This window comes from Acanthaster planci, linkage group LG06 (assembly GCF_054643075.1).
Source record: "Acanthaster planci isolate LZ-2023a linkage group LG06, COTS_SCS, whole genome shotgun sequence".
Taxonomy (NCBI): Eukaryota; Metazoa; Echinodermata; class Asteroidea; order Valvatida; family Acanthasteridae; genus Acanthaster; species Acanthaster planci.
This window is the reverse complement of record NC_141782.1, coordinates 2817961-2880828: the sequence shown is the minus strand read 5'-3', so window position 1 is coordinate 2880828 and position 62868 is coordinate 2817961. Positions and strand designations below refer to the sequence as shown.

The following is a 62868-nucleotide window of genomic DNA, read 5'->3' as shown; positions in this document are numbered from 1 at the left end:
TAACTGAACCTACTGTGGCTTGATTGCACAAAGCGTTTTTGTTTATTGCAACAAGATTTTAAATGGAGTAGGCTTATATGGACTTTATTTTGTAAGGGCTAGTTACGCCACCGTATGGATATTGCGGCAGGGGGCATGGGGGAACACTCAGACTTTTAATCCTGCGCCCTTTATCGTTAACTTATAATTTGTGCGCCACGGTAGCAAACGCCCATTTAAAGCACCAATTATTTTCAAAATAACATTTCTTGTGTAGTCAACAAGTGCCCTGGCGTGGCGAAGAAATCGCGGATGATTTGCTGTTTTACAGCACGAATGAAAGGAGCATACGCCAGCTTAATGAAGCTTAGAGTGGGGGCGCTCTGCACCATTTAACGGGCCTATAGAGCTATAATTAATTCAGTTATCTCTCCTTAGCTCACCTTTTGCGCTTTCTTCTGAGAAAATTATAGCATCGAGCCTTTTTTTTTAATGAGGCACTCTGTTTGATGTGTTTTAGTTTGTTTGCGTTTTTGTTTTATCTGCTGGGGCCGTGTAACCACTGGCAGGAAACGGAGGAGAAAACCGCACAAACGGAGGGCGCTGTTTCATTTGGGTGAGTAGAGCTGTTTTTGGAAAGTGTCAGATCAACGAATCAAGTTGGTTGAATAGGAATGAATTATATCCTAATGGCTATGAAAGGTATAGAGATAATAGTGTAACTTTAAAGAAAATAACAAAAAATAAATAAATAAAGTGTGATTCTACGTAAATTTACTGATTAAAGGCAACTTTAAATTTAATTTTGAATCAACTAAAGCTTAAACAATATGTGCAGTCACTTCTTAACATGTACATGTAGGTATTGTGTACATAACAATGAAATATCAACCCTTGAAATCATCTGTAACTGTACATTTTTCCAAATTAGCAAAGCAAACTCCCATCCCTAAGGTTTGACAACTGCGTAGAGACACTGCAGGAAATTACAAATAGGGAATATAATTTCAAGTGCATTTCAGGCATACATGCACTAAGAACTGACTTCATGCTGTTTCTCTTTGAACGGATAGTTAGAGATTGTTTAATGTGATCAGTCCAGGAGAACGGTTGTACTGAAGGGTCACCGAGCACGTAAAATAATTATCTTTGAGATCAAGAAGTTTGTAAAGAAGAGACAAGAGCGTAGAAATGTAAAATTTTGAATGACCAATCACAACGACCATTGTGATTGGTTATTATTCTTCATAGATGCATCATGCGAACAAACTGACTGACTGAAAGATTAACCATAAGCCAGTGGTAATCATAATTAATCGAGAGTGAATCATTCATGCTTCGGTACCAAGATGGCACAGACAAGGTGACCATTTTCGCAGCTTTTCGGCTAAATTTGACAATTAAAAAAATGGTTTTGACAGAAAATTTAGCAGAATTAGTATTTTCACCAGATTTCTAGCAGAATTCTGAAAGTTTTCGAATTCTAGTAAGAAATTTTTTTAGATACGATGTTTTGAACAATTATAATTTTTTTTAAACCAAATTATCAATTTTGTTGTATAAACTAAAGTTATCCAAACCCACACACGACGGGAAAGGTAGGCCAGTCTATCATCTTTTTCGGCATTATTGTATAACTTCTGCATGTGATTAAAGCGTTCACAATGTATATTGTTATTGTATTTTCAATCCTGGCATCCACAACTTTTTGTTTTGATTACTTCCGACAGGTGAATGATTCATTCATTCACGACGACCGTACCGCAGATTTACTGCCTGGTACTCGGCGGCACTGGTATAAATCCCATTATCTTCTCGTTGATTACCAGCTTTTAATTTCTGGGAACGTGTATTTCACAAACGTCCAGTAGGCGCGTAAGATTACAGTGTCACGTATGTCATCAGCTACTTGTGATTGGGGCTGTAAGATAAGGACAATGAACGGCCATTTTTTTTCTGAATTTGGCAATTGTGGTCAATCTTGCGCTGTCTTTCCGGCATATTCCTGCCGTGGTCCCCGTTTGCCATGGCATGGTTTGTCGTTTTAGTGTCAGTTGTTTTAGTGCAGTGTGGTTCATCCGTGCTGGGATCATATAAGCCTAGTATTGGTAAGTTAAAATAAAGTGTGATTTCAAAGCCACCTAGATTTTCATGTTAGGCCTATGTTGGCATGACCGGATTACATGCATTGATGGTTTGGGGGACGGGCCTAGTCCAGGTTGGACGTCAGTCTTCGTTACATTACGACTGACGTCCAGGTCCTAAGATTTTTGTACAAGACGCATGCTGATCAACTCGTACACATTCCTACTCGTGCACACCAACTCGTACGCTAACCACCTCATAAGCTAACCTAGCCCCACTAGTGTGGCACGGACTCTCACTCCCGATCCATCCTTAGCCACACATCCGTATACGCAATTTCGTGTCGGCGTATTGAACATTTCGGCGCACCCACTTATCATCGTGGGCGCAATTTCTTTTGCACACGAACATGATTCTTGACCTTTCCGCTTTCTAAAAACCATTTATTGAATGACTTCACTCAGATTATTCAGGTATTTTCCAGTCTTTTTGCCTGTGTCCATTCAATCTAACGGGCTCGCTCTCACAGTCGCCATCTTTAAAATAAGGTCATTGAGCATTACGTCGCTTGACCCCTCATCGTCTTGAGGCTGTTCCATGTCAAGACATCTAATTGGTACATGTAGTATATTCTGTGTATTACATATGTCTTGACATGGAACAGCCATCAACAAGCCTACCCGGCTTTAACCTGCCTGCCAATATAAAAAATGCAGTCTGTTTTTGTTGGACTGGGGGCTTCAGACTGACCAGTATACCCCCATTGGTTACCCTTAAAATGTTTATATTTTGGTCATCTTTATATTTTGGATTTATAAACATAAATTTGCAAAACAACCTGCTATTTTATAAGAAAAACCTCGTCAGCATAGCCGGCTTTTTAATATGTAGGGTTCTTGTATGGGAATAGGCTCAAGTTCATCAATGATCTCTCTTTGAAGTGTTTATCATCTATAATTTGTTTGTAGATTTTTATTGATTAAAGATTGCTGTCACGCAAAACTGTTTCGCCAGGAGAATTAAAAATGATTCTGTCATCACTAACTGTTAGGTAGATCTAATGTTTGATCATTTTCATTTCATTTTTCTCAAAAATTATGAAGCATAATTATAAAGTAAACTCATGCAGAGGATAGGAGTGCGGTATGGATGGTTTCAGGCATGCAATTATTTGCACTTCTCGGGAAGCGTTGAGGCGTGTGATGGCATGCAAGTGCAATTGCACGTCTTAAAATGAAAGGACTGATGCACCAGAGAACGGCTAGAAACAGTCCACAGCAATGACAAGAATTAATGTTACTTGTTATTTTCCTGTTTCCGTCTGTTGTGGTGATTTGTTGAATCTCTTAACCCATCGTCTGTAGAAATTAGGATGCATAGGATTTAAAGATGTGATATTGGCTTCTTTAATAGGCACAAGTGTTGAAAATTTTAGTCAGAAAATTTTTTACCCGATTTTCGACTCTTTATATGATTCAAATCCATTGTCACGTAGTGCCAATCGACACCACCTTCACAAAAGGGGCCTTATTTATGCCAGACTTTCCAAACCATTATCAAGCACAGATGGGTCAAAGTGAAAATAGGGGAAGACTCTAAACGTACTCGCCATTGGCTGAGGCTGCGTCAAGTCATTGCTGCGAGCCAGTCAGCTTGCGCCACACATTACAGAGCATGGGCTTCAAAAAACTGCAAGAAAGCTGTGCACTTAGGGCCTATGTTGAAGCTATTATACATGTACATGCATCTACATAAAAGTGAAGGTTGGTGCATTAAATGTATTTTTCCATGATAAACAATCACATTTTGAGGGGAAAAAAACAGTCAACTCCAGGCCACCATGTAGTATTTCAGATCAGCCCAACAAACCCATTCAGGTGAGAGGTGACAATGTCTACTCAGGTTGCCTATAATTTCAACTTGAGTGACCCCATTGTCCATCAGAGAATGCACTGATCAGCTCCTCCCCCCTGACCACAACTGACAGGCTTCTATTCAGACCTTGCTGTCACTTATTTGAAAAGCTTCCTTTGTGAGGTACACAATTCCAATTTGTACTTGTCACAGCAACCTGGGCTTCCTGTGGTATGGCCAGAAGTAAATGTACAAACATGTATTCAGTGCTTCCTCTGCGTTTTTTTCCACAGAGCAGACTACATAAGTTTCAAGAGAAAACTTTGTGTCAGAATTTCACATGCCTGCATGTACTGGTACTTGTTCATGTACAGTGCAGTATTCTCAACTTCAGTCAGATTTGAAACTTTGCATTGTGGGAGTTACACGTAATGAGGTACTTGGGCTTGTGGGTACACCATGAAATCAATCTCTTCATAGAAGAACCAGTTAGGGGTGTGCATTTCCTGGTATTTTTGGAACCGGGTGCCCGTTTTTTGTCATCATTGGGTACCTGGAAAACACTTAATAACACATGGCATAATGTGCAACCCAGGTGGACCATGTGCCCGAAACAGGGCTCTTTTTTGCACATAGGAAGAAAGCAGCACATTGTTCTAAACGTCGTGGTTAATCTCTCCTACCTTTTTAATTAAACCAAATTGTCACCTTCAATTTGCAAAATCTTCTTTTGGTAGGTACATGTGTATGAAACAGAAAAACAAACTTTTTCACGACAAACATCAGAACAGACCTCCAAACCCCTTACACATCAGCAACTGCTCAAAGGAAATGTCTCGGATACTGCACGACCACGTATGTACATGCAGAATGCACATGCACAAATGGTGAGCACTGGTCGTGTCACATGCGGACCAGATCATTGCTACGTACATCACGCATTAGAAGGCTTTTATGTACAAAAATACATGTACATGTACGTCTGTAGCTTAGACAATGCCCACACCATTATATCCACTTATTTTGAAGTTTCTGATTCAAAAAACCACCACCAAAATGTTTCAAACAGCGTTGACAGTATCGGAAGTCTCATTTATGTAGGGTTAGGAGTCATCACTGTCAATTGCTTTTCTTTTGTCAGGGGGACTGGTTTTATGCACGTTGCATAAACCAACATTACCTGAAACAAATCCTGGCTTTCAAACTACTGAAGCTAGCCTGATTGCTACTGCGGGCCCAATTGTAGTCCCCTTCAGGCAGTCCAGTCACTGTCACTGTAGCAGTCACGTGACTGCAAAAGGAAGGGTCTTGTGACCACACATAAGAAAACCCAAATGATAAAAACAGGACGGTGTGCAGCGCTTCACGTTGTAAACAAGACTAAGAGATACAAAGATTTTGCCACACAAAGGTACTACGAAAAAGTGGTTTATTAGTGGTTAATTAGTGATGACTCCTAACCCTACATAAATGAGACTTCCGATACTATCAACGCTGTTTGAAACATAAAGAAATTTTTTTTTAAAATCCCATTCCCCTGAGGTTTGAGTTGGCGAGATGTTAATGTATAAGTACTTTGACAAGTGACGTTTGACTGGCCGACCTTATTATGACCTGTCAAACATTGCCCTTTTATTTTTTTAATGAAAGAAACACTTAGATTTGAAATACTTTTGCACATACATGTATGCAAAACATCCTTCCTGCTTTTTTGTTCGATTCGTTATCCACAGTTCCGCTGAATCACTGAGGATATTCATATTGCTTTAATGTAAATGTAATTTTGAAACTAAAGTGAGAACAACTATGGCATATTTCTTGGTATCAAAAACTAAACTGGTTCTCTAACTCTTCGGGTTTATGGAGCACATTCAGTGCTTTGGTTACCAGCTAATAATAAGAGGCCAATCAACAGTTTCAGTCATTTTCCTAGTTCCAGATTGCAGAAAAGAAAATTCTTTAGTAAGATTGCAGCTACAAAAATCCTCAAATTCGAGTGAACTGTGGTAAGTAGTCAACCTTGTGTTTTGGAGATACCTCAAAGCTTTTGAATTCGGACTCACAGGATCAACGCAAGTGACAATTACACCTATGGAGTGGTTTCGGATTGAGACAAAAGACTTCTTCACGAATAAAAAGTAACCATGTGAAAAATCTAGTTTTCAGTCAGAACCATTGTGAAAAGTTGCTTTTCTAATGAAGAATTTCTCAATTTTGAGAAAGTTAGTTCAAAAGTAAGAATTCCGATGAATTCAAAGTAGAAATTGCATAAATGCTGACTTGACTTTTCAGCTGTGCAGCGAGCTATCAACGGTTCTTCCCCCCCTCCCCCACACACCGCACAGTACCACACCGAGCCCATTACTTCGCACACATGTACATGTCTGCTACGCCCGTGTAGTTGAGTTCGCAATGAATTTGCTTGCACGTACAAGTAATGCTGCGCGATCCGAAAGAAGGGGGGAAAAGCTTTCAGTTTTTGGTCAATTTAAAAAAACAAAACTCTCAAAGTAATTTTTATTAAACAGACATTAGATAAAAAGATTTATATGACTGTTCAATTTAAAAAAAGTAGGGAGTGACCTATTGCCCTGTAAATCTTTGTCCTTTTTTTTTTGCTCTCGTGAACTAGGAAAAATTTGAAACTAGGAAAACGACTGTAGTACAATGGGCAGGGTGGATAACAAAAATTCCTGTCGATCTCTGAACTGCAGTTACATGTATGACCGTGGGACCGGGTTTTAAGCGGCATGGTGATTTTGCAGCAAGTCTGCCCTTCAGTATCAAATTTCACAGACATTTTATACATGGATTTTTGTTCTTATTTATATTTTTTAAAATATTTTTGTTATGGGTACCCGGCCCGAAAAAATGGAACCAGGGTTCTAATATCGACGGGTGGGTACCTGGCACAGGCCTAGAATTAATGAGTTTTAACTGGATGTTTCAGCCAGGATGCTCTAGCCATCCTCAGGAGAGTGTGCCGGACTCGAGGAGAGAGCTCTCCTGAGGAAAGCCTTAGCATCCTGGCCGAAACGTCGAGTTAACACTCACCGGTTCCTCTAAGAACCACACCTCTTTCAAAAGAGATCAATTCCATGGTGTACCCACAAGCCTTCATCTCATATTCTCAACTTTGCATTTTTTTATGCACTTGTCTGGCACGCAACTTTTCCTTGGATCAGCCGATATCCTCGTTTTTCACTTCACACTCATGCCATTGAAAAGCGAACAACAAAGTCTTTTGAAGATTGGAATTGCCACTGTTTTCATCAAAGTCCAAGTTGCACACCTGACTTGTAGTTATGTACTATCACAGGCAGTCAAGACCCACTGTTTTTTGCTCAACTCTAATGTACATGTACATGTATGTGTACTTTGGCATTTACTGAGGTGGAGGGGAATACTGATGCTTTCTTAATTACACCTTGAGGCTATCAAACAAGCCCAGCATAGCTGAATTCTGTCCTTGACTATGTTAATAAGCAGAGGAGGAATGTAGCACTGAGAAATGTGACAATTTCTCATTTACATGTACTGTACATTGTGCATACCATACATGTTCTGCTCATGTACGGTTCATACATAACCAATAAAACATGGAACTTTGGGGATGCTCGATTCACACAAAAGAGTGTCATTTTTTTGTTGTTTTTACATCCTGTCCCATATATCTGGAAAGGAAAAACGCAGTGAATATTTCTTAAATTCACTTCTTGTGTGTGGTTAAATGCTTCCTCAGTGTATGAAAACTATTTAAAATCTGTTTGGCATTAAATGAAAGTAAAAGTGCACTTTTCGAACATTCAAATTTGACCAAGCTTTTTCAGTCAAGTGAGGGCATTGTTAGTGGGATGTAAATCCAGAAAGACTTTGTTCAGTTTGCACGTTTTATGTTCAGATTCTTAACCCTAAATTTGCTCTTTGAAAATGTTTCTGAAAAAAGGTTGCATGCTGACTTATTGCCTTATACATCTACCTACTTGCCGTCCAATAGTAAATTGCTAAAGGAAATGGAAATTTTCACTAGCTAATTGCATCATAAAAAATCTAGCTGTTTAGTGTACACGAATCAATCCAACGTTGCGGTTCAGTGCCTTTGTTAATGTTTTGCTTCTGAAGATGTAAATACGTAAGTGTAAAACCAAAAAGGCCCGAAATACAGAGAAACACAACATTGGAAGTAAGGTTCGTAGAAACACAAGGGTGTAATTTCAGAGATTTTAGTCAAATATTTCATTTGCCCAGTCCCCTTAAAATTACACCCTACAGTACATTCACATGTTAGTAAAGTATCTCTTTGTTTAAGCTGATTAAGGTGTTTCTTGCACGGTGCGTTACTGGCTTTGTGGGAGTGGGACCAAGGCTGTACATGTCCAGTGCACTTGCATGCAGAACATGCCTTTCCACTTCCAGACTGATATCAAATTTGAAAGGCAGAGTATCAGTAATTGTTGCTTGGTTTGCAGGCAGTGGAAATCGGAGAACAGCACTCTCTTATGCAGGGTCGTGTAAACTGCAAAATCCTTTTTGTACGGGCCGCACAGGCACCAGAGTGTGAAATGAATCGGACTTCAGCCATTCTCCAACCCACCGCTGATCCAAGCAAAAGCAGATGCCTTCTTGGGACATTGTTGGACAGAATATCTGAAGGAAATGTACAATGGAAAAGCTCCAAAGGCAATAATCTTTGAAAACTGTTTAGGAAACTTTCCCGTACCATTTTAATGTATAACATGTAAATGTCCTACCCTTGAAAATAACCAACATTAAACACAATCAATTGTAAACAATTTAAATAGCTGACACAAAGTTCCGATGATAAATTCAGGGTTTTCTTTTGATATAACCGGGCAATAAAGTGTTCTGAAAATCAGATTACATTTTACAGGCATCGTATACGGTTTGCCATAAAAATGAATGCCAGATTGCATCAGTTAAAACGTCAAACCACTAAAAGGGGCCGTTCCGTTTAAACGTTTGGGAAATCCGTAAACGAATTTGGAACTTTTTTCTGTGTTAATGACATTTGAAATGCGAGGTGTTTTTTCATGTGCCTCTTGTGAGTGTTGAAAAGTTGAAAACGGCAGCATGAATTGGATCGTCCCAGTACACTTTGTCCAACTGCTTTTTTTTTTTTTTTGTGGGCCAGTTTCATGCACTGTGTAAAGTACAGTACATGAACGTGTTGGAGGTCCAAAAAGTTACATGCACATGTACATTGTAACAGCAAACAAGCAAAATCTTGAGAAACTGGATTCATATTTCAATAAAAAGTATTCCACTGTAAAAGTATCTGACCAACAGTGCTGGTAACTTGAATCTAACTTGAATTCTTATTAAATATTAAATACACACGTTATGTGTTTCATGTATGTTCTTGTACATGGACAAGTATTCAAGGGTTTGCATTAAGCTGCACTACCAGGACATCAAAATGCCACATGAGATTATCTCTACACTAAATTTATGTGTGCATTTGAGGTCCACCAATCAAAGCCAGTACTGATGTACCATGCCCCCTTGTACATTCACCGATGTCATTAGCATTAGAAAAGACATTATGCAGACTGGGCCCATGACTCATCCATTCATAATATGCTGAGGCAGACAGTGTGACAGTCTAATGCTTAGGTAGGTCATGGGCATTATTGATTGATGGAGAGGCCAGGCAAATAGGGAATGGGCTCTTGACAGTGGTTCTTTTGTGTTGTTCATAATAGGCTTTACATGTACCTGGTACCTTGCAGGTGTTGATGGGAATTTTAGAGAGAATTGACACCACCAGGATAAATGTGTCATGTCCTCCTATTGTCAACCGAATTCTTGAAACAAAGATAACGGTAAAAAAAAATTTAAATGGGAGGAGGGGCTGAAATGTGCTTTGTAGCTTTGAATTGAAAGCGTGCCTTTGTATGTAATAATTTGCTTCAGAAAAGCCTAAATATCTGTACACAAGTGACAGAGTCGTTTACCTCTGCAGCCTTTCTTATATACATGTAGGTACTTGTACATTTACATGTACATGTAAGTAGTGCATTTCCATACATGTACAAGTATATTGGGTTGCATCATGTAAAGTAATTCATGCATTGTAATGTACATGTATGTACATGTACATTGTACACATTACAGCACCTATATGTTACACACCCACAAAAAGGTTTTCAAGTCATTGTTTGTATAAGTACTCATAGTTTTGCCATTAGAAAATGAAGATCCCCTCTCAGTCCCTCAGTTGAACACCCTATTTGTTGTTACCGGTAATGGAGTTCTCATGATGGTTAAAACTTTTGCATAGTCCATCAGTCATTGAGATATCCTTTAAAGTTACAACACAGGTACAATGTGTGGTCCCGTACACAGACCCAGTAACATTACTGACTTGAATTATAATTTACTAGTAGTGGGAGCATGTACAGTGTGTGTGTTCCTGTACACACTTAGTGTATCTACGGTATCTGACCCTTGGCCAAAATGGCCATCATCTGGCATCTGTACAAGTGACTGATGAGGTTAGGGTCAATGCCTTGGGGTCAGTATAATATCAGTACATAGATAAATACATTTAGGTGTCACATGTTAAGCTGCCTGTGTGATTACATTCTTTGAGCATTTGGAGGTAAGGTTACAGGGAATGTTTACATGTATGTGCATGTACATAGGATTAACAGTGTACAATTAACAGTACAATTTCTGAAGCTTTGGAGGCGTACATGTACCCTGACCTGTTTACAGGCATTGGTGATTTGAGGTCAGGGCAATGTGGCCCATTGTACATGTAGGTGTAATTTCAGATGCACTGGTACCTGTACATGTGCATGTAGATCACCAGTGTATCTGGCCTTGTTCACTGACCAGGGGTTCGAGGATTCAACTTCTTAGATGTTTTCAGCGTTTGTATTCAGATTTTACTCTGACTTTCAGCTACAAAATCCTGGGAACATTGTAAATTTCATTTACAGCCTCTTGCTAGCTGTTTTCATCTTTTTTGAATGTGGTCACCCACATCCCTGACTGACTTACCGTGGTTGCTCGCTGCCCGGTGACTGTGCCCTGTGCTCGTTATTCACATCATCTACGTATAACTACTGGCATGTATCTGGCATAAAGAATCACCACTTTTATCTACGGTATGCCCTATCCAGATTACATCCAGGATCCCAACCCATCCTTGTTGTGCTTGGCCAAGAATGTCAGCGATGTCTCGGGCCGTGTCCACTCCCATCTGGATGTCGAGAGGGCGCCCTATGCCCCCAATATGGACTGCCTGCTCACCATCGACACCCAGCCCGGTCGACGCATCAACCTGCGCTTTGATTTCTTCGACTTAGCGCCGGGGTTTGATAGGGCCAGCAACAGGTGCCGATCCGATGCAGACAGGTGAGCGAGACTTGTAGTGTTTCCATCTTTGTTCTCGGCTTCATTTACACACCGGGTACATGTGGCGCATGTAACAGTGATGGCATTTACCGACATGTCAGAAGGAGATAGATTGGTGGCATCCCACATCCTGGGTTATTGCACAGGTAATGTCTTGTGGATTCAGGAGTGTTCTTAACTACCTTGAGGGTTAACATTGAAGGGCCCTATGAAAGGCTCAGACGCCCTCTTTGCATGCCTGGTTAACTTTGAAGTGAGTAGTATTAAGATGTCTCTCTTTGAGTGTTGGAAGGACACGGTACGTTTTTCAGTGACACTTTTATATATGTACCCCGGTATGTGTATGCAGTTTGCACTTAATGTACCAGAAAAAGGTGTCTCTGGGTTTGTTTGTGGGAACTGGTTACTTTCGGCTGTGGTTGGGGCTGTGGCGGTAAACCCATGCTAATACATGTATACTCGTTGGACTATCCGTAGCCTTACTTGTTGCGTAATGCACACTGAGCAGTGATTGATTTGAAAGTTTGGCACATTGGGCAAGTGCGGTACATTCCACTGACCTGTGTTTAATCTGTTGTTTTTCCTGTCAGGTTCATGGTGTACGAGTCTGACAAGGACTTTGTCATCAAGAATGACATTCTCCAGCCCGAGGTGATCTACTGTGGCGGCACCGGTAAATTCCCCAAGGATTACCAATCCTACGGCAACATCGTCACCATCCGGTTTGTGACGGACGGCCTTAGCTCGCCGGATACAGGCGTCAAGTTGGTGTACACATCCTACAAGCCCCCACAAGGTAGGAAAGTTGGACGCTTCATTCAATGCTGACGGTGCAAAGGTTGTAAGTGTGTAAATTGTACCGTGCACGTTTGACAGTGTCTGAAGGATATTTGGTGAAATGTTCAGTGTTGCTGCGTAGTCTGCCAAGAATGAGAAGACTTTTGGCAAGTTGGATCATGGACCACTAGTTCACTAGTGGTTGGTTCGTGACGTACCTAGCGCATGTGCAGTGAAGTTCAAGTGCGAACGACCCTAGTCAACCGTTGTCAGGTCGTTAGGCCGAAGGGGAGAAAAGGTGGTTGGAGGAAGGGCACAGTAGCAAAAATTACGGTGAAAATGATCGTTTACTAGTGGCATACTGTTTTTCCGGTATTTTTCTCATGACGGGTCCTCTCTGCACTGTGCTATTAAAAACAGTTTATGGCAACTAATGGTGAGACCAACCTCTGTAGGCTGGTCGCGAATAGTTGACTAGACTAGTCCAACCATCGTCGACTAGCATGCTTTCGATCAGAGTTAGTCGAACTATGGTCCTTGATCTAACCTGCCCTTTAATGTCGCTACGATTCAGGAATTTTCGATTTGGATTTTATCCTGTTTCCTTGCTTCAGCAGTGGGCATTTTGAGACAGCAATAGGTTTCACCTGAGCAGGTCCAATGCACGTGTGCACTGATAAGCCACTTTTTATTTTCCAGGATGCCTGTGGCAAATGGAGGTTAGGGAATGCTTGAAAGCCTAGAACATTCCTGTTCCCAGCGCCATTACAAAACTCGCTCGAGTTCCCCCTTTGAGAATTCACCACATTCCTAAGAGTAACTTGCCGTGTGAAGCGTGCAAAGGCGATGACCAGTGTTCCTTATCAGAGGCAGACGTTCCCAGGAAATACAGCAGGCGCTCACTCTAAGGTTTAGCAGTGTTATTGTTTCAACATTCCAAAGTGTTTCAACTCTTGAGATGCTTGCCACGTTATCTCCGACACAGAGAGCAGCACAGACCGCAGCTCCACTGGGCACTGCGCGTACACATTTCTAGGTGCTGCTCCGTCTCTGTGCCAGAGGGCCAGAGCTACACGTACATGTGCAACCCCACCCGTTGATGTCTCTGTATCATTATTATCCTTTCTGGGTTCTGTAGAGGGATCCGCCGACTGTTTCCGATGCGTGGACAACTCCATGTGCATCGACGAGGAGCTGACGTGCAACGATGTGCCAAATTGCAATGACGACAGCGATGAAGCCTATGCATTGTGTCGTGAGGGTAAGTCCCCGGGAAGCACCTACCCGGACTCTTTGGATTGATATTTTCTTCAGTAATAGACATCATTGTCATTTGTATTACTTTTGTGTTTGCCTTCATTACATTAACGGAAGCTGGGCTCACAAGAAAATGGAGCAAGTGTCCTCTTCTCAAGTTTTTACCCACTGTTTGATTTAACTTGGTAAATACTACAAGTAACGATGATAAACTCATGAAGAAATGAGGAAATAAATGTTGGTGGGGGGGAACCTTCAAATCATCATTCATTCAGAAATTTTGAGGGAGGTGGTTGTGTAACCATGCGGAAGTTCGTGCTCGAAAAGCGACTCATGTAACATTGTTGCATGACACAAAAAGCACTCTGAATTTCTCCACCACGCAAAGGGCTTCTTGGAGAGCATCATATCAATCAAACTGTAAGCTGTGATAAGCCTAAGAAACTTAACAGTCATCTCTGATTGTTGAGGAAAAATAACGTCGAGTTTCAAAGATATTAAACCCGAACAGTCTTGAGTTTCAATATGATAGTAGATAGTCCCTAGGGAGTTAGGTTTAGAGATGCACCTTCATTGTCGTGATGTTGTGAGTGATGCATTCAGTTCTTGTTTTCTGAAAAATCTCCTCGTTTATTTATCTGAGGTATTTGACTTTGACAGTTGTACTGTGTCCAGAAGCAGGGGTTTTTTTAGAGTGAAACATGACATCATTGAAGGGCAGGGTCAAGCCCGTAATCACACTAATTAAAAAGTTTCAATCACATGCTGGATTGGTAAAGCGATTGCTTTCTTTGGTTAGTCTGACACAATCAGTCGTAACCGATTTGTTGTATTTCCAGACCCGAGTAACTTCTGGGAGATCGGGATCGAAAAGTTGGGCGTGGGCGTGGTGGCCACCATCTGTGCGGCAATTGGCCTGCTCATCCTCATCATCTTCATCACCTGCATCGTCTGCTGTTGCTACTACAAGAAGGGGGAGGACGACCAGAAGCAGTATCGCACGCCCCCCACCCCGAGGCCGGGGTCTTATCCCTCCCACAACTCCAATTACTCCTCCTACTCCTCCTCGGCCTCCACCACCAACGGCGGCATGCACCCCATGCCGGGCCTGCACGGCCGGATGTACGAGGGCCTGCACGGGATGAACGGAGGCGGAAGCATCAACGGCAGCATCACCGGCATGAACGGGCTGGGCTCCCTCCCGGACAGCCACCGCCACCATCACCACCACCACCACGGCCCCTCCCAGCCCTGTCACCCATACCCCCACCAGTACAGCATGAATGGGCTCAACAGGTCCCCCTACCCCAACTACCCACCCACTTACCCCTCCCTGCCCAGTGGGGGGTCTCTGCAGAATGGCGGGTACAGCGTCGCCTACAATCACGACAATGGGCGGATGGAGTTTCCCCACAAAGTCTAAGCCAGTCCTTTCAAGTGAACTTGTCTCACACACGACTAATTATTGAGGGATCAAGTGTGTACACCGCGACAGTAGGAAACTTGACAGGGTATTTATTGAAAGTAAATGTATTAGCCACTTTTGTTCTTTCCAATGGTACATGTACACCTCAGTAAGAATTGTAATCTTGAGAGAACTTTGTCCGGTATTCACGGTAAGCAGCTTAATGTGTAAAACCTTCCTGTCACAGCGGGGTGCCTATGAGTAATCCTTGTAGGCAAGTTTTAATGTCTTTATGTAACAGCCATCCCTGCCACCCCTACACAGTCAGTGGCCACAGTGGACCTCCTCGACTGGTTTAACCGGCGAATTGGTTTCAGAGGGCGAATGGCCCCATGCATCACGTGTGTACTGTTTTGTTGCTCGACGGACGCTGGCCACTGCTGGCATTACGGCCAAGATCAAGGGGCCTAGAATATGGCCGAAAGTATTCTGAGCACTGACTGTATGCATCTGTGGTCGGTACTTAAATGGTAGTTACTAACCACCAGGTTTTGCATTTCAGCGAGTCGGGGAGTCTCAGTTTCAAGGTATGTTACGCACTGGATGTCTCATTTGCACTTAGGTTCCAAGGAAGTCTTCAAGCTGTTGACAGTGGCCGTGTTGGAGAGTGGGCCCGATTGGACTCGTTGCCCGATTGCCAATTTTCTTATTTTCATGTTTGCGCATTGTAAAGTGTACATTATATCTGTCGGGTAGGCATAGCGATTGTATTAACCGATACTCTTTGATGATCACAACTTTTTTTTTTTACCTCTGAAAAACAAAAGATATTTCCTGTCATCGCTCAGCCATGTCACTTCTGAATTGCATGTCGAATTCAAGTGAAAATGAATGACTTTGCTACTCCTCTGAAATAGGTTGACTCGGTGAAAAACTTTGTTAATGGGAATACGTGCAGCGAATTCTGTCTCGATACAAGTGTCACGTTGGACTGATGTACACGTACCTGTATTATGCTCGCTCTGTGCCAATCAAAGTTTATTCCTTTCTCTGCCCACAATTGGAAAAGAGACCTTTCTCCACACGTTTTCCCATTTGGTACGGGTAAAGTAATTATGTAACAACCCTTAGTTGGTACTGATGAGTAAAAAAACAAATTGACATTGAGGTAATTTGGAAAATGTGTAGAAGTAATTAACTGCATACCAAAGTGAATTTACTTTGTTAATATAGTGCTAGGATACTCCTGTTACTCATCGCTGTATTTATAATCTGTTCACCGTACGCTTTTCTACATGTACTTTTGCATCTCGTATCTTAGATATTGCTGTGATTTATCAATTTGCGCTCTTCGTTTTGATACACGCAGGCGATTGTTTTATAACTGTTTATCACTTCATAGAATTTTGAAGTATTTCGTGTATTACCCTTTCTGCCTGTTGCTCGTGTGCTCCGGCACACTTTTGTCGAAGTCTGTGTCGAGTTGTACTTAGCTAATGGGCCTGAGCTGATGTGGCATTGCATAGTTCATCTGCTAGTCGTCACGTGCACAAACAGTTGAGGGCGCTCTTTTTATATTCGCTGAGAGGATAAGTAGCACTTTTAGGATTGACACGTCATTCAGTGGCATGTGTCAGAAGATTCTGCTAACCAGGGAGACCTTGTCAACTCGATGACTGTTGAAGTATATTTATGTAAAGTTAGTATTACATGTATTTGTTGGGCACACTTTCCACTGGGCATCTTTCGTAAGAGAGAGGTCGTTGCTAGCCAGGCTTTTTCTAGTTCGTAGAAACAACATGCCAAATGAGTTGGCAACCATATGTGTATGCATCATTGCATGTAATTGATGCATGTACGTTTTAGAGACTAGATACCATGTGTTGATTGATAGATGTACATCGATAGTTTATCTTTTCGTTCGCTCACTTTCTGGAGGCACAGCACTTTTTTTTACCGCAACACAGTCACTGCACATACGCATAAGTGTCTATACTCTACTTAAGAATGTGTTTTGAACTTGATCTGTTCCTTTGGATACTCTTGTTGGACTTTGAGGAAATATTGTCCAAATACCACCCGTTACAGTTATGATTCTGAGATCATAACTCTTATGTAACTCCAAGACAGCAAGTTTGGTGAGTAGTTCTGTTTATAGAGTAATGCCGAACAGAATAGTTGTAGCTGAAGGTCACGGTCGGAAATGTCTAGCTTCCCTACATGTTACCTCTGTCAGAAGTCGCAGAAGTAAGCCTTTACCGACAAAATAGTGAAGCAGTTTTATCGCTCGTTACTTTTGTATTCATTTATATTTTATTGTACAGTAATGTTTTAAGAACAACCTTTTGTTTGATAGCCTCAGTTGTATTCATGTCTTTTTTTGTCATTTTGAAAGACAGAAGTAAAAGTAAAGTTTAAAAGTACTGGATTTTTTAAAAGTAGAGTCAACAGTTTACGTAATAAGTATCAGTAAATTAGTCGAATAACCACGGAGAAAGTTGAATGTCAATAACCAGCAATTTGTTTTCGACAGTATTTTTCAGATCCTCGGGTTTAGATTCACTTGTTACCTTCACAGTTCACCAAATTGTAACTGCAATTCCATTTCGGACCAGTGTAACTTTATTCCTGCCGTGGAATGACAGGCTCGTTGATTTGAAACCACATTTTCTATATTCGCGTAGAGTGACTCCAAGCCAGCTATCGAGGATTGTTTGTAACCGCACTGTACATAATGTGTAGAGTGTCAGTATGTTAGTGTTTTGTGAAGGATACTCGGCAAGTCATCGCAGAGATTTTGCGTGGACAATTGAACCTTCACTTTCAGAGTTCAACATTGCCAAGATCTTGTTGATTTTAGCTCTGAGAATTCGAATCGTGTAGGCTTTACTTAATGCTGTCTGTGGATTTGTTGAATGCAAGGCCACGGCATTTTGAAGATCACATGTGTATGCAATCAGGCCGGCCCGAAGTCATGCCATCCGGTAATAAACATCGCAAGTATGCCATCGTGGCCTTAGGGGCAGACCAAAATCGTACATCCAATCCTTTTTATACGATTTTGAAGCAATTCAGCAAATCAGCATCGTGATACTGGAAAGCAGTGATAACGTTCATTAAGTCATAAGATTTGTGCTATTAAATAAAACACGCACTGGCATGTACATGTAAGCGACGCAGCGTGAACAAAATATGATCGAATGTAGACTAAATACCGAGTAGCTGTACCATACCCGCGCATATTACAGAAAACTGAAGATGTTTCACCAAGATTCGAAGCTCTGTTCTTGACTGGTCCCCACCACTCTCACTAGTGGTCTTCCTCTGCATGTGTAATACATGTGCATGTACAACAATGTACAAGGGCATACAATTGTACAGGGGGACCGTTACATTTTCTGCCGTTTCTTGGTCTTATGTAGCATTTTCAAACGATATCAATAGGAAGTTGTAAGTAATGCATCGGCGTGTCGTAACTGTAATCAAGTGCTGTATAAACATGACATTTTTTTGTGAAACTGTGATGCACTCAATAAAATGGTCCACCAGAGTCGAAATATTCTGAGTGATTTATTTATTCATCATCCATTTTGTTGGTTGTAAACATGCATCGCCCAACCAGCGATTTATGATATGCGTTCTAGGGCTGTGCCGAATAACGAATATTCAATCGATTGTCGGATATTAAAATATTATTTTTGAGTTTGAATATTCGAATGCAAATTCATGAAAAGTAAGCGAAATTTTTCTTTTGTTTTAAATGAGAAACATTGCACCATGGAGGCTTGTTTCAAGCAGATTCAAATGAAAAGCGTCAAAAATCTTACGATTTTAAAAGTAAATTACTTATTAAACAATTTAAAAGGAATAGAAATTTTCGACAGGGCTGTGTGTCTTGTTCATCTCTTAAATCTTGCTAAATCGTGGCTGGAGATATTCCTAGTTGTGAGGAGCTATGTTGTTGATCATAATGTACAAAATAATGTGTGTGTTATTTCAACTATTTTTGTATATAGTTTGTTCAACGATATGCCGGTCGGTATGACCGAATATTCGGATATTCGACCGAATTGAAGGTCGAATATTCGAATAGTGAACTAGTCGAATTGACTCAGCCATAATGCGTTCCTGGATTAAAATGGGGGGGGGTATTTATGTAACCTTTTATGGCCTTTCTGAGACTTGAGGCTACATTTTGGGGCTCTATTCATGCTTTTAGAAGGAAGGCCCGGGAAATGAAATTCATTCGTTTAAAAAAAAGGGGGGGGGGGGAAATTACCCCCTCGAGGAATTTTTAAACAACTTTCTTTTACATGGTATTATCTCCCTGATCACAGGTCATAAACTACAGGGGACGCCACTTGTGGGAAATTCAGGCTGGTGACCAGATTGTTGGACCGAAGTCAACCAAAAAGGCCGGGGTCACCGTATAAAGTCAGTCCATGGGTTTGTAGCTCTATGGTCCATCAAAATAAAACCTAGGAAACGCTCTACGAAGTCCGAACAAACACCTGTTTCTCTTAATGCCTTGACGTGTATGCCGTATCCTCGGCATATTCTATAGGTTTTGCCTCTGTGGCCTGCAATCAACACCGCTTTGTTTAATTCAAACTATAACTCACTGCACAGAGGTATTTTTATTTGGCCTAAAAAGTGCAACATCAGACTCCTCAATACGTGTTTTGTCTTGTGCTTTGCTCAGAATTTAGAAAAGGCCGAAACAAGAGCTTGCATTAATTGTGTGAAACTTTGACCAAGCGACACGTTGATCACAAACATTAGACAGCGTGCCCCAATGTACGGAAGCTTAGAAGGCCCACAGAATAATTTTGACGACAAAATTAGGAAAAAAAGTTGTGCTCCCTCCTTCAGTAGGACCGTCAAATTGGATTCAAGATTAGATTCAAGACACGTCAATGCGCCAAGAGGACCAGCAAGTCACCCCCACTCCCTTAGCAATGCAGTTTTCAACCGGAAAAGAAAATTTGAGAAGTGACTCAGGGAATAGTACACGTGGGCTTTAATACGACAGTGGGTGGCTGGCCAGGCGGATAGGCCGTGGAAAAAGGTGTTCCCCCGTCCCCAGAATTAACTGATCACCCAGACCAGACCGTGTAGAAGAGCAATGAAGTGTCGACACAATTGCGGGCCCACAAGACGAACACGCGTCCCGTATAGTACGGCCTTGCATCTCTTCTCCCCATTACAAGTCGAAGAAGTCAACAGCTGAAATCCGCTAGGTAAATATAACTTTTCCCGCTTACCGAAGGACAACATAATAATGCTAAATATACGAGGTATCCCGAGGTCAGGTTTCGTCATTCTCGCTGGGTACTCGAAGCACTATTGCGCTTTTGTTGAAGTTCGGTGCTCGGAAGTTTCCTCAAAAGTCAGGGAAAGCAAACAAACGTCATAAGGCGATTCAACTTGATTTTTTCAAGCATGATTCACGATGTTATGCCCATGATTGCATCAAGGCCTGCTCTGCCGGACAATAATCATTTTAACTGCTCAATCCGGATTGGATCCGAATCCCAATATTTCGCCCTCCTTCCTTGGTTTTGTGCCCACGACAAAATTGTGCGTAATCACAATAGGATCAGAGCTATATCTGTTCCCAGAAAGCCCAGAAAACAATTGTCCCCGTGCCTGACCGAGTCGACATTACCTGGAATTTTTCCATCGATGGTTACATTTTCCCATCCTTAAAATATTGTGCTTTGAAAATTTCTTGTTTTGAAAATGTCAGTCTGCAAAAGGTAAACAACTGACTTTTTAAACAATGTGTAAATCGAAAGGTCAGTCACAATTTATTCTATAATGTCTGCAAAATTGACGGACGGTAACACTTTAAGGAGCACCTTTATATAAACATTATTACATTATGTTACATCCTGGGTTTTATAATGTATTCATAACCCAAATTCTGTTAGCTGTATTAGGCTACATTGCTGTCTTTGAAGAAGAGAATTGTGATGGTGTGGGTTGGTTTTAGGAGGTTTGGGGTTGGTTTGGTTGTTTTGTGGAGGAGTGTATGCTTTCTTTCACATTGCATGTGTGTATGTCAGTACGTTGGTTTGTACGCATGTATCTCATTAAGTGTTATTTTTTGGCTTTGTATGTCATTTTGATCATTCAATTGTTTGATAAAATTTTGGTATTTTATTAATCAATTTTATGTAAACTTTTTAGTTGATTTGTATACCTGTGGTTTTTTTTTACTGCTTTCTGTTTTTATTTACAGTTCCTTGTAAATCTTATTGTTTTTATGTAATAGGCCTAATTGTAAATCAAACTGAAATTCATCCTTTGGATGCGAAAGTTTGGTTATTAAACCCCAGATAACAATCATAATTATCATTTGGAGATGCTGTTTAAAACACTATAATAGACTTTATCCCAACAAAGACCACGCCATAAAAATCCCTAAATTTGAGCTGTACACTGCAGACCATGTGTACGAGGACAAAAAGGCACCTGTACTTGCTTGGGTGATAACGGGTTTAAGGGTCGGTGGAGCTTTCGTTTATTGTTGGAACCATAATGTACTGGCCGGTGACCAGCCGTCACTGACCTTGTGGGATTTGCACCCACCCTAAACTTTGATAAACACCCTCCCCGAAATTGCTCGAAATTTATTATAATCCTCCCGGACCACGGGCCGGCCTGGTCCGAAGGAGGACAAAGGCTTGAGCCAGTGGCCTTGCCGTTTCCACCTCTTCGTTGAGTGCGTCCTCTATGCCCGGTGATTTTGACCTCGACTGTTTCCTTTATAAGTCCCCAACCCGCCGCCTTTTCTCCATAACTTCTTTGCAATCAGATTAATTGAAATCAATGATTTGCTGAACCATGCGTTTCACATTCGTGCGATGGTGTGCGATTCTGGTGTCGATTGACACGGCACAGATATGGGTAGTTGAAGCGGCCTCCGTACTAGGTAAGTCCCGTCAGTCTGTTCCACAGTAATTCAGCACCTGTGCACAATCTGGCGCTAGCTAACCTTACATACCCAGTGTGGACTGGTGAACAAAAGATGTCCACACGATGCAGGAAAGGAAGACGTTCTGTGGACTTACCCATGTCCACAGGACGTTTTCCCTTCTCTGAAAAAGATGTTTAAAGGCATTTTGGGGTAGGGGTCATCCGTCGTAAAAGAAAGAGGAATAGTCAAGGAAACCTTGTGCAAAAAGCCAGCTGAAAATGTTCTCAGTTCAAGAAAAAGAGTATTTTAACTGATTTTTCTTACCTGCACAAAAAGAAAGGAATGTCCACCGTATGTAAGGTAAGTGGGTGTGTTCGAACAGTGCGATTTAACTGCTGTTCCTGTCTGCCACGGTGAGCAAAAGCTACTGGCCCAAGATTTGGTTTTGAAGTATAGTGGCGATTATCACACAAGTGACGATGGCGGCGATTAAGAACGGGCTTTGAAGACGACAACCAACGATGATGCATATGACGCTGACGGTAGAGATGCAACCCGTAAGGATGTGAATGGAGGGATACGTAACAAATTAATTCAGTGAGGTGAAGTGCAAACGAAAATAATGACTGGGACAAATTTGGCTCACAAATGAAAATAATTGTGACAGTAGTGACGATAATATACAAAGTGGTTTCAACCTTTTGTGAGCAATTACAAAAAAATGTCTATCGATCTTAGATGAAACATGCTTCCGATGTGACGAGATTGCACCATGCCTCGAGCCACAGTACATATGCAACTCAGTGCCAGAATGTGCCAACGGTCGAGATGAGCAGACGACCGAAGGAGGCGGATGCTACACCGCAACAGACGGTAAGCATGGAATTCCCTCTGAATCGGGAATGGAGCTGAGATGATGAGCTATATAAACTATTATGTAATGCTTTTACTGCTCCGTGATCGGACCGCTCAAGTTGAAGCAAGGCACACCAACATCATTATCGCCTGACTGTGCGTCTGGCGGCACAAATTGGATCAATAGCGAACATGCAGTTCAACGACCAAACTTTAAACCCCTCAGTATATGTGTAGAAATAATTAGGCGCACTTTCCTCGGAGGGTAACCGTTATTCTTCAATGATCCTTTGCCGTGATTTGTTCTTCCTTTGTAAGAAATTTTGATACGTACTTTTTGGTATGTGACAAGGAAGAACACAGAATATGCACGACAAGAAATCAAGCAGTGCGCTCGTATATTTTCCACGTATCCATAGCGTTGGAGGACGAACTTCCAATTCATGATGTAGCCGGTAGTGTTAGTATTTTTGGTGAGCGTGGTAAAAACTGACTTGATTTAAATTGCCAGACAAAACAGGGGGGAAATTCCTGTAGTCGTTTTTTTTTTCGATGCAGATGCAGAGTCTTTTTTTTTCGATTGCAGATTCAAAGTCTAAAGACAGCCACCTCTCCCCTCTCATCTACGCCCTAGCTGGTTTCATCACCTTAGAAACGCTTGCTATTCTTGCGACGGTCATGTATCTCCTGAAAGTTCGTTGCTGTCAGTTCGAGTGTAAACGGGAGTCCAGGGAAAAACCTGAGTGCATTCGGTCGACTCGGAGCAATGGTCCCGTCAAACCCAGCCACAGTCGACGTCACGCGGGCAGGGAGCCACATTTCTACACAAAGCCCCGGGACGCTGTTCGCCCTGCACGTCCCCTGTCTGAACTGCCCATCCTCGGCATAAATGGCCGACCAGTCTTTGAGTCCATTGGGCCCCCAACTGTCCAGACAGCTCTTCGGGGTCACCGTTGCGACAGTATGAACAAGTTACGGCCGGATAGTGACCGACCGATTATCGACAGCCCATCCCGACTGCCCTTTCAAAGTTCTGGACCGATGGACATCCCGCCCATAAAGACAGTCACGGGGAGGTCGACGGATGAACATAACTTGAAGAAAGGTCAACTTTGCCGCGAAATCGACGGGAAGATGCCGCCCCAGACTATCTCTGCTATCTCGGGTTATTGCGACAGAAGTTCATCGGGGTCGGAACACCGACCCGTTGTGCATCATCACCACACCACGGTGAACCATCTAACTTTGATAGTTCCCGGGCAAACCGAAGCGCCGGGACGTTTGCTGGGGGCAGCCGCGGCACGCACGGCCACGATAACTGAAATAACAGACGACCAACCCTGGACGTCTGACGGACGCACCGCGTCGGGATCAGGCAGACAGTTAGTGCCAATGCACCGCTCACGCAAGGGAAACAGCATGTACGACGTTGGGAATTTGTATTAGAAAAAGATGCAGCAAGAAAGAAACTTCCGAAAGTAAGGTACTGGGTATTAAAAATAAAATGCATGGTGTCTGAAATAACAGATCATGGAGTGCGTAGAGGACAAAATTAAACTCATAAAGTCAGACCAAGTTGCTTTGTGACGAGACATAACGAGCCACACGTCTAAAAGTCCATTTCATTTCTTTACATGTATTTAAGCAATGCCAGTTCACTGTTTAATATTTCATTTAGGACTATTAGATAAATAAGAATCGTTTGGTATAAATGGTTTTGCCCGTAAATTTATTATACTGTTCTGTTTGTGAATTATTTTTAGTTTTTCATGATGCAAAATTCCCTACTCATACATTAACCACAGGCGAGAAAACTCCTGTCACAACCTTTAAGTAGAAGGTTGGCTTAAAGCGCATCTGCCTTGAGAAGAGGCACCCCCTCATCCGTTGAAAAGAGGCGGAGAGTGTTAATTTTGTTGGTAACGATGCGATCGTAAGGCATGTGTTTCATAGTCGATTGTGAATCAACGAAGTGCAGTTCCTACCAAAGGAGTCTGCGTTGTTGGGAAAATTGCGCCCTCTCTTAGACCAGCTTGGGGCTCATAGGTAGGGCTAAAACTGGAGCTGTAGTGAATCATGGAATAATTTCCTTTCTAATCAACCATTTTTTAAAATCTAAATTGACAAATTAAAATTCTGTCGATCGGTGCTACCGTATAATAGAGAGTCTTTTGTCAATACACCAATCGAGTTGAAATGGTTCCCTCCATTTGTATTCGTAAGCAATTTTTAACATTTTGTGTCAGACGCATGTTAATTGGTGAGTGGTTATTAAAACACACCGTATGTTCCCAAAGATGTTGCAGGAGTGATACAAAATTCAACAGTTTTGCTTTTGACCCAACATTAAATATTATATCTTGACTAAGACATTTATTTTGTTATTTGCCAAAAAAATCGGAGGGGGAAACTGAAAGCTCACCCTCAATGCAGTTTTTTCCTTCCGAATTCCCTCCACTTGTCTACTCGTAAAACTGCAACATTTGGGGGTAAAAGACGCTCGCTTATTAGGAGTCTGGTAGTTTCTGCTTTCGGAAGGAAGTTGAAATCTGTCGACCCAATGCACGTTTGGAAAGGGTCGACAGGTTTGGCGCACTGTAATTGGTCAACGCGTTGCAAACTCTTGGAGGCGCACTATTGTGAATCGCCCGATGACATCACTGCATTATTTGCAATGGCCCCCTTTGATGGCAGTAAACAGTGTGACAGCTATTGTACAGATTACTGTTCCGTAAAAGTCGCTCTGTACAAAACCAAACACATGCCAAGGGCCATCAGGATTGTCCAGTGAAACGTCACTAAAATGGGTGCATTGGTGAGAGGTAAGGGTTGACTGAACTAATTCAAGCCATTAAAAACAGTGTAATATCAACAAAGTTCACAGCTCCTGTGCGGGCAACCGAAGTCCCTTGGACCTCTCAAACAAAAAACAAAGTGTTGTTTGGTCTTTCATATTTTATTGGATTTCCAAATTCTAGTAGGTTAACCAATTAAATTTCTGATATCCGCCCAAAACAGACTCACCCCCCAACCATTTCTCAAGTGACACCCCTCCACTTTCGCGGGCTCTTTGGACAATTTCAGTACCATTTTGCTCTGTTTTGCCTCTGGTATGGGAACCCCTTTAATCTAGAAAGTTGATCCTCTGTCATATTTACATAATCCTACAATTTTTAGGCCACAGAAACTCCTCTTTTGGAAAAAAATTGTAGATACTTTTTGAGCGCCTGCGCCTGGCGAAGAAATACGCCCGAAAAGGAGACTCAATCAGCGCCCTCAAGCGGTTACCCAACGAAAGGATTACTTCAAGTATTTAAATTTGTTGGTGGCGCGCTTTGGCACGCCAGTTAATTTATTTTACTTGCAAAGAAACTAGCGTCTGCATATACTGCAGTACTTTTTTTATCATGCTTGTCGTTGACCGGCTTTTGTCTTTCTTGGTTTCTTTTTTACCATTTTGTTCCTGTAGTACCGGTGGTAAGTTTGCATTGCCTCTGATTCTGTTCTGAACTTTGTTCTCATTATTTCTTTACGTTAATTACGCTATTAAACGTATCATTGAAAGTGGCATTAACATGATGAACGTCCCACGTCGTCTACAAAACGTTATACGCCCAGAACTGCAGCTGTGGGGTCCAACGTCGTCATGATCATGCGTGTCATCATAGCCGGTGTCTTGCCCAAAACTGTTCGGGCGGTGGAAAGAATTTTGGTTTCTCCTTGCCTCTCCTTTTTTCACCATCTCTCAATCATCTTGTTAAAGGTCAATCATTGCAGGAATGCTCAAAACAAAAGACATGATGATCTGGGACTGAGAATTTTTTTTCTAATTTCACTGGGAAATAGGATATCAGAAAAAATGTTGCATCCTGACTCCACTTTTCTCATCATATATCATCTCAGTAAAAGTCAGTCATTACAGAAATGCTGGAAAGACACAAACTCTAGACTGAGAAACATTTACCGATGTTAATGTTAGGAAATACATGTACTCAGAAAATTCTTTTCACTCCCATAGACTTTGCACAAAACTGCTGAAGTGGAGTCAGGATGCAATAATTTTTCCAAAAAGGAAAAATCAACTTGAAATTGGGGGACGAGCTAAAATGAGTAGGTCCTGATACTTGCAGAATACCCCACCACCTCGCACGATCAACCTCATAGCCAGGTACAGGTCAAAGTGTCACTCCCTTCTCAAGGGATTTTCACCTTGTACTCACGTAACCAGTCTTTCGAGGGTCATTTTTTTTTTTTAGAGTTGCGGGGTATTCTACAATTATTCCATTTTTTTCTTGACTCCCCATAGACTGTGTTAATATTTGTACACAGTGCTTACATGTAAGCTGACGTGGAGTCAGGATGCAACATTCTTTCCATCCAGATGTCAAAAAGATCACACCAAACTGCAAAAATGCCAAATACATGTATCTGCCGACACTCTGCCCAACTGCACTATGACACTAGTTTGTACTGGACTTGTGCGCCGTGTTTTTAAATTAATATTACACTAATGTCTTGGGGTATATACACCGTGTTCATTCCTGTTGAAAAATAGTAAAATTATTGCCAGTCTTAAGAGGAGACAAGTGTTCAGTCTCCACCCTTTGTGAAAGTTTACCCTGTCAAAATGTTGGACTTGACTTCCTTCCCAAATGAAATTCCTCCAGAATCAAGATTTTACGCTTTAATTAAGTCAATTTCCCCACCCTGTTGTGTAAAAAAACATTTTGCTGTCGGGTGTGTACTGCACATGCTCATCAGATAATCTGTCGCTTTTGACAGTTTTTGGAGATTCATCACACACTTCCCATTTTGTGTAACAGAGCGTGCGTCCCCATAAATACAGTCTTGAAGGTTTGCATGGTGAATAGGTACAATAGAAAGTAGGTTTGCGGTAGCACCATGGACGTATCTCTTTTGTGAGTATTTGCGGTTCTGAAAAGAACCAGTGGTACTCGACGTTTCGAGCAGTATGCTCTGCTCGTCATCAGGAGAATGCCGGATACTGACTGGGAGTGGAGCTTAAGTAGTCTGGTGGAGGATTCTAGAGACAGGGGATTAGTCCGATGATGCGTGAAGGCGGGAACTCTGGAGAAGGGATTAGGCTGGCTCGGTGATGCGTGGCGGTAAACTTACTCAGGTGTGGCAGTACTGTTGGGGGTGTGGATTGGTAAACATGGGTGCTAAGGGTATAGAGGACCCATAAGGCGAGCTAAGAAGGGTTGAGGATGGGGCGCCAGATGTCACTGAAGATGAAGCCTGTGTCTTGCGGAACTGTTCTGTTCTTGTAAATCTCAATTGCCTCACGAACACGGCGTGGATGCCATTGTTCTATGTTGGCAATGAGATGGGCTTGTTGCCAGTGGACTTGGTGGTCGTCAGTGCTGGAGTGCTTGATGATGGCAGATTTCTCGAGATCCCCCCGTCGTCCATGGGCTCGGTGTTCGTTGAGTCTGGTGGTGAGATCTCTGCCAGTCTCGCCGATATACACCTTGCTGCATTCGCAGGGGATCCTGTAGACGCCTGGCTTGGTCTTGGGGTCTTGCTTGTCCTTGTGTGACTGGAGAGCTGCTTGGATCTTGTTGGGGGCGGTATGGAAGACTTTGATGCCATGGTGTAGAAGGATGCGCTGGATCCGGTGGGAGGTATTGCCTATGTAGGGGAGGGTGACAGAACTAATGTGCCTAATGGGTTGACCTTGGGTATAGGAGACCCGCTGGTCTGGAGGGGGTCTAGGGTCTTGGGTCTTGATCTGTCTTGACTTGAATCCGTTCCGCTGTAGTGCTGTGGAGATGTGATGAAGTTCCAGTTGCAGGTGGTCTTGGTCGCAGATGTTGTATGCTCGGCGCACGAGGGTTCTGTTGACGGAGGCCTTGATGCTGGGATGGTGGAAAGACCGGTTGTTTAGGTAGCGGTCGGTGTGTGTTGGCTTCCTATACACTGTGCGGGATAGGGTGCCATCTTGTGATCTTGAAACCTCGACATCCAAGAATGCAATGCGACCGTCTTGTTCCTGCTCCATGGTGAACTGGATGTCGTTGTGTTGGCTGTTGAGGTGTTGAAGAAACAGCTGGAGGTCTTGTGGGCTGTGTGGCCAGACGACGAAAGTGTCGTCCACATACCGGATCCATACGCTGGGCTTGAGGTCTGCGGAGAAGAGGGCTGTCTGCTCAAATTCTTCCATGAACAGGTCTGCCAGAACCGGGGATAGAGGCGATCCCATGGAGGTTCCGGAAGACTGCTCGAAGAATTTGTCTCTCCACTGGAAGCAGGAAGATGTTACGCAGCTGCTCAGGAGATCGTGGATTTGATGTGGTTTGAGGTTGGTCCGGTCGCTGAGTGAGGGATCTTGAAGTAACCTATCCTTGGCGATGGTGCATGCTTCGAATGTGGGAACATTAGTGAAGAGAGAGACCACATCGAAGCTGACCATTATGTCTGTGGGGCGTAGAGACAAACCGTCGATGAACTGGGCGAACTGGTCCGAGTTCTTGATATGATGTGGGGTGTTGCCAACCAGAGGGTGAAGGATCTTGGTGAGGTGCCTGGCGGTGTTGTAGGTGGGGCCACCTCGGGAAGCTACGATGGGTCGGAGTGGGATACCGGTCTTGTGTATCTTGGGCTGGCCGAAGAATCTTGGACATCTTGAACTTGAGGGTCGAAGCTGTCGGTATAGGGCCATGGAGATGCTGTCTGACCGTTGGAGGGCTAGGAGCTTAGCCTGGAATCTCTTTTGGATGGAAGGTATGGGGTTCTTGTGAAGGGGCCGGTAGGCACCCGACTCAAGAATATCCCGCACCTTACGGTCATAGTCAGCTTTGTCCATGACGACAGTTGCGTTCCCCTTGTCTGCAGCGAGGATGTGGATGGAGTGATCTCTACGTAGGCTGTTGATGGCTTGCTGTTCAGTCTTAGAGATGTTGGGGTTGACGGGCTTGTGGTTCTTGAGGGCTTGGCTGATGTGGAGGCGGGCGTCGTCCGCAGCACTCTTGTTCAGGTGGCGAAGGGCTGGCTCAACAGACTGGATGATGTCTGCTACTGGAGGGGACCGCGGGACCAAGGCGAAGTTCATACCGAGGGCAAGGACTTTGGATTCCGTGGGTGACAAGTGGCGGTGACTGAGATTGACCACGGTTTGCCTTGTGAATGCAGCTTGTGAACGGAGGTGGGGCTTGGTAGGGTATGGACATGAGGATATAGAAGATCCTATAGTCCGACTGGGAATATGGGATTTACTCTGGTTCTTGGAGAGGCGACGGAATTTCTTGATCTGTCGGCGGCGAGTTGATCTGAAGACATGGTGGCAGACACTGTCTGTCATTCTCTTGATCTTGGTGAAGTCTTCAGTCGAAACCGCTGTAGCGATGTGATTCTGTGCTGTGGAAAGTTGTCTGTCTAGGTGTACCAGGGTCGATCTTGTGGCTTGGATGCGGTGTCGGAGAAGGGCTAGGCTGGACTGGTGAAGAATACCCTGAGACTTCGTGTTCCGGATGGGATCTCGGACGCGAAAGCCAGGAGGCAAAATGTTGGTATCACGGCATCGTTTCAGGAAGGCTAGGTTGTTGATGAATTTTTTAAATACAGTAAATAGTTCCAACTAGGGGTAGGCTGGCACCCAAGCTAGCCAAGGGGTGAAACCTCTTAGGGGGCACCCATCAAGGGTGCGCCATTATTTTCCAGGGGGCACAAAAAGCAAAATGAAATGTGGCCCAATACGTTATGCACATCTCAAAATTTCAAGGGGAGGGGGCATTCTGGGAGGGGGGGATTGGAGCAAGTGCCCACATACCCCCCGTGCACGTCTGATGTCAAGTGAAACAGCCATTGGACCCAATTATGCAATCTGACTAACCAACTTGATACATTAAGTTTACAATTTGTGAAGATATTTTTGGTATGTATGTAGATCTTATCAAATTACCGGTATCTACAATGTTACAATAAAACCTTTAGAAGCAGACCCCTTCGGTTGTTTAAGCTCCTTAGATCAGTATATTGGAAGATCTAGCATTGATGGTGGAGGGAGGGGACGAAATGGCAGTGAAACCTAAATACATGCCCAGGGGGAGCAAATACAGTGTGTAGAGGGATTACATGGCTGCCATCTTGCTGGTCAGTGCTTTTGTTCCACAACGTATGCACAGAGGAGGTTTCCCTGTGGAACAAAGGAATTGCCCTGCAAGATGGCTACCCATGCAAAGCCTCTGTCAAGTCATCTCGATGAAATTGCAAAAGTAACCAGCTGAAGGTGGAAGAATGAGAAAAAAGACAAGACATTCCTTTAAAAACATAAGGAAAAATATAAGTATGCCGGCTGTGGCCCTCCCATCTGCTTAACTGCCACAGATCTAGTGTCAACTGTGAGAATGCTTCCACTTTGTACGAATCAATGAAGCATGTATACAAAATTGCAAGCAACCAACACGCATGTGGTATGTAATGACATTTCTTGAGGAAATGAAAGGAGTACGCGGTATATATCCTTGCTCTTGTGCTATTTTGTGCATTGATTTTAATCAGCCGTGCAGTTCAGAGCCAGCACAACACCCCTCAGAACCATTTGAGGACAAATGGGTCGAATGCTCAATGCTCAGTGATTTCCAAATCAAAAATGGAAACAAGACTAACAAGATTCTCTACAGAGCCTGCAGTCTTTTTTCGTTCTAATGGTGTTACATGTACTTTGCTTTTGCAGTAACCATGGACGCACTGACTGCCAACAGAATGCTGCCAAAGTGAGGCATCCTTTGGGTCAGTTAATCTCCTATAGGGACAGTGAGGTGAAGCGTGGTGAAGCAGCTCGCAAAGTAAACGCCCATTGTATCTGGTGTATACAGGGGGCTATTTGTAAGCCTGGCTTTACCACACTGTGGGCAGGCCAGTTGGTAAACACAGCACAGCAGTTCAACTTACATGTAACTCATCATCATCGGGAGGGTTTAATTGCAGGCCCACTGCCATAAGCTAGGCTGCCAACGTTTGCATAAGTAAAAAGTGCATTGTAAAATCACTTCCAGCTCTTCCAGTCTCCACCACATTTGGGCTTTTCTCCGAGGGCTCGTCCAGAGACAGCTCAAAGACAGAATGGCATACACGGTAGGTTGTTCCGTAAAATTAATCTCTTCACGTTTTGCTAACTCACTGTGGCCAAGTGGACTCTTCAAAGGCATCATTTACAGATTACATGTACAATGCCTGAACAGACATTAGCACCTTTACGTGTGTGCGAATGAAATTCCGGCTCTTACCTACAGGTGAATACATGAATCGGTATATCGACTGATCATTTTAGTTATCTGAGCCAAACATCATGTTCCTCATCGTTTGGGGAATAGAACTCAAATCTGACCTTTGAATTATTCATAAGATGTTAAGTAATGCTCTCCTCCGTTCACTGCCACATACATGAACATTCGCAGTTTACAGACATTCACGTTTAGACTAACCGCCGTCAACTCTTGTTGACTTGTTAATGAAGTCCTACATATGTTTGTATAGGGACCAGACAAATAGTCTTATTATTAGGACTTTGTTGTTAAAGGAACAAAGAAAATTCAGGAATTCAAGAAATTGGAATTCTCAGAATTTCGTCTTTATAACAGTGTTTTTGTTATGAGTGCTTTTTATTTAGTGATTTTCAACTGTATTTTGTACATAAATAGAGTATTTCCTATTTATGTAACTGTCACTTTGTTATTTGTACATAGCATGCCAGCAAATTTGTATTCAACACCCCCAAGACATACCAATCACCTGGAGTGGGGAGTGGGCCTAGCAAGCTGAGATCTCCAACCCCATCCAGATGGGACACCATGAGAGAGGAGCTTGGTCTATCAGACGGTATGTCGCTGGCCCCTGTCACTGAACTGTTTGATTAGCCATTTTTTAACCCTATAAAGAGTACCCAAAAAATTGGGACTCGGGGACAGTTGGTCCTACCTGAAATTACCAAAGTTGGACATATGTTCGGAATCTCAACAAGATTTCCCCTGCTAATTTAGGACATCAAAGTTGTTAAATCACAGAAGCATCCAAATTGAGTTTGAAACTGAGGTTTCATGCTGCTTCCGTTTGTTGTATTGTATAAACTTAATGAAGCCTGCTCTACACATCAAAGCAACTCAGGATTGAACAGCTTGGTTGTTTGAGTGCCGTTACAAAGTCATGCAGATTCAGAGCTTTTCTGTCCTAGCTGCAGCTTTGGATTGACATGTATTTTACTAAAATATTAAACTCGAATTGGACCTGTGCTTCTCTATAAAAAATGAATATTTGTTGCATGAAAAGTTTAAGTTCCAGCAGTAGTTAGTGTTTGCTACAGTATAAAACTAGAGAACTGACTCACTTATGCAAAGTAATGCCTACTGGGCGCATCCATGTTTGTGTACAAACCTATGGAAAACTCAACATTTTGTACGGCTTTTGTACAATGTACAGCTGTTTGCATGTGCGTCATTCTATAAATTTAGGGTCCAAAAACGTGACATTTTTGTGTCCCTGTTACACCTGACCTGTGTAATTTGACACGGAAATAATATCACTGAAATTGATTTCAAGCTGTTTCTGCTTGACATGTAACTTGCATTCAATTCGTCACTCTTGGAAATTAGAGAGTGTATTCTGAACTTACAAAATCCATACATGCAGGTCAGATGTGACAGGCACATAAGAAAAATTGGAGCCGTAAGTTACAGAATGACCCATATCTGCATCTGTATTCTAAAACAATACATCAACAAAGCCAATATACATAAAAACTAATGCACAATCAATAGATGAGTGTTTCGTTTTGCTGTGCGCTGGAGATGATGTTGCCGTGACTTTTTCAATTGGATTTTAGTGGTACAGGATGCGCGTTGCATGTAGAGTACATAATTCGATATTCCTTCTATCTGATTTTGAATGTTCTACAAGCACGCACATGGATTCAAAATGTCGGCGGCCAAGACAGCGTCAAATTTTCTCTACGTGGGGAATGAGAAATTTGCGCTGTAGTTTTTATTTAATTTAATACATGTAGGCCTAGCTCTACGATGTATATATTTTTGTACATGTGTAAAGGATTCTAGGGGAAAAGAAGTTTAGGTACAAAAGTATACTGCAATTGACTGGTAAAATCAAGAAAAAAAATCAGACGTTGAACTATTTCCATTGTACATAAAGAGATATTTTATTTGTACAGTTATAAAAAGCAATCTGGATTTTACACAAAATGTTTAATTGTTCTTTATTTGTTCTGAAATACGGTACAAACCCGTACAGAATTCTCTCACCTTGCAATTGTTTAGGAGTTTGTCGGTTTTTGTTGAAAGCAAAGCCAACCGGGCTAAAGAGCTTAGTGTAACAAAGCCAAGTAATTATTCCAGCCTGACAATTGTCACACAAAGGCTTTTGTGGTACACTCTGTGCACCTACAGTAATTGAATAGTGTACCCATCTGGCAAGTTGTGAATGTGCTGTGCATGAGTCATGATAGTGGCATTACAGGTATGTGTGAAATTGTACACAACTCCTGCCTGTGTGATCATGGTGAACCATGGTGGAACAAAATCTGAGCATAAACCAATCAACAAATCAATAATGGAAAAATGCTTCATGTAAGCAAATAATGGATGGAGTGCCTTTTTGAGATTCTTTTGTTACCTGGCAACCCCTACACATTAAAAGATGCACACTGTATCCGCGCAGTGTTCATCCTTGAGAAAAAAAGCCTTATGAACTTGAAAATGAATCTACAACAGTTGAATTAAATTACAATATTTTGAGTAGTCTCACATGTGAACACTGTTCAGTTTCTACTGTATCTACAAGGATTTTAGGGGAAAAGTTTTTTATGCACACTGACAGTCTGGCAGTTTGGAGTCTCTTGAAAAGCCCTGTCACCTTCACAAAAACATCTGTGTTAAACAGACTTAATATTAATCTCAATTTACAAATCAAACTGCTAGTACTATTGAGTGTCACACCATAACTTGCCATGTTCTAGTACATGTACATACACGTTTGTGTAATTCCAGAAATTAGGGGTCCATTTTTGTTCACGTTCCTGTCACATCTGACATATGATTTTGTAAGTTCAGAATACATATTCTAATTTCCAAGAGTGATGAATTAATGTAAATTACCTGCCAAACAAATACCAGTAGTAATAGTTTGAAATCAATTCCGGTGATATTTCCATGTCAAATAACACAGGTGAGATGTAACGGGGACACGAAAATGTCCCACTTTTTGACCCCTAATTTCTGGAATTACCCAAATCTTATTGAAATCCCCCTCCCCCCAAAGAATCTCACGGTTTACCCTTATGCCTAATATTATGCTTTGCAAATTTGACAGAAAAGGTAGAAAGTTTGACCAGGACTTAAGCCAGATTTAGTACTTGATTTATACATCCATATATGTAGCTACATGTACATGTACAGTGTGAGCACTGAGGCCCCGGCCAAAATTATGCCCCAACATTTGTGACCTTTGCTACATAAATAAAGTAGTTAGGCCCACATACCAGTAAATGTACCCTACTCTTTGTGTAAACTTCTTGTGTTATGGAAGGCTTGCTGCAGGGCAGAAAAACAGTGCTTAAATGTTGGCCTATGTCCCACTTTTGATCCTTAAATATTAAAAGAAAGACCCCATTACCACATACATAAGATGTACATGTGTACATGTACATGGGCGGGCCTCTCTTTTCTTAGACAAATTAGGACCAGGTTGTGGAGACATTTCGTCTGTCTCCCAAACTTTGTCGGCCCCCACAAAAATGGGTGAAATACATGTAATGTGTGCATTTGTCCCCTCAACTACGGAACGTATTCACCTATACGCATGTGTGCGTGTACATGTCAGGGTGAGTCCTTGATTGTAGAAACCTGACAAATGCACACATTATCCTGTGTCAGTGGTGATAACCATTACTATTACATGTAGGATGACCCTTTCAGGACTGAGTCAACAAATAGATAGTTTGCTGTGGCCTGGTAACAATGAATTGAGTTGGGAGGCGCTTTTGTGGTGGTTTCCGTAGCAACCAAACTAGCCCCCACAATGGGTTGTGGGGCAGTTATAGTAACGAGGGGTTGTAAAGTGGGGATACTTTGTGCAGTGACACTGTTGGTCATTAAGGACCAACACCACCATTGGGAAGTTATTCCATTCCAAGTAAAGTAATTCATCAAATTTCAATTACTGTGCAGCCAGTGCTTGATACGTTGCACATTCATGTACCGGTACCCGGTACATATGTTCAAAATAAGGACACATGAAGTTACATCAAATCACCATTTGTGTTTGCTGGTAAAACTACATGTACATGTAGGCATTTGGCTTCATGAAAAAGGTTACTTGAAGCCCAATTAAAGTTGCATGTACTGTAACAGGATTCCCACAGCCTGGAAAAGTCATGGAATTTTGTAAAAATGACTTAAGTCATGGAAAAGTCCTGGAATTTTTCAAACACTGTGTGTGATTTCTATCACCAGAAATACATAAGGGCATAAAATGCGTGATTTTATCCACAACTTTGAAAGTCCGAATAGTCCAGGAAACTGCATTGTTGGGTCATGGATTTTCATATTTAGTCATGGAAAAGTCTTGGAATTTAATTGTCCTGTACCGGTAGGTGCAGAAACCCTGTGTAAGTAACAAATCCACCGATGTAGAATGTGGAAATGTATTGATTTGATGAACAACTTTTTCAAAAATTGTGTCGTGATGAATGACTGAAAGTGATTTGAAAGCAGCTCATTTCATGTACAATGTACATCAGCAAATCACAACTCACATTTGATACAGCCTCTTCTTTCGTAGACCAGTGCAAATGTACCGTACTGCAGTGTGGTAAGGGACAGAGTTTGAATTCTTTAATCTACTTCATTAAACAGTCTTGAGAAAGTGTTTGTTTTGCTGAACTTACATTCCCTCCTCCCCCTTATATTTCAGATGATTATCTGAACAGCGACAGTGAGTCTGGCGACGAAAATGAAGCCAATGGATATGGTGAGTGAAAGGCTGGAACTTATGCTGAGGAAATTGTGCAGTTACACTACATTTGATGAGTTATTTCTTAATTAGCATTATTTGGTAGGACCAATCAAATCTCCTAAATAACAAGAGCACTGTTTATACAACTTTCTGCTTTTAATGACAAGCAACTTGGGGGGTCCCAATCCTTTGTTTTTTTTTCATTCTGTAGCAAACGGTGTACATACATGTACATGTGCATGTAGGCTACATGTATGACTTATTTCAGTATCTTCATTGTACAAAGAGTGTCTTCAAAATCCTGGAGCGAATGGAAGTCCACACCGCATAAATCATGGTCAGCCTAGGACATTCCACACCTGCTTCTGTTTGCACTTTTTAATATCCAGACTCTAAGCCCACATTCCAGCACAAGTTCAACAGGCCTGCCAATGACACTCACGACTGTGGAATTGGCTACAAAAGTTCAGCGTGTATTATGCTTTGTATCAGTGCTGTACAGATGTTACTCAATGGGGTGAGGCTGAGTAACTGCCACTCACCGGCAAAACATGGACAGGAAAAAAAAGTGAACTTCCTATTGGAAAGTCTACATATGCCCTCTGTACCTTCAAGCAGTTGAATGAATTACACATTCTGTGCATAAATGTTCCATGCATATCACAGACAATTAAGAAGGGAAAAACAACCTACAAACAGGGTCATTCAAAGCACATAGCCCATCTTGTATTTTTATTTGGGCATTTAAGCAATACTGTCAGACCTATTTTGTTTGACCATTGTCTCGGACAAACATAATTAAACTGATGCTAATTTTATAATGTGCTGTTCATACAGTGGACCATACCTGTTCATGTACACAAAATTCAAGGACTCTGATTGCCTCTTGCACAAGCAGTCACATGTAAATGTAAAGATATGGTGTACTGCATATCTCCAATTACCATCTTCATCATGTCCCAAATCTGGAAATCAAATGGATAAATAGGTCGTTAAGTTTGGGGAGTGTACATTGTACAGTGTGTGCTTGTTTAAATCCATGTCATGCATAATATGCCAATGTGTTCACAGCTACGTGGAAGGGATTACATGTAGTTAAAAGTGTCTTATCTGTACTTGGCCACTTGGCCATTTAATAGTCACATATAAACTGTATTGTAATAACTTAAAGGGTACTGGGATATATGTATGTGTAGCTGCAATGCATTTTGCTTTGACATACATGTAGGTCTATGTTTACTTCAATTTTATATGTATACTGGGTACCCTATTCTATTCAGTTCACACCTTATATTATACTACATGCAGGTAGGTTTCTTTGTTCAAAGTAGCTATGGAGTTGCTATGATCATTCACTTGGAAGCCATACCCACTCTGGAGTAGACTACATTGTTTAGTACTCTCTGCACTGTTGGATTAGGTGTAAGATGCCCTGGCGAAGGATGAGCAGTGTCATTCCTTAAGTCTTTGCTCACTGCACCAGCCTGTTTTACTGTAATTTGGCTCGCCATGTGGTCTCACTTGGGGGGGATGGCTCGGGTCTGGCATTGCAAAAATGTTGAAGTTGATTGAGTTTGTCATATAAACTATCAATTCTCCCCCTCCCCCCCAAAATGACATCCTCACTACACATGTACACGTTTGGAAATTTACGTTGTTGTCTGCATGAAAACAAGACGTGCCTCCATGCCCCCATTAAAAATAGCGTCATCTTAAAACACAATTTGGGTCAAGCACTCTCTGGGCGAACTGTAATGCGCTGGTAGGCAACAGAACCCACCACTGTTTATCAACAAGGACAAGATGGGGTAATTACCACCTCCAGGGAGTGTGAAAGCGGCAGCATTCAACCTAAATAGCACGAGGGTCACTCCACGGTGCTATTTGGAAAATCTTAACAGGCACCTTGATCAAAACTACACAAAAGAACATTGGTAAAATATGTTTAAGGCCTACCATATTTTGCATTGATTTCACTGCAAGGGCTGCATTACCAGTCCTGCAGTTGTCAATGGAGACATCAATCATGATGGTTTGTGATTCAATCAAGCATGACCTCATTGACTGTGCACATAGTAATTGGCCATCTGGCTCTTGCTGTGAGCACTCAGGGGACTCGCGTCATGGGTATTAATAAAAAATGAGTCAGTACTCAGCAAAAAACACTGGCAATTTTATCCTAAGACAAAAACCAGATCCCTTTGTGTTGGTGTAGGCATACTGTACATGTACATGCAGGTGTGAGCATGCGTGCAATTTACATCATGTTCATGATGGAAAGAAGGAAAAAACAAAATAACCTATCAAAAAATCCCCCACCCCAAAAACCAAAATGCAAATCTAAACCCCAAACTCAAACCCACACAACCCAAACCCAAACAGCCCAAGACCAAACCCAAACAACCCAAGCCACAAACCCAGACAACTCAAACCCCTGAAACCCAAACAACACAAGACCAAACCCAAACAAACCAAGTCCAAAACCCAAACCCTGTCAACCCAGCTCAAACAACTCAAGACCAAGCCCAAAACTCAAACCCAAACAATCCCAGACCAATCTCAAACAACCCAAACAACATAAGACCAAACCCAAACAATCCAAGACTAAACCCAACCACCCCAGGCCTCAAAGCCAGACAACTCAAACCCCCAAAACCCAACCAACGCAAGACCAAAGCCAAACAACCCAAACCCAGTCAACCCAGCTCAAAAAACCCAAACCCAAACAACATAAGACCAAACCCAAACAATCCTAGACCAAACCCAAACGACCCAAGCCCCAAACCCAGACAACTCAAACCCCCCAACCCAAACAACCCAAGAGCAAACCAAACAACCCAAGTCCAAAACCCAAACAACCCAAGACTAAACCCAAATAATCCAAGACCAAACCCAAACAATCCAAAACTGAACCCAAACCACCCAAAACCAACCCAAGCATCCCGAGACCAAACCCAAAACCCAAACCAAACAACTTAAAGCCCAAAGTTTACATCAAACCCAAACCACAAAATCCAAACTCAAATAACCCAAACATTTTGATAGATTGGTATACATTTTTCATGCTCACCTGTGTGTAGAAATTCCCCGTAGCCAGTAATACAATCGTTATTAAAAAGAATCTGGGGAGAAAAGTGTAGTTTGAAAAAATATAAAGCTCTGCATTTTACCTCCGCTGTTTTACAGTGCATGTGTACATGTACATGCCAAGTTGTCAAATTTAAACACAGGCATGCAGACAAGTGTAATTTCAGTACGCAAACAAGTGGAAAAGTGGACATTATGTCTTTTTTGTCATTGATACACAAGGCCAGAGTTCATGCAACCACAGAGCATGGACCCATGCTCTATGATGCAACTGACTCGTGCAGATTATTCCAGTGTCTGGCATCCCGAGGGGTCATTATCCATCCAGTGACTCACTGTGAGCCCTCGTCAGCCTGGGGCGACTTACATGTAACACTGGAACAGGCAGCAATTCCAATGTCAATTTAATCCAGGCTTGCCCAGGTCCCAATTTATTTCAAATTACATATTGATTATGAAAGTGGCATTTCTGTATGGAAGCATTCCATCTTCATAAGCAGGCCGCCCTTGCTCATTATAAGCGGTCATATGCATCGCGTGTAAATTGCTGTCCCTTCGCTCTGCGGACGAGCTTCATTATGTACACAGTGCAGCTGGGGGTGTGTGATGTGTGAAATGTCATCTCTTAGATGAAAGTCTGGAGTGTAGGATTTGGTAGTAAGGTCAAGATACGTGTAGTGTATATCCGTATGCGTGTATAAAACCAGAACAGTAGACAGACGGGAGATTACCGAGCAGCATCGTGAGTATAATCAGTGAGGATGAAACCGATGTCAGTCCTGTTTTTCTGCTCCGTGTAAATGCGGCCTGCCCGTACACGTACATGTACCTGTGCATAAATTCCCGGAATGTAAGTCCTTTTTTTTGTAATGCGAGAATGTGGTTGTATTGTCACAGTTGATTTTGTCCTGAGTTTTTATTCTTGAGACGCATTGTCTTGTTGGCTTGTGACGATCTATTAAAATAGATGAACATACATGAACCAGTACATGTACATGTGCTTACCCAAGTAACATGTAATACATGTATTTTCATGAATATAATACATGTACTACATGTATATGGCTACCTGCATGACAGATTCATACATGCACATGCACATGCCTGCAAGTTTTAACATTGATCAATGTGAACATGGCATTGTATTGTACTAGTACCCCCAGTAAGTCACTCCACCATCACCTGTACAGTGTTACTTTAACCCTAACCTTACATGTACATAATACCACAAATTACTACATGTACTTGTAGTAAGCTTATAAGAGGACATGACCGTATTGTTCTCTGAGGCCATAAAATACAATAGAAAAGACAATGTACCATACAGTGCTGTGGCACTATGAATGCATAGCTTTATTGTTCTCTGTACGAGTAACAATGGAAGTCACCTAGCCAGAAGTAGTAATTTGTAGTGCTAGGTTCTTCAGGCTCAGGCTATTACTTAGTATTTTGTAGAACTTTGTGAGTACTGTAAGCCAAACAACATGCTTGGCGGTTAGGGCTAAACCTACACTGTAGATGTAGATCAATGTACATGTATGTATGGACATGGTTTATCAGCTCTGTACTTCTTGGTGTAGAGTGACTTTACCACTTCTGTCTGTACCCCTGTAAGCAATATTATGTGGTGTGTGTCCATGTGATACATGGGCATTACTAGACCATTATAATGGGGGAAGGGGGATTAATTGCCATCATGGCATTTGCATGCCAATGGACCATTGACAAATTTCATGATTGCATTGGTAATCCTTTGACCGGACACCCTCCCTCTCCTCTCCATTCTTGCTGACAGCGCCCTAGTTTGCCAACAAAACTCAACACTAAGGAGGGGGGGACACCTACATGTACACCCCAGCTCTAGCGATGCCTATATTGATACATGTACATGTACATGTAGTAGTAAAGGCCTGTCATTGGATGTCTGATTTCTTCAGTATATGCCTGTACAGTGTAGCACATCTCATGGATCATGATTCTACATGTGTAGTTTTATGATGTAACTTACTGTATGTACATGTATGTATGTTTGTGTACATTCTTGTACATGTGGATGTATTCTAAGCCATACTGTACATGTATGTACCGTTGAAACCAATTTTCCTGAACCAATAATTTGTTTTCCCTGTTAAAGCGATCTTGCCAAAGGTTTTCTTTCAAAAGACATTTTTTGGGGGGGGGGTTCATTTCTCCAGAAGTTGGGTTTTGTTTATCTTCTAGTTTATACATCAGGGGCAATTTCAGAAATTACGGGTCCATTTTTTGTGTGTTTCCCTGTCACATCTGACGTGCGTGTATGATTTTCGCAAGTTCAGAACACATTTTCTAATTTCCAAGAGTGATGGATTAATGCAAATTACCTGCCAAACAATAGTAATAGTTTGAAATCAATTCTGGTGATATTTCCATGTCAAATAGCAAAGGTCAGATGTTTTCATGTAACAGGGACACAAAAATGTCACAATTTGGACCCCTAATTTCTGGATTCACCCATACATACATTGTGTACATGTACATGTGTATGTACGCAGTAGTTCACAATGCATGATTTTTCTGTGTAATATCAGGCCAAGTATCCAGGGAGGATGTTGAGGCTTTGCGGAGGGAACTGGAAGAGAAAGACAAACAGAGAGAAGACCTGATTCTCCAAGTCAAGGTAAGGCCACCGCCGTGGCGCGTCAGGATCAGTGCCGCCCTCTGCCTTTCACTTGAGTATTCTCAGGTTCGTTGTGAGGGCTCACTTGTGCACTCAAGGTGACTTAACTTTGCTCCATTGATTAGGCGCACATGAACCGTACACTGTACTTGTATCTACTGTGTAGCACTCTCTTGAATATAAGGACTTTTGGTACATATGTACATGTACATGTATACTGACATGTGCAGGGTTCCCACAGCCTATTAGTTAAAAAAAATCATGAAATAGTCATGGAAATTTGTTTTTGTTTTCCAGGTCCGATATGGAATTTTGTAAAAATGATTCAATTCATGGAAAAGTCATGGAATTTTTCAAACACTTGTTTGTGATTTCTATTATTAGAAATATGGTACATGTAAGTGCAACTTTGGAAGTCCGAAGAGTCCAAAAATTGCATTCATTGGGCCATGGATTTTTATAATTTGGTCATGGAAAAGTTGTAGAAAGGTCATGGAATTCAAGCGTCCTTTACGATGTAGGTGCAGGAACCTTGTATGTGTGTGCTTCAGTGTAATGTGTGGTAATCAGATTATGACAAATACAATATTGCTTCAGAACCAGATTTGCAGTGTCCACTAAATACCTGTAAACTTGGCTGCTTGTTGGTTGTGGGTTTTCATTCCTCTATGCATGTGCCTCGTTATGTTGCACACTACAAGTGAAAATTGGCCTTGGACAGAAGCACCCCTCATCGGTTGAGAAGAGCCACGTCGGTCGGGAGTGTTCATTTTGCTGGTAGTGACTCGACCATAACGTGTGCATTCCGTTGTCCGTTGTGAGCCAGCGAAGCGCAGTTTCGACTGAAGGAGCCGCCATTGCTAGGAAAAGTGCGCCCTCCATCGGTCCAGCTCGGGGCTTATGCCATATTAAGTGGAACACAAACAGCCCAGGAAAAAGTCCTTCAGTGAGGGAATGAAGCAGAAATGATGGCATCTGAACTATGCAGCTGATGATAATTAGCGACATCATTATTTACAGCTTCATGTCCAATATACGTTCATGTTATGCACTGGACATGCAGCACAGCTTTCACTCAAAACACTTTCAGGGCTACCGGTATGAAAGCAGGGTCTTTGGAATTTACATGAGGGTCTGACAGATGGTTGAGTAATTTGAAAACGTGTGAAGCGAACTGTGTTGACTTTGTTGTACATGCATAATATGTACATGAAAGATAACCCATGGTCATACTTCGTGTTGAAGGATTATTTGAATGTGTAGTTAGGAATATTCTGCAAAGATGACAAGTATTCAAGTAGACATCTGGTACCACTAGGACAGTGTGTACTGGATGAACATGTGAGGATCTAGAACAGTGCTTGGGTAGTGGATACTGTTGCATTTTCTCGTGATGCTCTAATGCAAATGCCGGTTTGTTTCGCACGGATCTGGATCTCAATCGGTGATCCCATCGCTTATTCGCTCCATACATTAGGTGGGTTTTGGTGTCAGTGAACCAACGATGGATCATTAATGGCATTGCAATCAGTGATCCCATCGCTGGTTCCCTCCATCCATTAGGTGGGTTTTGGTGTCAGTGAACCAACGATGGATCATTGATGGCATTGCAATCAGTGATCCCATTGCTGGTTCCCTCCATCCATTAGGTGGGTTGTGGTGTCAGGGAACCAATGACGGATCATTGATGGCAATCAGTGATCCATCGCTGGTTCGCTCCATCCATTAGGTGGGTTTTGGTGTCAGTGAACCAACGATGGATATTGATGGCAATCAGTGATTCCATCGCTGGTTCGCTCCATGCATTAGGTGGGTTTTGGTGTCAGTGAACCAATGATGGATCACTGATCTTGGTCAGTGATCCCATCGCTGGGTCGCTCCATCATCCATTAGGTGGGTTTTGGTATCAGGGAACCAACGAGGGATCATTGATGGCAATCAGTAATCCATCGCTGGTTCGCCACATCCATTAGGTGGGTTTTGGTGTCAGTGAACTAATGACGGATCACAGATTGTGATCCAGATCCATGTGAAAGAAACAGGACCCGTGGGTATGATTACGATTCTTGGCCCCCTCACAGAACTTCAGAGAAAACGCCAAAAAGTACAGGGCACGATGCGAGAAGGAGCAGGCTAACAAGTGGCAGCAGATCAAGATAATGAAGAAGACTCACGAGTCCCATCTTGACGAGAAGCGACAACTCATTCGTAACCTCCAGGACATCATCGAGGAGCAGGAAGGTCGGATATACGAGCTGGAGAGCGAGATCAAAGGTCAGTGACGGACCCCGGGCCTGAACTCACTGTCGCCACAAGAAGTGTAAACGTGATTTGGCAGTGTGAATTCCTGGGCAAGGCTGATGGGCTAAGCTCTCGCATTCCCTGAAATAACAAATGGTAGATGATGTATATGTGTACATTTGCAATCCGAGCTGTTTTGCATGCACAAAAACACAAAACACCCAAGTAGGTCTGAGGAGGCCATGTGTCAGACTTTTACCTCTGCACACGATCAAGCAAATAGGGACATTACGGTTTTTGTTTGTCTTTGTTGTACGTGCTGATGAATGGAAATCTAATTGCACAAAAATCACTGCTTCTGTAGAAAACCCAACAATCCGTTATTGAAGAACGTTCTCCGTATGACTGTTACCATAGATAGATAGATTCCATTTCTATTTGTACGTTGCCATACTTATTATCATTTGCAGGCAACAGCAGCCCCACTCCCAGTGCACCAAACCTCTCGGAGCACGTGCAGAAGCTAGCCAGCTCCCTGGACCGGCTGCAAACCGAAATGGCGGGTATCCGGGAGAAGCAACTGGCTGCTGAGCACCAGCTGGTCGCCATGGAGCAGGACCACGAGAACGAGAAGAGGGGCATCCAGGAGGACATGGCCCAGCTCCGGTCAGAGCTGAACGACGCCCAGGGGATGATACAGACACTGAGCAATGGAGACGTAAGAAACGTCTGACTGGAACACACAGTCTCGGCCTAGGAGCACAAGGCATTTTGTTATACCATGTTAACAGACAAGGGTGTAAGAATTCAGCTTTTCAGCTGATTTCAGCTTTTTTTTTCTGTAGATGTTGACCCTGAATTTTAGCTTTTGTGTACACCAGGCCTGTACAAAAGTACATGTATGGGAACTTTTTACATTTCAGCTTATTGCTAGCTCAGCGTCAATATCCAGAAGCGGACTTTTGCTGAGTACCAGCGTAGATGTAGCTGTTTTCAGCTTTAATTTTAAGTGGCCACTCACACCCCTGAATAGATTACGTTAGATTAGTTAGTAGATAAATTACATTAATCGATCATGTGTTATGGCATAAATACTCATGTACTGGATCGCGAACACTTTGTTGATGAAGACAATTTTAGCAGAGTGAAATGCATTGTGACGCATTAAAATGTTTTCACTTTGTTCCTTTTGTATTTGCAAAATCTATTACCACGGTGCAACGAAACAGTTGTTCCCTGTTGTAATGAGGTGGCAAATAACATGCTAGGCGAAGCAGAGAGTGCCATTTTAAAATCTGCATTCTGGACCTGTCATTAAGCCATTTGCGAGTTAAATTTGAATAAAATCTGGTGCACTGAGTAATCTGACTGCACATAAACGTAACGATTTGAATTCCCCAGACTAAAGACACCGTTGCTATACCTCGTGATTCGGGGCAAGCTTTTGCATAGCGACCACCATCCCTGGAATGGACTGGTTCCTTTGTGCCCTTCTTATCCATTGAGAAGAGTGCATTGTTGCAAGGCGTCTCTTATGTAACTAAGCAAAAGCTTGCCCCGAATCACGAGGTATGGCAACATTGGTTTTAGTAAGAAGAATTCAAGTTGTTATGTTCACATGAATTTAAAGAACTCAGTGTACCATATTTGGGTCAAAGTTAACTCGCAAAAGGCCTATTGCAACAATTTGTGTGTGTGATCAGCTAAATGTTTTGTGTACAAGACATAAGAGTACCTGCATTTACTTAAGTATTGTTGAAAAAATGAAAATTATAATTGAACATGCGTGTCTTTCCTCTTAAGGCCATACCGTCTGGTACAGACAACGAGAAAGAGATAGAGCTACTGAAGATGGAACTTCTCAAGTACGAGGATGAACTCAGGAGAGCGAAGGCAATGCAGGAAGAGGCCGCTCGAGAGCAGGCCCGGAGGAGCGAGGAGAGGATCCACTCACTGCAGGAGGAGATCAAACGGTACAGAGATGATCTGGAGGCGGCCAAAAGGGCGGAGGAGAGGTCGGCTTGGGATCAGGCCGCAAGAGGTGATCAAGAGCTGGACGCGCTCCGGGAAGAGCTGCAGAGGTATGAGGATGAGTTGACGAGTGCCAGGACCTCACAGGAGAAGATGGCTCATGAGCAGGCAGAGGCATCTCGGCAGGATGCTGCTGTCATCAAGGTATGCGGTGTGTTCCACTCCCACAAAAGAGTTCAATCAGCAGTCTTTAAGACTTAGATTTTGTCGCAGAGCAAGAGTTTTTAAAATGATATCACTTAGATCATATGATTCTCTGGGAGCTTCTGACATTTTCAAATCGTCATCTGATCGTACTTATTTTTTTTTTCTCTCTCTCAGAAATTTGAGCTTGAAAATAGCCGGCTGAAGGACCGGATCCTGGAGCTTGAGGCTGACGTGGCCACCAAGTCCAAGATCATGGCCGAAACAAAGGCCAGTCACAAGAAGCAACAGCAGCATCTGGAGCGGGCCATCACAGAGCAGGCGGCTCGCCTGAAGGAAGTCGAGCTGGAGTTCTCAGAACTAAAAGGGAATCCGCAGGCAAGTTCACCTCTCCCCCCCTCATATCCCTGAAATATTTACATGGACACTACTAGGTTGTGAAATGTGAAACCCACTTTATGCTGAATAAAGTTTGAAATTCATTTCCCAATGTCTAGGTAGTTGAAGTTGTCAAGACAGTGACCGTAGAGTCAGAGGAGGCCAAACAGGCTCTGATTGCCTCCCAAGGAACCAATGCCCAACTCAGGCAGCAAGTCTCCGCACTCAGGCAGTCGTGCGAGGCGACAGAAAAACAGTTGAAGCACTCTAAGACGCATGTGTTAGCTCTGCAAGAGAGGGTAATGCTAAAGGCTCTGTCTTTCAGATGACTGGATTTTTTTTCCGTATCTGTCAATACTCTCATCTCATCTAGCAGTTGTGTTTTTAGAGGAGAGAAAATTATTTCTTGCACATGTGGGTTACAGTCTGTCAATTTAAATTGATTTGATTTGCGCACAGTTGAAGGAGCAGGAATCCCAGATGGCCGTCTTGGACCAGGAGCTCCAGTCTGTCTTGGAGCGGTCGGCGGCCGAAGTCTCTGACGCCCGCAAGCAGGGAGAGGAGACGGCCCGAGCACTCAGCCAGCGCTTTACTGCCCTTCAGACCAAGTTTGCCCACCTCCGTCCCGGCCTCTTGACCGTTGCTCAGGAGTACCAGCAGCTGCGGTCACTCTGCGGCCAGTTCCCCTCGATGCTGAAGGCGGCTATCGCTCAGGCCAAGGAAGAGGCGAGTTGAAAAAGTTCAAGTATTAAATGTAGGCTACGTAACTTCACATAGCAAACTTGAACCTCTGGTCTGGAACAAAGAAATGGAAAAATCTTGAAAAATTGCTAGTGACTATAGTTGCAAGAAAAACCATATTTCAAGAGCGATTTCGGTCAATTAGTCAGACAGGCATGTTGCACTGTTACTAGATTCGTGATAGCGCCCCCAATGAGGTCAAGGTGTGCAGCGTGTGGCCCTACACTTTGGCTGTTTGACCTCACCAGTGCAATTCCTCTGCATGGATTAAGTTCCCACTTGGAAATATTTCCAAATCAAGTTAGATTATTTAGTTTCACCCGTACCCAAAGGAGGTGTGAAATTACTGGTATATTTAAATCGATGATTCTGGACTGTTAAGGTTAACAGGTCTAAAAAAGAAGTCAGGAAATGAGGCAGGGTTCCTAGAATTTTGTCCCACTCCAGGCCACTTTGATAGGTTTCAATCTCCGTTGTTTGTTTCTTCGTATCCTGTGGAATGTTTTATAAAAGGGGAACATTACTGCCTTTTTTCTGTCCTCGATGGAATTGTTTCACTCCGTTTATTTCTCACACTAGCACAAACAATTCCGCCTTGATTACTTGTTGGTTTACTTTTGTAGTACACTAATTTTCCTTTGAAAATGAAAATGTTAAAATCAGCATTGAAGTGGCACATGTACAGTTTATCCCAGTGTCTGTGTCTTGGGCAATTTTGCAAGATCATGCATTTGCCGTCTGAAACCCCAACAATCAAGTTCGGTGTGAGATCAATCAAGTTTTATATTTAAAATAGCGTCGAAAGGATGTTCATTACATAATGCCCCAGCTCCATTACCTGCGTCACTTTCCTTTCAACATGCAGATCGGAAAGGCCTTGGCAGATATCACTGAGCACAACCGGGAACTGGTCCAGAAGTACCACCGGGAGATGGCCCTGCGGAAGAAATACCACAATGAGATCATCGACCTGAAGGGGAGCATCCGCGTCTTCTGTAGGGTCCGGCCCATCATCAAGGAGGATGGGGCGGGTGCCCTGGCCAAGAATGCCGTCTCCTTGGATACCGATGACGACGCTCTCCTCTACCTCCAGAATAAGGGCCGGTCGACGACCTTCGAGGTCGACAAGGTGTTCTCGGCCGAGTCGACCCAGGAGCAGGTGATGTTTCTCCCGACTTAACCTTCCTTTGTAGTAAGCCACGCAGCTTTGTATTCCACCTTGGCATGGGCTGATCAGGATTTGGCAATATCTATCGCGGGATAATTGGAAATGTGCGCACGTCTGATGGAGAGAGTGTTTAACTAATATCTAACCAGCAGGTTTTTATGCGTCCAAAATGAGATTGGGACGTACATTTAGTTCAAAAATAACAAATTGTGCGCAGATGTTGATCCCAACTACACAAGAACATTTCTTGAATTTTGTAGCCACGTACCGGTACTGTTATATGCATGTGATTGATTATCCTGAATTGTATATTGTATATCCCAGTCATCGAGTGTTATTTATAGGGGAATAAATATGTGTTTGGCCGATCTTGAATGTACATGTACGTTTTGCGGCTTGGGCATTAGTCGGGTCCATTCTCCTGAGCCGGTCTTAAACTAAGTACATGTTTATTCCCATTCATAAATACCTTTTTTAGCCAGAGAGTCAAAAGAAGTCAATATATGATGGATTTCTAACAATTTTATTCAAGAATTTTATTTCCATTTTTCCAAACACCCCTGTCCATTTCATGGTGTATTCCATGTGCAAGTTGTCCAAAAGCATCTCCTTATATGGACTTGGTGTGCATGTGCCGAGCCACGTACACACAGTGTCTTGACCAATCAGAATTGATTAAACTGTCTCGTATCCAGGTGCCAGCGCATTTTTACGCAGCGGGCATTATCAAATGTTAATACACAGTCAAGTTGTGTGTTGTTGAATAGGGAGCCTCTCTGAGGTATTTATGAATGTAAGTTATTACATATAGTGAGTTCCTTCTGAGCTCGCTGAATAATATGTCAGAACTTTGTTTTACCTTTGCTATGATGCCACTTTCATCTTTAGTTCATTTATGTATGCAGGTACAAAGTTACACCCAGGTCTTGTACCGGTGGCTCAAAATTGATCCATAATCTTACTTGCAAAACTCATGCTCTAATGAGTCAAATACATACATTCCAAACAGTTGTATCTCTTGTCAGTTTCTGTGTTCTTGCTCTTTCCGGTTCTATGAATAGCCGCGTCCTTACTTTTTCAGACGTATTAATGCTTGTTTTTCTGTTCTTCATCAGTCCAGAGCTTCAGTCTGTTCTTGTAGCCATTACTGTCTGTTTTCCATCAGGCATCCGTGCTTTTAATTTTGTTCTTTCTCTCTGCAGGTATTCCACGAAGTGGAACCCCTTGTAGTGTCCAGCATTGACGGGTACAACGTATGCATCTTTGCATATGGCCAAACAGGGTCAGGCAAAACCTACACCATGGAGGTAATCCGAGTTGATTTTTCACTTCATTCGAAGAGCACATGCGTTTTGAATTTCTACATGTAGTTGAGCGTTTGTTGAATGGCAACCTTGTACCATCTGTTGGGTTACTGAATTCAGAGAAGTTGCAGTCAGATGGTAGTTATGAAACAATAGACAAAGCGATCACCCTCATCCAAGCTGTTGAACCAGTGGCAGGCTGTAGATTTCTGCATTGCCATCTGTCAGTGCCACTTTTGACCAGCAGCTTGGGAGGAAAACAGTGTCTGAATGAATTATTGCGTCCAAACCTCAGAGAGGTCGGTGAACCATCTTCAGTCCTTCCTCCTTCCATCCTCCGGGCAGTTTTGGAGAATTTTGGAGGATTGAGGCTGCATGGCAAAATCGCATTGCTGATCGCGAGGGATGCATTGTCTCACGGTTGTGGGTTGGGCCCTGTGTCGCTCATGTTTAGCCGTATACCCACATTATGTGTGAAATCCGCTATTCTGCTCCAGGGTACCATTCACACTGCCTCAACATAATAAAAGGAAATGCCGGAGGATTTTGAAGGATTGAGGTAGTGGGTACCTGTGCACTGAATATACTCAAGAAATATCAGAGGATTTTGGAGGACTGATGAGACCTTATCCAATTTTTTTTTTCATGGGGGCAGTTGGAGGATTTTGTAGGATCGAGGGTGTATCCTAGCCATTATATGTCCAGCAAGACAAGTTCCCGATGAAAGAAAAGTTGGCTCGGGGCAGGCTACACAAATCATGCATTGGCAATATGTGACGCAACATTCCAAAAGCCAGCCTGAAGTTGGCAACTTCGATGTTAGACATTTCCCCTCCCTCCCTACTTAGTTTTTTACGTATTTCAGAGTGATCCTTTCTAAACGGTTTGTCTACAGGAAGGTTTGTCGTCGTCTGGGCAGAGAAAGTTGTGGAGTTTGCGTTGCTCGTGTGTTATGACATCATGCCATTATTTCAAAGATGGATTTGTGTCGGGGAGATGTATATTAATTTTGGATTTTTGCCCTGCCCGACGTTTATTTAAACACTGTATACTCAGTGTATGCCCCCAAAGGCTTGTGAAAAAAGATACACGTCGGGCAGGTCAAAAATCCAAAATCAAACTAAGCCGCCACATTTTGCACAGCATTGTGGGACACTTACCCTAGCAACCAGCTCGTTGGGTCAGTTACTTGGGTCAGACCTGAGCAAGCGTGTAGTGTCACGCGAGCGTCAAATTTGATCGCAGTGGTGGATACCCGATTATAAAGTGCAAGGAAAGTAATCGAAGACGCTGCTTGGTTTGATGTCTTCTGCAGGGCCCTTCAAGCAACCCTGGTATCAATCAGAGAGCACTTCAGCGCCTCTTCCAAGAGACGGAGCAGAGGAGTGACGAATGGGATTACACCATTTCTGTCTCGGTCATGGAGATATACAATGAGCAGCTTAGGTGAGAGACAATTTTAAAAGCTGGGAAGCGCTAGAATTCTGTGCAGAATGTATCCATATCTGTTTGTGGGCAGTGCCACAGTAATGGAATGACACGTTGACACATTTTGACACGTCAGAGTGCTTCTGTGTAAATACTTTTACCAGTAAAATTGAAAAGAAGGACCAAACCTACTTCAACTCGCATTTTACATGTAAATTGAGAAATATTTTGACTTTGCTAACAATGAGTGTTAATTAGTTTGGTAACAGTATGACACTGTTAGATAATGTAGCATTGTTACTCTTGCTTACCTGTGGGGTCTCAGTTGTGCTACTCGTGGGCTGAAGAGTGGACTCGCGAGTAACACACTAGAATGCATTGTAACAATGCCAAATGATAACCGCACCTCATGTGACAGGTTCTCGACCAATAGGAACAGGTAGTGTCTTTTCCTGATTGTTAGAGTTCCACTTTCGTTGTAGAGATCTCCTGAGCGATGATCCCCAGTACAAACTGGAGATCAAGCTGCACCCTGACGGCAGTGGCCTGTACGTCCCAGGTCTCTGCGAGGTGGAGGTGGGCAGTGTGGAAGACGTGAATGAGGTAAGAATGGCTAATATGATACAGGGTTTTGGTGGTTATGAAAAATCCTGAGGGGAAAATGTTGTCCTGGAATGTCTAGGAAAAGTTACAGAAAATTTGGGAAACATTGGGTGTCCTGGAATCCTGTTGTTGGAGGAAAAGTCAAGGAAATTGAGATCATGATCAATGCACTTGGGCCAACATGTATGAGGCCATGAACTTCAGATGACCAAAGCATCAATACCCTTTATTTCATTATAAGTAACATGTGACATCCAATTTCTGGATGAGGTGAGAATTCTTCCCCCTCTCCGCACCCCACTGTGAGATGGTCCACCTCTTTTAGGGTTGATCGAATGTTGAGTTCAATTACAAAACAGCAGAATGTACTTTGACATCTTCTGTTTCTCCCCTTAGGTCTTCAGACGGGGCAAGCGCAACCGTGCCACTGCCACCACTGACATGAACGAGCACAGTTCTCGTTCTCATGCTCTCCTCTGCGTCAAAATTGCGGGAATCAACAAGGCCTCTGGAAAGAGATACATAGGTACGTCAGACAGACACTGCAACATTGAAACACAAAATGAAGAAATTTTGTGGAAGCAGGGGACAGAAATCGCACTGAAAGAAAAATGACAATTTTTGGTAGTTTTCATTTGCCTTGAGAAAAGATTGTTTTGACGAGAAAAATGGAAGTCTCTTTATCTGTATGAGTTGTCTTTATTCCCTGACATGGTTAATGATTAAAGTGGCCTATATTTATAATAAGTTTTGTTTTACCTTTAGTTCACATAATTACTGATGCCTGTGGCAGTGATATTGACGTTGACTCAAAGGTCTTTATGACAACTGAACTTGGTAAAGGTTACCTATAACATGTCACTCAATCTGCCTCGAGCAGAAGCACCCCCTCATTGGTTGAAAAGAGCCATGTTGGTTAGGAGTGCTCATTTTGTAGGCAGCGCTGCAACCGTGACACGTGCATTTCCTAAATCGTGAACCAGCAAAGTTAAGTTCTGACCAAAGGAGCCTCCGTTGCTAAGAAAACAGTGCCCCCTCTTGGTCCAGCTCGAGGCCCATAGACCCCGTGTTCTTGCACTGCTCAGTGACCATTCCTTTTTCATGGCATGGAACCACTGAAGATCTGTGAAGTGCAGTCCCTGTATACAAATAATGAATGTTTATGAGTGCAATGGTAAGAATAATCGCACGAGCTGATGGATGAAACGGTCTACCATATTCCACGAGGCAAAGTCCATTTCGTTTGTCACCGAATGCTGGCAGCATCACCGACGTTGACAAGCTCATCAATTTCTCTATCAATTAAAATCGCAAACATCAGATCTACATGTACATGTAAGTCCGCCATGTTGCTGTGAATATTTTGCACCATTGGCTACTACGTGGAAGCTGCAGTGCAATCCATCCGGAGGTGTTCGTTATTCATTTCTAATGCACAGTTGTTATATAAATTTTTTGCACTCTGCGTGTGCGTCACGCGCGTCATGTGCCAGCTGTGGGTTTGTGCAAATAATTCAAAACCATGTGATCAATGCTCCACCAATCAGATGACAGGGATTTATGCAGGTGTTGTATAAAATCAATTTGCCAATCCTTGAGCAACTAACACATGTCATGAGATCAGATCAGTAGTTGTATAATGACCTTGATATTGAATGAGGCGGTATTCTAGTGCTGTCGTGGAGTGTCCCACAATCGATGACATTTCTCTGCTCTGTGCCCCAGGCAAGCTGAACCTCGTGGACTTGGCGGGCTCGGAGCGAGTCAGCAAGTCGGGCTCCGGCGCCGACTCGGCCCGGCTTAAGGAGGCCCAGAACATCAACAAGTCGCTCTCCTCTCTGGGCGACGTCATCTTTGCACTGCGCACCAAGCAAGGTCACATCCCCTACCGGAATTCCAAGCTGACTTACCTGCTACAGGAGTCACTCGGTGAGTGTGCTTTGAACTGTCTTCCAAGGGGCCACTGGAGTACACCAACAGATAGATGTACTGATGCCAGTAACGTCCCCGTTTCCAGGATGCTGCTATCTAGGTGGCCTACAAAATGCCATTTGCCAGTGGTTTAGACTTTATAATCCAAACACATGTGACAACTCTCAACAGATACCATACCTGCCAACTGTTCAGATTTATCAGAATTCTTCGGATTTTCAAATTTTAAAGGTTTTAACAATCTAACTGTTCAGAGTTTCCAAGTTTTTAGAAGAAAAACAGAAATCTGGAAAAATGTCTCCCAAATTACCCTGCACCGAGTAGGATGTTTGCCCTTCCTAACTGCCAAAACGGTACAGCACACTGGCACTGGGAAGGGCTTTATCTTCTCTGTTTGTATACGAATTACATGTACTTGGCTTGAAATTGTGCAGACGGGCCCAGACCCAACCCGTTATAGGCCGAGGCGCCAGCATGGTATGCACACTTGGTGTTCTGTTTTCTGGATGTCAAATTGAGTTTTGACGTGAATTCAGACTGGAGGTCTTGAGTTGGTCTTGTGAGATCTTTAATGGTCTTGAAGAGGTCTCCACTACAACACTGTAAGATACCAAACTAGTTTTTTTTGTTTTAAATTGCAGTGCGGCACAGTATGCACTGTTCAGCACAGACTAGCTAAGATATATGTGACCGGCTCTAGAAAAATGGGTAATAAGTCGCCAGATTCAGGTTATCAGTTTTTGTAATGGCTGGATTGAGTACATCAAAAGCTACAATTTGATACATGAAGGACCCCTGTAGTGCACTGCATTCCGGAGATATTTAGACATTTGTATATCAACATTTTTGGGATTCAATAAAAGCACTTTTCGAGAAAAAGCTCAGAAAGTGTAGTAGTTGGAAACACAATGCTATGTAGGATTTCCTACTGAATGATCCATTTTTCATCTTTATTCATCATTATCCATGTTTGTAGTCACAAATTCTGAAAACATTAATGTCATACAAGCTAATAGAGGAAAAAATACAAAATCACATTTTTGAAGACATTTTGCCCTCTCCAAATAGAACAGGCCATAACATATTTTGGAATTGCACGACTTATTACCTTTTTTGCCGAGCGGGTCACACATGTCACTGATGTTTCTCTGAATTGACCAATCAGCATTGGATCCCGCTTTACTAGAAAAAGCAGTCTGTCCCGGGCCATTGTGGCTCATAAGGCTGGTCTTTATCTCTGGTTTCCATATTATGAAATAACTGAGAATGTCTCTAATTCCCTTGATGAGATGCTGGTCCATTACTAGTGGCTGGGTGCATCCATGTTCATGCACAGGCCTGTGGAAAAACTTGAGAATTTTGTACGGCTATATTGCTCATCTGCGTCTGTATTCTGAAACAATGCTTCAACCAAGGAAGTATGCCAAAAGCCTACATGCACAATCAGTAAATGAGTGTTTAGTTTTGCTAGCTGGGTCATTCCATGAGGTTGGGGCACAATTTGTGACGGTGTCAATTGTGACATGGGTTCCGTAAAAACGAACAGCTATTTCCCTGCATATGGATTTTGAATTGACATTGGTATACATCTTGCAAGGCTGAAAACAGAGGTGTGTGTTAGTTTTGCAGAGTAAACGACCTACTCTATAGGTCATGACAGGTAGTAAAAGGTTTGGATTTAACAAGGACACCGTCACGAATTGCACCCCAACCTCATGGAATGACCCAGCTGTAAAGAATCCAAACGTGTGCGTATACGCTGCAGATACTTTAAAATTGTATGACAGAAAATGGGCTATGTGTCATTCACCAATGTTGTTCGTGTGTGCTGCCTTTATGCAGGCATGAATTCAAAATGTCTGCTCCTAGAATTTGTCAGTGATTCTATGCATTGAATTGTGAGTTGGCCTTCTAATAATCTGATGCGGCTCTATGCATAAGATTTACCCATATATGAGCATCACAGCTTTGTGCACGACCATGTTGTGCTTCAGTTTCTAAGTCAGTTTACTGTCCCTGAAATGTAAGCTAGGAATGCTGGGCTGAGTGCAATGTCTGCCGTGTTGTGTCGCTTGGCATCTTGACACCACATTCCATGTTTCGAAAAGGAGTATTGCTTTAAACTAGCCAGGCGTGAAAACCATCCTTGGATCAGCCAATTTCCTTGTTTGTTACATTTCATGTACGCCATTGCAAATTGAAAAGTACTTTACCAAATCTTTCCAGCTTGAATTTTCTCCATTTTTTTGTGTTTTCCCTTAGTGATATTGCCGAACGTAATTAATATTTGTTCACAGGTGGAGACAGTAAGACGCTGATGGTGGTTCAGATTTCACCTGTCTTAAAGAATGTGAGCGAGTCACAGTGCAGTCTGTCATTTGCCCAGAGAGTGAGGGCAGTGGAACTGGGCGCAGCCTCCAAGCGCACAGAGTCTGCCGAGGTTGCTGCCTTGAAGGACCGGTTGGCGCAGTATGAGGTAGGGAACTAGACTTTAGCTGATGGCAGAAACGTCTGCATAACAGTGTACAACTGTGAGAATTGTTTGACATGGTGATTGTGATTGGTCTGATGAATGCATTAGTCCCCCCCCCCGAATCCTCAAAAATTCTCTGGGCAGTTTTTGAGGATTTTGGAGGATTGAGGAAGAATGGCCAAAAGTGTGGCTGATTGTGAAGGGCGCATTGTGTCAAGGTTGTGAGTTCCACCTCTTGTGTTGTAATTTATGCTCAGTCATGAATACCGGTGAACTCATGCCTACATTATATGTGGAATCCTCTGTACTGCTCCATGATACCATTCACACTGCCTCAACTCAAGGACAGAAATTTCCAGAGGATTTTGAAGGATTTGAGGCATTGTCACATGATCATGAATAGATCAGTGAGAACTTACCCCTGTCATGAATATATGGAACCTGCTCTGTCAAAAGGACCCACAAGTCACCAGAGCCACTTTTGAGTAAAAGACCTTTAACAGAATCACAATGTTAATCACGACAACAACCTTCACCCACGTCATGACCATTTTCATCAGGATGTCAGACTGAGCGATATATCGGAACATAGAGCTCAGTTTGCTCATTCCAATACAAACTATAACTCAAAAATGGCTCAGGCAACTTGTGACTCATTTCACAGAGCAGGTCACATGGATGAGATGTACTCTGAGCGATACCCAATGGCTGTTTCTCTGGCTTGTTCCAGCATCGACACTGTTCACGTGAAGGCCATTTTTGATCTTATTTCCCAAATTCTGTTTTGTATATTGCAAACTGCCGATTAGGATGGCACCAGACTGTTTTATAATTTCTATGCGTTCCGAGCTTCCCTTTCAGTAATTTTTAGAATCTGGCAAGGTACAATTCTGCGTGTTCGATCATGAATTTGAAATTATTCTTCAGAGTAGACCGGCGCAAATTTGTCATGAAATTTCATTTTATTGCTTTCATTTGTACTCTCAACATTCAAAACTGAAGAGTTAACCTGGCTTTCAAATTCAATACGGCCAGCCCCGTGGATGAAGTCTATTGCTAATTTTGGAAGTAGTGTGACTGTGTTCATGATTGCTTGCCACGCATCAAAAGCCATTTTGTGGCTTTTCTAAACATTCCATTTTTTTTTTCCTGTCATCGTGTTTGTCTGCAGGATGGGCCATCTTCTGGTTATCACTCCTCGCCAACTAGGAGCAACAGGAGCACACCGACACGGACCCCTCGTAGCAATCTAAGGCGATAGTCCCTGACCCATCACTCTCCCTGCAACGGCCCCATTACAGAGCACCGAGGGTACCCAAGGAAAGCCCATTGTAGTACCCAAGGTGAAAGTTCCCCGATCCGAGAATCCTGCACACAGCAGTACTGAACTAAGAGCAGCATGGGTACATCAACGAGAGCCCGTTGTGGCACCCCAGTATGGTAAAACAGCACCCCAAGACTGCACCCAATTAGAGAAGGAGTGTGCGTAGACACATGAATCTTATCTAGTTACTCCAGGACACTAAATTCCTTTCACAAGAACATCCCGTGAGCACATTACACATGTACATGTTCATCTATTTATTCAATTCAATGTAAAATTGTGGTACCATTTAACTTAAAGTATATATGCCTTCAGCTGCCAACTCTTTGGGATGATCGGGATCATTCAAGTTACTCTGTGGTCATCTCTGCCCATTTTCTGGGCAGTGAGCCCTGAGCTGGTCCAAGAGAGAGTGCAGTTTTCCTGGTAATGGAGGCTCCTTTGGTAGTAACTACGCATCTAGTTCATGAAAGACTTTGAAATGCAAGCGTTGTAGTGGCGTCGCTGCCACCAACATGGCTCTTTTCAACCGCTGAGGGGGTGCTTCTGCTCAGGGCGGATAACTTGTCACCGTTCTTCTGAATGGTATATTCATGAACTAGAAATTTGTTAACAAATATCAACTCCAATGCACGGGCAAGCGTACTGGCAAGACGTCACAGTGGTGTCGTCGGAAAGGAAATCACACAAACATTGTACGTGGTACTTTAGGTTGTGTATTCCCTCAGTTAACATTATCTTGCCTTGTGACGTAATATCTCATGTTCATATGTTGTAGTCGATAAGACCATATCTTTGCACTGTTGAATGGTTCGGCCATGCAAGCAGAGTCACTTGAGTTTTATGTCCGGATGCTTTGAAGTTCAAAGGAAGTTGCTGGCAGCAGCCTGAGATTCAAACATTCAGGTATCCTCTTCCTGGCACAACGTCAAATTTGATGTGAACGTCAAACCCGGTGCGTATTACAGAAGCTTAATCCCAAGACATCCTTTTTTTTTGTCATTTGTGAGATGTGCCAAAATAATGCCAAAATCATTTCAGTTGCAACATAAGCCTATTTACCTTGTCAGCAACCCTGCCGGACACAGCACAACAGTGCATCGGGTGAAGAAGTCTAATGCACTTTGATGCTCTGGGCAATCAACAGCAGCCAAACAAACCAGCCATGTTGAGACAATGGGGGGCTGGTCCCATTGACCAATGCCACTGTTGGATCTTGTGGTGACTGGCAACCACAGGGTCCCAGGCTGTTTGGCCTTCGGGAGAGTTTACCTGTTGGATCTTGGATCCCCGTTGGGCAGGCAAGCCACTTTAACAAATGGTGCGGCCTGATGTGTCTGCCAGGGTTTCTAGCTGAACGGCACTTTTTTGCAGTGAGTAGTAACAAATTATTCATTTGCCAACTTTTTCTGAATTTCAATAGGCTTTGCATGAAAAAACCCAGAATTAGAACAAATTGAATCGTGGAATTTCGAATTAGCAATGTTTTCAGACCTGAAGATATCATCAGGAATTTTTGTTTAAAGTTGAACTTCTGATGGCATATGTGTATAACATGGTGGGTTTTTTCAACCAAAATGATAGTTCCAACTAGATTTTCGGACAAATATCATTACATGAAGGTACCGGTGCTTGATATTGTCAGTTGTAAGTCATTTATACCAGGCAAGATATGGGACAGAGGGATACCCCCCTTTACCTGTCCAATCTCTATACACACTGTAGACTATTGTTACCTAACACATCCCCCCAGAAGTCTGTGTAGAATTCCTGAGATTCCGATCAAACAATGAACAACACAAAGGCGGGGGGGTTCTCTCCGTCCCATATTTTGCTTCAAGTGAAGTCATCTGTAAGTGAATGCAAAGTTAATAACTTTTCTGTAGTAAAAAGCCATGCTTTAAATCAAGTCATCAAAAAAATTGCACGTTGAATGGTGGAATTGTCCAAATGCTTTAACGGCTGACTTTGAAGAGAAAATTAATATATTTTAAGCAGTCAAATGCCACAATAAAACTCAGTACTTGGGCCTTGAGCAATGTCGAAGCGCTGTCCACCAAATTATGAACACCAACCCTGAGGAAATATTCCTCTTTTGTCATGCTTGCCAAACTCAGAACAAAGTGTTGCTTCAGCTATGGTTCTTGGTGATGTCTTCATGTTTATCGTACTTCTCATGAAGAAATTCTGTCAAAGTTGAGAAGTGGATTCACAGGTTGATCCTCAGAGCCATGCAACTCAAGTCTTCCTGAAATAACTCTTGAACGAATGGCTGGTCAGATAGTATTTTCTACTTTGAAAGTTTTGTCTAAAAATATTTTCGTGGCACTGTAGCTGTAACGTCACTGAAGGCGTTGCCGGAGCAAAGGAAGTGATCACGTGCTTAATTATAATATGCATGAATGTTGCCAAAGGTGGCATGATTTGCCTTCTAAAAGTTTCATTGCAGTTATTAAACAGCAAGAGAAACAAAATCAACCAAAGAAACAGGTTGGTACAGCAGTCAGGACGTCCTGTTCGGGTCAGGCTAGAGGTCTGTTCTGGCAGCCTATCTTTATACTTACATTGCATGTTCACACACGTAATACAAGTACGCACGGCACATGTGCACGGAATACACGCATTCACATGCACAAAGCAAATTTCAACTCTCGCACATTTCACACGAGTCGACATTATTTCTTTAATGAAATAAAATCTTAATGTTTCTGTTTTTTAAAAATTGCCTAAATGGGAATTGGTATTAAATATCAGACCATAGAAATCATAACTTATGGTCAGACTTACACATGTATGTGAATACTCTCAAAGATCATGTAAAACTGGGACGTATGAAATTCTTTAACTTAACTCAATTTGTCCTTACGAACAATTCACACAATTTGACTTGGCTGTATTGCAAGCAGTGTACTTAATATTTTCAAATTGAAGAAAAAGTACTTTTTTATTATAGTATTAACACAAATGTGTAAATATAATTTGTAAAACTCAAGAAAATATGTTATCTGCTTTTGAGTGGTCTTTGTAAAAAACTGTTTTGGGGGGAATAGATGTACTGAACTCATTAATTTATTGTAATTTCCCTGAAGTATGCTGTAATCACTTTTTGCATATGTCAATAAAGCATTGTCCCAAGTCAGTATAGGCGTATAGTACGGTGCAGTACTTAAAATCAATGGTTCGGTACTAAACGGCTCTAACAAATGTTCAGAGTTTCCTGGTGGTCTTTCAAAGATACTAGCTCTTTAAGATTTTTGGATGGGTTAAAAAAAAAGTGGTCATTGTTCCCGCAGCTGATGTTCTTGAATGTTTCATATTATGCCCTGTGTTCAAAACAAAAGAAGGAGCCCTGTTTTGAGACCATTATGGTAAGGTTGTCTAAGTACTGAGAAATAACAAGTCTCCGTCCTCATAACTATTTCCACCGTGGCTGATTCAATATGGCCGACTCTTAGCTGCCAGTAATGTAGTAAACAAGGTGGGGCTCTGTGTAGCCCAGAATAGATGAATGCTGCCAAATTGTAGTACAAATTCTGATAGGTACCTGCACCTATTCAATCTGTTGGAATTTGACTTATTTGATCTAGCATCCTCGTTTGCGAACATTTTGCAAACATGGTTAACATAATCCAAATCTGTTCTGTCCTGTTTTTCTCGATAGGTATATACATGTACACCAGGCTTCCTTCACTGTGATTGCGCTGAAAAAGATCAACTTGGCAAACAAATGGAATAAAAAAAAATGGACTCCGTCCAGTGTAAAAAAACATCCTGTTTGAAATAATTGCTGTCCTTTTCCGCAAAAAAAACTGTCAAAAGGAGTTATACTGTTGAGAATGGGATTCGGATTTGTGTAAACTGCTGTTGATGTGTAAAAATATTGACAAATATAAGGAGAGGCTAACTCAATAATATGTATATTCATGCATTTTGGCCAGTTTGAAAGCAAAATGACATGCTAAGCATTATCAAATTGACCAAACTAGCTTTATCTAACTGGCTTTTTAGGCATATGCTGTTATAATAAACAGGGGTCAATTTTGGACCTGCAGCACCACAGTTGTGACCAGAATAGTTTAATGCAATGCAGAACTAAATGTTCGCTTTGTGAGTCATATCAGAAAGTGAGGCTAAAAAACTAGGAAATTACAGTTCAGGATGTGCTGAGATGTGTGTGTAATTTTTTCAGTCAGTGTTGTAGTTGAGTACTTTTTGATTACAAAAGTTCTCTGCCAAATTTTGAATTGGGTAAGAGGGAATAAAGCTGGAGTTCATAGGAATTTGATGGTAAATGCACAGTGGTAAGATTACAAACCAACTGTTCGGACACTCCCAGTTTTGTAAAATATAAGTTTTAAGAAGAAAAGTACTTGGCCGAGTACTTATGTCCCAGAAACCTAATTTTTTCATTAAACTTGGTTCTCAAAAAGTACTCAACTACAACACTTCTTTCAGGTCTGGGACCCCCAGTTCTTCAAACACACATCCACATGGACCAGTTCTTGGTGCATAAATTGAAGGTGCGGAGAATAATCTGAGCTTATCTCAATTTTTGTGAAGGGGGGGGGATGATTGGCGTAGTGCCACAATCAAACAGAACTGTCTCTTCAAGGTTTTTGTTACGTCACTTGCAATCGCTATTCAGATGGTTTCAGTTTTTTGAAGGTGTCTGAATAGTGCTACTTTTGTTGTCCGACTTAACTCAATTCACAGATAGTATTTTCAAGAATGCAATAGTTATCATTTTGTGTATATTTTCTCGAGAGATATTAAAGCAAGTTGATAGTAAACAGGGTGTTTATGTTTTTCAATTGACCAGCTTGTGTACAGGCTGTATCTAGCTTTCAGGAAACGGAAG

General features: G+C 42.4%; 4 protein-coding genes and 1 long non-coding RNA gene across 8 annotated transcripts; 3 read left to right on the top strand and 2 right to left on the bottom strand.

Moving 5' to 3' along the window:
• Nucleotides 1-1892: 1892 nt before the first annotated feature.
• LOC110984760 (uncharacterized) lies at nt 1893-18297 on the top strand. The gene is made up of 5 exons (XM_022245240.2): nt 1893-2087; nt 11067-11301; nt 11892-12097; nt 13217-13339; nt 14175-18297. The coding sequence occupies exons 1-5, from the start codon at nt 2006-2008 to the stop codon at nt 14756-14758; spliced, it is 1230 nt and encodes a 409-aa protein (XP_022100932.1). The 5' UTR covers nt 1893-2005; the 3' UTR covers nt 14759-18297.
• Nucleotides 18298-21522: 3225 nt separating this feature from the next.
• On the top strand, nt 21523-24835 carry LOC110984773 (uncharacterized). The gene is made up of 3 exons (XM_022245256.2): nt 21523-21677; nt 22401-22535; nt 23104-24835. The coding sequence occupies exons 1-3, from the start codon at nt 21590-21592 to the stop codon at nt 23961-23963; spliced, it is 1083 nt and encodes a 360-aa protein (XP_022100948.2). The 5' UTR covers nt 21523-21589; the 3' UTR covers nt 23964-24835.
• A 1019-nt stretch (nt 24836-25854) lies between these two features.
• On the top strand, nt 25855-61149 carry kifc3 (kinesin family member C3). Of its 4 annotated transcripts, none has more exons than XM_087138418.1 (19): nt 25855-25994; nt 31213-31613; nt 32225-32357; nt 36459-36515; nt 42155-42243; nt 44325-44517; nt 44955-45202; nt 46288-46659; nt 46837-47041; nt 47161-47336; nt 47497-47763; nt 48644-48937; nt 50149-50253; nt 51566-51696; nt 52161-52281; nt 52678-52807; nt 54007-54210; nt 56511-56689; nt 57858-61149. In XM_087138418.1, exons 2-19 carry the CDS (start codon nt 31602-31604, stop codon nt 57945-57947), a joined length of 3006 nt encoding a protein of 1001 aa, XP_086994544.1. In that variant the 5' UTR covers nt 25855-25994; nt 31213-31601; the 3' UTR covers nt 57948-61149. The 4 variants fall into 4 exon arrangements, with proteins under 4 accessions (XP_086994544.1, XP_022100934.2, XP_086994546.1 ...); XM_022245242.2 differs by having other exon boundaries at nt 25856-25994; nt 46837-47037; nt 47157-47336; XM_087138420.1 differs by lacking the exons at nt 25855-25994; nt 31213-31613; nt 32225-32357; nt 36459-36515 and adding an exon at nt 40178-40329 and having other exon boundaries at nt 46837-47037; nt 47157-47336.
• Nucleotides 27654-29838, bottom strand: LOC147798731 (uncharacterized). The gene is made up of 2 exons (XM_087137790.1): nt 28801-29838; nt 27654-27668 (listed from the first exon to the last, which is right to left on the bottom strand). Exons 1-2 carry the CDS (start codon nt 29836-29838, stop codon nt 27654-27656), a joined length of 1053 nt encoding a protein of 350 aa, XP_086993916.1.
• LOC147798730 (uncharacterized) lies at nt 37269-40080 on the bottom strand. The gene is made up of 4 exons (XR_015425729.1): nt 39955-40080; nt 39571-39622; nt 37870-38041; nt 37269-37465 (listed from the first exon to the last, which is right to left on the bottom strand). It is a non-coding gene; the product is annotated as an uncharacterized LOC147798730 (long non-coding RNA).
• Nucleotides 61150-62868: the final 1719 nt, after the last annotated feature.

Bases quoted from the DNA above. Each gene is read 5' to 3' on its own strand.
- LOC110984773 (XM_022245256.2), top strand. From the start codon at position 21,590: ATGCGTTTCACATTCGTGCGATGGTGTGCGATTCTGGTGTCGATTGAC. The intron at 21,678-22,400 runs GTAAGTCCCGTC...TATCGATCTTAG, and splicing joins TGAAGCGGCCTCCGTACTAG to ATGAAACATGCTTCCGATGT. The intron at 22,536-23,103 runs GTAAGCATGGAA...TTTCGATTGCAG, and splicing joins ATGCTACACCGCAACAGACG to ATTCAAAGTCTAAAGACAGC.
- kifc3 (XM_087138418.1), top strand. The intron at 45,203-46,287 runs GTAAGAAACGTC...TTTCCTCTTAAG, and splicing joins AGACACTGAGCAATGGAGAC to GCCATACCGTCTGGTACAGA. The intron at 51,697-52,160 runs GTGAGAGACAAT...CTTTCGTTGTAG, and splicing joins ATATACAATGAGCAGCTTAG to AGATCTCCTGAGCGATGATC.
- LOC110984760 (XM_022245240.2), top strand. From the start codon at position 2,006: ATGGCATGGTTTGTCGTTTTAGTGTCAGTTGTTTTAGTGCAGTGTGGT. The intron at 12,098-13,216 runs GTAGGAAAGTTG...TGGGTTCTGTAG, and splicing joins ATCCTACAAGCCCCCACAAG to AGGGATCCGCCGACTGTTTC. The intron at 13,340-14,174 runs GTAAGTCCCCGG...TTGTATTTCCAG, and splicing joins CTATGCATTGTGTCGTGAGG to ACCCGAGTAACTTCTGGGAG.
- LOC147798731 (XM_087137790.1), bottom strand. From the start codon at position 29,838: ATGACAGACAGTGTCTGCCACCATGTCTTCAGATCAACTCGCCGCCGA.